Source organism: Urocitellus parryii, chromosome 14, assembly GCF_045843805.1.
Source record: "Urocitellus parryii isolate mUroPar1 chromosome 14, mUroPar1.hap1, whole genome shotgun sequence".
In the NCBI taxonomy this organism is placed as follows: domain Eukaryota; kingdom Metazoa; phylum Chordata; class Mammalia; order Rodentia; family Sciuridae; genus Urocitellus; species Urocitellus parryii.
In genome coordinates this window covers 41,088,996-41,161,084 of record NC_135544.1, presented here as the reverse complement: position 1 = coordinate 41,161,084, position 72,089 = coordinate 41,088,996, and the positions used below count along the sequence as shown (strand labels likewise).

Genomic DNA, 72,089 nt, shown 5'->3' with positions numbered 1-72,089 from the left:
ATAAGACCCAGCTGAAGTGAGGTCCATCAAGAAGCACAAAGGGATCAGGAGAGTGGGGATGAAAGGGAGGGTTAAAAGGAGACAAAAACAAAGATGACATATTTGGACTCCTCCCCTCCTCCTGCTGCGCCACAGGCCTGGGCCTTAGGCTGGGGAGTAATTGGCTTCCAGAAAAGGGAGAAAAGTCAAAAAATCTACCTGAGCCTACTACCTACCCTCTGCTTACCATGACACATCCCATGGGGCAAGGCTGGGAAATTGTAACTAGAATAACTAGATTCTATTCTCCTCATGTAGCCCCAATATTTTTATAGTAGTTGTTTTATAAAATTCATAAAATCCCTAAATGTTGATCAATTGTATGGAGGGTTTTCAATGGGCTCCCTCCCACAGCCCGCACTGCCCCCTCTTTAGATTTATCCTGATTTCCATGAAGAGCTGCTTCTTAACAAGGGATTAATTAGTCATTCAGTTAAACCTAACTGTTGGTCTGGGAAAGCACCAAATGTTGTTTATAAAAGTAACACCCATGCTGGGCACAGAGGTACACTGGGCACAGACTTGGGAGGCTGAGGCAGGAGAATTGCAAATTTGAGGTCAGTCTCAGCAATTTAGTGAGACTGTCAGCAACTTTGCAAGACTTTTTATTTTTATTTTAAATGAGAGTTTTTTTCTTTTTTTAACATTGTTTTTTTTAGTTGTGGATGGATACAATAACTTTATTTTGTTTTTACCTGGTGCTGAGGATCGAACCCAGGGCCTCACACATACTAGGCAAGCACTCTACCTTAGAGCCACAACCCCAGCCCAACTTTTTATTTTTTAATTTATTTTTATTTTTGGTGGTGCTGGGGTTTGAAACAACTTTTTATTATTTTATTATTTTTTAAAACATTTATTTTTAGTTATAGGTGGGCACAATATCTTTATTTTATTATTATGTGGTGCTGAGGATCGAACCGAGTGCCTCACACGTGCTAGCGAGTGCTCGACCACTGAGCCATGGCCCCAGCCCACAATTTTTTATTTTTTTAAAAATAAAAAAGTCTGGGAATGTAGCTTAGTGGTAAAGTAGTAAAATTGTAGCTTAATGGTAAAAACCCCTGGGTTCAATCCCCAGTATATTAAAAAAAAAAAAAAGAACCCAGCTCACACCTTCTGAATAAAGCAGCAGCTATTGATATTATAGCTATATTTCTAATTAATATACTTGTATTATGTCTACTAATAGGTATCTTAGGATTGCTATATTAGACCTTGAAGATTATCTCAAATCAATTGAAATTAAAAATCCCTCATATACTACAACAGAGTTTCTCCCTATAGGGAAGGTGGCATTGCTTAGTAAACTATCATTGTTATTATTTATTAAATTTTCTCTTTGTAAAAAAAGACTAAGGCCCAATGGCTTGATGAACTTTTGTGGTTTCTCTGAGTTCTGTGTCCATTTAATCATAAAGGAGTCTGAGATAATGGAGCACAAAGCCAGCAAGACACAAAACTTCCCAACTGGTCACTGCAGTTGTACATCTGTACACACACACACACACACACACACACACACACACACACACACTCACATTTAGGTAGTGATTCCTGTTCCTCACGTTCCCTGATAGAGAAAAGGCATCCTCATGTTATCACTATGGATTTGACCATTTCAACTGTAGCACTTTGCGTAATATGTAAGGCTCAATATTTCAGAATCTCTTACCCTGCTGGGTGATTGGCTTTAGCTTCGGAGTCCAAGACCTAAAATAATAAACAGTGGCTTTACCTGACACCAAGGAAAAGCAAATTACTATTACACAGAGGCGATCAGACTACCTTAAAGTTTCACGTTTCATGGGTAAACTGACAAGGCTCAAGTAGGGAACTTCATTTATTAGAGGATTTTAACTGGGAGATGCTAAAAATGAGCATGAGCTAAAAAAAATATTCAAATTGATCATAATTTGATTATGTCAATATCACTTCCAAAAACAAATAGGTTTTAGCCATGATTCAGGAAGCAAAAGCTAATAATAACACTGTGTGGAATTACTATTTTTGCCCATATGCATCTGAGTGGTTGAAGCAATCTCATCGTATGATTAGGCACAAGTCCAATCTATGACAAATACTGTGGTCTAAAATAGTTACATGGGAAACCATTGGAAATGTATTTTACGTCTGAGAGCTTTCAACTTGGTGAATCAGTACATTTTACCCTGTTATTCAGTGTTTATATACTTCACTGGAAAACAAAAAGCATGTTTCCATCATTTTATATTGATGGTCATAATTGAGGTTGATAATGCTTTATACTTGTAATATTCTGAGGAGCTCATGATGATTGAGTGTTGTATGTTCCCCGATCTTAAGGCAGCTATTCTTAAGAAGTACGAGATGATGGTACGATTCTATTTCCAGACAAAACGTGGACCATTTAAGTGGAAAGATATTTATAAATAATAAATCTGTAGATAGGTGAGATATAAAATCCTGCCTCACTGTAAAACATTGCTTTTTGTATGGGCAACTCTCAACTTGTAAATTCCATGAATGGTCAAAATGTGCAGAAGCAGGTACTCTTGAATTTCCTTTCTTTACTTCTGTCAGTTTCTGTGCCCTTAGACTTAGTAGCCTGCAAAATAATTGTTGTTTGACAGCACTGGTGAGGTGGCTTGCTTATGTGGCCTAACCTACTGAAGATGGATGGAGGTTTCAAATCTGGCAGAGACTTATAGAAATTTTTTTCTCCTTCACAGCAACTGAAGTGGACAAAATGTTAGATCATTTTGTCTAGAAGGAAAAATGTATATATACATTTTAATGTGTCCAAAGCTGTAGGGTAACAAGAACACAGCAGAAAGTCAGTGGAATAAAATAAATCCCCCGTGTACCCTAGCAGAGGTTTCCTCATATAAGGAGCATTCTGTTACTTGGTAGAATCTCACTTTGTCATTATTTATTAAATTCTATCTCTAAAAAAAATAAATTAACAAATAAAAGAAAGAAAGACTAAGACACAATGGCCTGATGGACTTTGGTGGTTTCACTGTGTTTTGCATCTGTTTAATCATAAAGGAATCTGAGATAATTGAGCACAAATCCAATTAACAAAAACCCATGGCCTACTTCTTTCATTTATTGAATCAAAATTAATTTACTGTGAGCTGATATGAACCCTAACACCTGAGCATGCATAGATGCCCAAAGTCCACCTCTTGACAATGCTGAAAGTCAGACTTATGGACAGATTCAGTATGCTAACTGCAGCACAGAGATAATCAAAGGAGGTGGGGCAGATTAGGAAAGAAGGCCAAGGATTCCAGAGGTGATGCAGAATGAATAGCAGATAGGTAGGAATGTGTAGGGGAGGGCTCAAAAGAAAAGGGAGAAGAAAGGGATTCCCTTAAGCAAAGACACAAAGGGAACAAGCAGGGAATTATTTGTTTTTCTTGAAGCATAAAACTGATAAGGAACAGCAATGCTTAAGGCTGGGGAGAGAGAGAGAGGCTTGATGAGACTGAGACAGGATGGGGAAGGAGATGTGAGGGCAGCACAGTTCTTGGATGCATTGTAATGGCCAGGGTTTCAAGTAGAGAAAAAAAATCATGGCAAATGAGGAAATCGGTAGATCTTTCTGTGAGCAAGTTGGAGAACCAATTTGAAAGGTACAAGATTATAAGCAGCGAGCTAAGAGAAGGGGGGGGGGGGCTACACTTAGGATATAAAAGGAAAAGGAAAAGGTGTGAGGTTGGCCCTGATGCAAAAGCATGGCTTCCCGGAATGAGAAGATTTGCAATGATTCACTGCCTTCAGGTCATTTCCAAATGTTTAATTTTATGGAATTGTCTGGGGTGGGGAATATATCTTGAGATGAGATTGACATGTGTACCAATCAAAATTGTTAGAAGTAAGAAACAGAAACGAATGCTGGATTATTTCACCATAGAGTTTATTAATAGATATTGGGTAGCTCATAGACTTTCTAAGGATGGCCAAATAGCCTCAAATAGCCAAGCTTAGAGGCTTAGGGACTGCTCAGCCAGTCTTGTGGTAAGTTTAAAACATGTCTGAAAATTCGTACACACACACACACACAAATACATACATATGCACGTATTCATATATGTATATATATTTGGTAACATATAAAATATATATTTTTGTGCATCATAATTATACATAATTGTGAGAGTCATTATGTCATATTCATTCATTTATGCACATAGCATAATTTGATCAGTTTCATTCCCCACTACCTTTCCTTTTCCTTCCCTCTTAAAACTTGTCTTGTCAAGACAGGGGATGGCTGCAAATTCTTTGACACACTTGCTATTAAGAATTGGCATCTATGTCCCTTCCCCTTGAATTGGGTGGGCTTGTTCCTGATTTGGAAAATAGAATATGGCAGAAATAATGCTCTGTAACTTTTAGGTTAGGTCTTGGAGCCCTGAGCTACCATGTGCAAGGTCCAGCTTCCCCAGTTTTGCAGAAATTACATAGAGAACTATGTTTCATGAATTCTTAATTTTTGACTCATCTCTCCCCAGCCTGAGACACGTAAATGAAGAAACCTCCATATAATTCCAATCCCCAGATTTTAGAGTTATCCCCAGACAGTTTAGAATCCCATCCAAAAGGTCATCCTCATTGGGCTCTGCCCAATTTCCTGACCTACAGAATCCATGAATATCATAACATTGTTGTTATAGGGTGGTTTCTTTGTACAGCGATAGGAAATCAGAACACGGCATTGCCTCAGTGGCTGGCTACAGACCCTGCAGCTAGTCCTACTATAACCATGTATGCCAGCCCAGATGACAGAACCTCGACCACTGCTGGCCCAGGAGCAATGGAGGTGCTGCCAATCCACCCCCGTAGGAGAATGGATGCTGCAAGGCCCCTGCTTCCCAGGTTACCGTCCTCCTATTTAACTTCTGAGGAGGATGTGTTTTATTTGTGAAGCCACGTCTGAGCTGCAAGGAAAACTGGTAGAATATTTGGCATTCTCAGCTTCCAGAGTGAGAAACAGGCTCTGTCTCATGGGAGGGAGGATTTCTCAAACATGGGAAAGGGTTTTAGATACCGAGCTGCCTAAAAAGAGTGGCAAATGTCCATCACAGGGTGCACTGCCAAAGCCAGTGTGGAAATGGGCCCTACTCCTGGCAAGACTCTTTCGATGGCACAGACTGAAGACAGGGGTACACAGCGATGGGGTTCCAGGAAGGCGGTGCTATCCCCTACTAGGGCCAGTGTAATGAAGGCAAGACTTCAGGGTTCTTATCCCACACCATCTTGTTTCAATTCCTGGACTTTAACTAGTACTTAAGTCTTCCTTATTTTTCAGATTTTCTAGGTCATGTCATTCCCATGACCAAAATCCTCCAAAAGGTTGCTCACATTAAAGGCTCAGTTCTTACAGTGCTGACCATGCCTTACAAGACCAGCCTCTCTCCCACCCCTGCCTTCTGTCCTGCTGCTTCCCTTTCCCTAACTCATGGTGGATTCTTGCTGTTCTTGGGAAACTCCAAGCATTCTCCTGTCTAGGGATTTTTAATTTATTCCTATTATGGAGGCTTTCATAATAAGACACTATATATGAAACAGGGATATGCCCCCTTTCACCATCCTTTTCTCTTTACCCTGCATCCTTATTGGCCCCAGCACTTATCACTAACCAATGTACTAGGTATTTATCTATTTGCTTATTGTCTCTTTTCTCCTCCTAGAATATTAGCTACTTGAGGGAAGGGACTTTTTTCCCCCCAGGCACAGTATCTCTAGTGCCAAAGCAGTGAGTAAATACTTATTGGCTGTGTTTAAGAATTGTTAGCCTTAAAGCCTTTGTTCTGATGCAACTGGTTATTATTGTAAAATAAGGTCTTGGCCTGTGGCCAACTTGGGAGGTTTCTGTGTGGATGTATACAAGGGCTCTACTAATGATTTCTAAACATTTTATGTGCGTTGTGTGTGAGGTGAAGAAGAGACACACACCCACGACAGGTTATGCCTTTCTTCTTCTTATAAATCTCTACACCATTATACTGATTTTTTTTCTTCATAGCACTTATCACTTTCTATCTTCTTTAATTGGGTATCTGTTAACTGTCAATGTTGACTAGGTCATAAGCTCCATAAGAGCAGGGACTCTACCTTGTTCACTCTTGCATTTCCAATAATCAGAATGTTACCTAGCATGTACGTAAGTAAGCAACCAACAACATTCTTTGAATAAATAACAATTTTATTCATCATCAATATTATCATTTGCTATGGTAGTATACATATATATTAATATATACATAAATCATATTTATTTGCAGGAATATGGATAGAGGAGAATGGACAACAGTGCAACCGAAATAGAACAAGGTGCCCTTGACCCCTGGGCTATGATAGCGCTTGCATAAGGCACAATGAATTGAGAATCCAGAATGGAGTTCTATCAATTTTCTGGGTAAAGATAGATGGATGATCAATTGGATTTAGATATTTTGGCATGACTTTGTCAAGGTGCTTACATTGCCTTGTGATGGGAAATACACAAATCAAATAAATTTGCACATCAAAAATACCACATGCATTGTCGACATGGGGATACTAGGCTCTGCTGTGTGTGTAATATTTCTTTTACCCAAACTTTAGCCATGTATCAGCCAGTCCTGGAGGTATGACAAATGGGAATGAAAATTGGATTCATGCATAAATACTTCATGAATCTGAGATGGATGGACTCAAACAAACCCAAGATGGTCTAATTTATCAGGATGCTTTTATCAAGCAAGTGTAAATGGAACGTCACAGGAGACAAGGGCAGCAGTTCTTTGGGCTTCAGAAGCTGTATTTCTGTTCTAAACCACACCATCACGATTATTATCATTCAAGATGAAAATCAATGATTCCGTTTTCTGACAGCGGTTGTTCGTTGTTCCCAGGAACTGCCTTCTCTCTTCCCTCAAGAGGGCATTTAGAATTTACAGCTTTCTCCCTCGCCTTGTTTATTGTGTCCTGTTTATTTGCAGAGTGGCTGGTGATCCCGTGCCAGTTTGGCAGCATTAGGAGGGTTTGCTCTCACATTCTCTCAAGAATAAGCCTTAGCTCTCTGGTGGCTTAGAATTCCCTTCCAAATGATGACTGTGACTGGAGAGGCCAAGAACTTTGTGCCAATCAATCCTAGTTTCTATGGCTACGAAAGTCCCCTGAAACAGATAATAAGGGCAGATTGTTCTTTATTTCTGAATTCATTGATATAAAATGTTTTTCAAAAATCCATACTGTAAATTTATTCTCATGTTGATTCTCTCTCTGTCTCTCTGTCTCTCTGTGTGTGTGTGTGTGTGTGTGTGTGTGTGTCTTTCTCCTACCATTGGGATTTTAGCAAATACCACTAGTTAGTCCCCAACTGTCATTTATCTCTACTGTCTTCTTTTCTAATGTAATCCTGATTTTGTTCATCCCTCTCAGTAGCTATTGATTTCCGAGAGAAGATTGACCCTAATCACAGAGTGTTTATTCCTGTGACTGATTTTGGGATGGGTATTTTGCTCTTTTGGGGTAATAAGATGTGAGGAGAAGTCTACTAGTATACTTATGAGACATTTCCCTTCCCCAAAATAAAACAACACAAACAAACCAATAAGAACAAGAAGAAATAGCCCTCTCCTATTTTCTATTCCCAAATGGCCTGTATGAACAGGTGATGGGCAGTTGCCTTTGCCATCTGGAGGTTCTCAGGAAATCTAGTTGAAGGAACAGGCAGCAAATGGGAGTGTCCAAGACTAGAGAAATCCTTAGTACTTAATTATGCTGATGATTTAACCAGGCTTGGAACCTCTTCACCTCCAGAGTTCCTATACAAGATTTTTAAAAATCCTAATATGTTTAAATCTATTTGAGTTGGGTTTTCTCCTACGGACAGCCCAATTTCTCCTAATTCAGCTATTTTCTTTCTAGATATTTGTCCAACATGTCTCTGTAATTCTTCTCTCTTTGCTGGCTTGGGAACTTTTGAACAACAGTAAGACTTTCTAGTAATTTCTATGCCACAATATCAAAGGTGGCAAGTCTGTATTTCCAAGAGAAGGCTATTAAATCTATTTTTCAATGCTAGAAAATTCAGTGTTTTTGTATTGTATTTTTAATATATAAAATTTCATTTCATATTTTCATTATCTCAGTAGGTTTTTAAAAGCCTGTCATGTGAGGGAGTCCAGGGAGAAGATATTTCACAATCCCAAATATACTGAGAGAAAGAACACTATTGCCAAATTGCATGTATATGTGTGTGTGTGTGTGTGTGTGTGTGTGTGTGTGTGTGTATATATATATATATATTTTTTTTTTTTAAAGTAGCCAAGATGGATTTCTCAAAATCAGAACCAATGAATTATCATTGTTCTGTGTGTTTCCTCATCTTTGTGTTCTCCTCCCTATTTCTGCTAATGGCACTCACATTCTTAGTCATCTAGGCTTAAAATCCCTTAGTGTATTTTTGGCTCCTCTCCCTCTTTGCTCTAGAAACCATCTGTCGAAAGCCCCTGATGATGCCTTCTTAGAAATGTCTCTTACATCCCCTCTTTTGCTCTGCGGAGTTCAGACCCTCATCAATAAACTGTCACTCTTGTAGTTCCAGGAACTTAAAAAAAAAAAAAAAGCCCCCTGAACTGCTGTCTGTGTCTCCATTTTCTCTCCATCTGTCTCTCATGTTCGCCCTCTCCTTAGTGAGGCTGTGTTGCTCAAAGACACAACCAGAAAAGGCATTCGGGTCCCGTGAGCTGGCTCCTGTGGACCTTCTAATCTCCAGTCTCCCTGCTGCCTGTCCTGCATTCTATGTTCTAGCCTATGAGTAACCTTTGCCCTTTATTGCCTTGACCACTAATCCCACATTGACTCTCTTTCTTGGAAAGTCTTTCTTCCTTTCCTTTATCGGTTCACAAGCGAGAGCCCTTCATGGATTATTTAAAATTTTCTTCTCAAAGTTCTCCTTGTTTCTCCCAGTCAAAAGTATGCTGTTTCTCCCTTGAATTTCACTAGGATTTTATCTCTTTTTTTTTATCAATGAAGGCATTTACTACTTTTTACCATCCTTAACAGTTACTGACTACTATCTTACATATGATACAAAAACGTGGTGTCAAATATGAATGGTCAACAAATATATGAAAAAGTGTTCAACATCACTAGCAATTAGAGAAATGCAAATTTAAATGACACTGAGATTTCATCTCACTCCAGTCAGAATGACAATTATTAAGAATACAAGTAACAATAAATGTTGGCCAGGATGTGGGGGAAAATGTACACTCAAACATTGATGGTGGGACTTGGAATTAGTGCAACCACTCTGGAAAGCAGTATAGAGATTCCTTAGAAATTTGGAATGGTACCTCCATTTGACCCAGTTATCCCACTCCTTGGCATATATCCAAAGGACTTAAAATCACCATATTATAGTGATGCAGTCACATCAATGTTCACAGCAGCTCAATTCACAATAGTTAAGCTATGGAACCAGCCTAGGTACCTTTCAACAGATGAAAGGATAAAGAAAATATGGTATATATACATAATGAAATATTAACCATCCATAAAGAAGAATGAAATTATGACATTTGTTGGTAAATAGATGGAACTGGAGATCAACGTGCTAAGTGAAATAAGCCAATCCCCAAAAGCTGAAGGCCAAATGTTCTCTCTGATATGCAGATACTGACTCACAATAGGTGGGGAGTAAAGAATCACTGGATTGGACAAGGGGAGTCAGGGGACAGGAGGGAGGATGGGACTAGGAAAGACAGTAGAATGAATCAGACATCACTTTCCTATGTTCACATATGAAAATGCGACCAATGTAACTCCACATCATGTAGAACCACAAGAATGGGAAGTTATACTCCATGTATGATATATGTATGATATGTCAAAATACATTCTCCTGTCATATATAACTAAAAAGAACAAATAAAAAATTAGATTAAATTTAAAAAACTAAACAAACAAAAAAACATGGTGTCCTTGAGGACAGCAACCATTTTTCTATTCTCCTTGGAGACTACATCACAAACACCCAAACATAAAGTTGAATTACTGAAGAGTGACTGGCTGGGGCTGGAGATGTGGCTCAGCGGTAGCGCGCTCGCCTGGCATGCGTGCGGCCCGGGTTCGATCCTCAGCACCACATACCAACAAAGATGTTGTGTCCACCGAGAACTAAAAAATAAATGTTAAAAAATAAACTAAAAAATAAATGTTAAAAATTCTCTCTTTCTCTCTCCTCTCTCACTCTCTCTTTAAAAAAAAAAAAAAAAAAGAGTGACTGGCTGTCTGTTAGATATTAGATCTTCTGTGCATTGAAACCTTATCATCCTCTGATTAAATTAAATGTAATAAAATTTTGGAATAAAAGAGAAATCATTTGTCTTAGCAGGTTAGTCGGAGACCACCTGAGGGCGAAGGCTTTAAGGGGTGATGAATTCAGAGTCATGTCAACTGCTAAATAGGATTGATTTCTTAATTACGTATTCCAGAAATATTCTTCATGTGAAAAAGATTTTGAAAAGCCAACAAATGCTTCAAGATTATTTTCTAAGTCTATAAGTCCTTTGTGGATTTTCATCCGATGATTATTACTTGAACTTTACAAAAAAAAAAAAATCAGATTATTTTGCTTTACTGAACACTACCACTTCTTGATGAGCCAAGAATGTATATGTACTATTATCAAGAGTACACAAACTTTTACAAGAACAAAGTCATTTTTCCCCTTTGGCTGACTTATCAAGGTTAGGGCATGGTTGCTCCTTTTAGGAATCCTGATAAGCCACATGATTATCTAGTTATCAGTTAATACAGGGAGTTCTATTGAACCTCAGGAGTCTTGAATCAGCTGCTCTTCAGATAAACAGTCCAACACACTTAGGTATGCAGGAATTCTGAGATATTTATAGAATTACTCTTCGCATCCCCGCCTTTTTAAACCAGGGATTGAAACCTAGGGCACTTAACCACGGATCCGAATCCCCAGCCCTTTTTATTTTTTATTTTGGACAAAGTCTCCCTAAATTGCTTAGGGACTCAGAATTGCTGAGGCTCCCTTTGAACTTGCAATCTTCCTGCCTTAGCCTCCTGAGATGCTGGAATTACAAGCATGTGCCACCATGCCTGGCTTCACATTTTCTTATCTTTAATTTTTTTCCCATCTGATTATCTTAAATTTAATACACAGTGTAAAACAGAAGTAAACACAGAGATTATTAGATTAGAAAAACATCATATTCATTTCCATGAAGATAGTGCTTACTGGGGAAAAGAAGATAATAAACTCTATACTGCAGTAGAATTTGTTCTGACTCAGTTAGTTTAAGGACAGATTATAAAATAGACACTTTCGTAACTGGTAAAAGTAACTTTCAGAATATTTAACAGGAACAATTAAGATTTTATTTACACAGTATTTTGAGGACATTGGAAAAACAAGAGGGCCAACTTTCTGCCTATATCTGGATCTCACAGGTCCTTTATTATGTGGTTATAAAGAAGTCAAGAGGTGCTCAGAGAAACTTAGTAAATAAGTTAGCTGAAGTTATTTGCAAAGAGAGTTCAGAAAGATTTCTACCTCTTAGTTAAACAGTACCTAGAGTCCAGCTTCTCATGATTGTGCAAATGCTGGAAATGAGGGATTATAGTGAGGTTGCTGTTACATAAGAAGGCAGTAGCTGGGCCTCAGTGCCAGACACCAGGTCAGTGGGGAGCTCCGGGATCCAGGGCCATTCTCAGATTTGTGAGGCAGTGATTTTAGAGCTCAGCCATTCAGGAGAGCATGACACAGAAGCTACAAATAAACTTTGGCAGGAATAAGTTTGGAATGTGGCTCTGAGTCCCATTCTCACCAGGGCCTCTAGACTGTTATTAAACTTCAGGAAAGAAGAGTAGTGTTAGAGTAAGACAAAGAACTAGCTGCTTTGGTTTTGAGAGTCTTTCTGTCTGCATGGTGTCAAGGAGGATGTGAGGGGGATAGGTATATTTTCATGGTTGCAGATGTCATTTTTGCCATTGGAAGATCTCTCTGTGTCACATGGTGGTGTGATTCTGCCATTAGAAGACCAGCCCTCCTGATTTTTCCATAGTTACTACTTCTGAGAATGATCAGAAAGGATCGTGAGCTTCTTTGCCGGTGGAGTGCTGGGTTGTATGTAGGGAAGGGTGCAGGAAGAAGGGCACATGGGTGTGGAAGCAGTTTGTCACATAGGGAAGCAATTCCTGACCTAGTATCTTGAGGCCTCTAAGATGAGTTTGATCTGCGTCCTCAAGAACAAGGGTGAACAGACAATGTTCTGATGGTGGTGACAGTGGCAGGTCCATGGCAGTGGAGGGTGGCCTTAAAAGGAGGGAGGGAAAATTGCCTTGTGAAGTGCACGGATCAGGATAGCAAAGAGCAGTCAGGTTAGTAGAAATAAATCAGGCCTGACCATTTTGACATTTGGAAAGAAAGGTGGAATTAAGGAGGTATACATGTTTATCATTCAGTGACTCTTATAAAATAAGGGGGGGGAAGTGAACCCCCTTTCAAATATTAATTGAAAACAATTAATATTTGGGTATTTTATGTATGTTAGTTTATGTGTATGGTGACCAAAAATGTCTGAAAGTGACCAGAGATATTCAGAGCTGTGATGGTAAATCCTGGTTGTCAACTTGACTGGATTGAGAGACGCCTAGACACTTGGTAAAGCACAGTTATAGGTGTGTCTGTGAGTGTGTTTCCAGGGACAGTTGACATGTGTCAGCGAACTGAGGGAGGAGACCCACCCTGAATGTGGGTGGCACTGTCCAGTAGACTGGGGGCCCAGGTGCAACGGAAAAGCGGAGGCGGGAGGCTTCCCTGTGCAACCACGATTCTTCTTGAGCAGTATGGGTTTTTGCTGGTGGCCACAACTTGTAGACACCAGACTCTAGTTTCTTCAGCCTTTGAACGTGGACATATACTAGTGACTCTCCAGGGAGTTTCCACACCTTCAGCACCGAACTGGGCCTGCACATTGGTTCCTCTTATTTTAAGGCTCTAGCTTCTTGGACTGAGCAGCTACTGGCTTGTCTGACCCTTCAGCCTGCAGATGGCCATTGTGCAAATATCCAGCCTTTGATTGTGTGCACCGGTCTAACAAATATCCTCTTATAAGTACATATGCATTCCATTTGTTCTGTTCTTCTAAAGAACCCTGACAGTTCAATGGCAGAAATATGAGAACCAGTACAAAGTCAATATCTCCTGAAGTGTATGTTTGCTTATGTAAATTCAAGTACCGGTCTACCGGTAAGCATCTGGCTAACCTTTAGGTCAGAGGAAAAGAAGGTGTTCATTACCCAGAAGCCTGGTAACTGGTCTAAGCTTCCCTGTGACAAGACCAAGATGCACAGACACAGAAAGGTGGTTTCTCTGAGGATGAAGGGTGACTTCTTGGAACAATGAAATTGTAGCAAGTGGCAGAAATCCTCCCTGTCTCCACAAATGGTGTGAATGGTAGCCCTTCCCAGATGCAGGCCTGGGCTGGGAAAAGCAAATGTATGTGAGCTACACAAAAAGTGCAGTCTCAGGTTGTCACAGTCAATGCAGACATAAACGGGCGTATCAAGCGCCATTTAGCTTTTTAACTTTCTCCAGCCTCAATCTTGAAACAATTCCCTCACTTCGTGAGTCATATTTTCCTGCTCCAACAACAAGGAGATTCACAGGCAGCACTGTTCTAAAAGCAAATCAGGAAAGATAAACACACCTTTCTATTTAGGAAAGGAAAAATTAAGCTCTTTACTGCTCATGGGCGAGTTTTCATTTGGGGAAATTTTACCTTGGTGAAGATTATAGAAAAGGCAACATAGGTTCCAGAGACCGAATTGGCCAATTGTCCTTCACTAGAATTCTTTTTGTTTGTTTCTTTTGAGGGAAAAGAAACTTGGAATTAAGTCAGGGCACCACTCTGCACAGTTCTTGTGTTCACCTATACCAGGGGTGCATTTACTGTCCCCACCAATATCTACACTATAGAAAGGAGGTGGTTTTATTCACCTGATCCTCCAGTGACTGTTAAGTGCTTGCAAAGAACATGACATGTAATGGCCTAGAAGTAATTTTAATGTCACAATTTATTTCTCTTGAATTCACCATGGATTTCTTACTGTAGAAAATTGTCTCACCATGATAGAACTAGAGTGGATGAAAGCCTTTTCAAATATTGGGTTAAAGTGACAAAGAAAAGAAAATGGGGGAAAAATTTTAAAGTTATATTCTATTCTTGAATAAAATAAATCTACCTAGAAAAATCATTGTCTTAGACTGTTTGGACTGCTGTAACAACAATACCACAGACTGGATGGCTTATAAACAACAGAAATCTATTTCTTACAATTCTGGAGACTGGGAAGTCCAAGATCAAGATTATAGCAGATTTGGTATTTGGTGAGGGTCTGCTTTCTCATAGATGGCACCTTCTCACTTTGTCCTTATGCATTGAAAGGAGCAAATGAACTCTCTTGGCCCATCCCCCCTTATTTTTTTTTTAATACTGGGGATTGAATCCAGGGGCATTTAATTGCTGAGCCACAACCCCAGCCCTTTTATTTTTTATTCTGAGACGGGGTCTCACTAAGTTGTTGAGGGTCTCCCTAAGTTGCCAAGGCTAGCTTTGAATTTGCCACTCTCCTGCCTCAGCCTCTAAGGTTGCTGGGATCACAGGTGTGGACCATGGTGTCCGGACCTTGGGCCTCTTATAAGGGTTCCACCCTTACAACCTAATTACCTTCTAAAAGCCACACCTCCAAATACGATTGCACTGTTTTAGTTTTCAACGTATGAATTTTAGGGGGACAGAAACATGGACTGAAGCACCCATCTTGGGAATAGGGCTCTGTACAAGTATGGTTTCAGATTTAAAGAGATTCTTCAAAATGTACTTTTTGGGCCGGTGGTGGAGCTCAGTGGTGGAGCTCAGTGATAGAGCTCAGTGGTAGAGCACTTGCCCAGCATATGGAGACCCTGGGTTCCATTTCCAGCACAAAGAAAAAAATGTAGTTTTTAATCTTTCATTAGAACCACATGTTTAATTTAATTCCTAATAAATCCTAATTAGCTGCAAGATACACCTTTTTGTTTAATTAATATTTAATAAATGCCAGTAGTTCTTTAGGGTTTTCTGGGAAGCACTATGCAGATATGGATGTGATACTGGTCTTTACAGGGCTCACTGTCTAGTTCATGCAGAATCTGTATGAACTTGCTTTTATGGTCTTGGGAAAATTATTTCTGTTTCTTGAGTTAAAGTACCTGTAAGACAGGGTAGAAGAAGAGTGAGTACTATTATGGAGGGGAACCAATGAAAAGGCTTAGGGTTTACTCACTTTTCTAAATATTCTTTGATACTAAAAAATTTAAAAATGGGCCAGGATATTTACCTCCTGCTGCTATTGATGAGTAGAAACAATCTTATAGGACTGTGAAATGCATCATAGGAAGAGAAAACAGAATAAAATTTAGAATAAAAATAGGAAATCAAACATCATAGTTGAAGTATCGCAAGGATTTTTGTGTTTAAGCTGAATTTTGAGTGGAATATATAGATGTTACTGATGCTGTGATTATAAAGAACCTTTTGAACCTGATGAAAACGAAGAATCTTAATTAATTCATCATATTCAAAATAAATGAGCATTTGGATGATGCTGTTCCACCAAAGTCTGCCTTTCACTATTAGTGGGAATTATTTTTCAAAAATGATTTGACAATTTTATTTTTAAAACAGAACACTAATTAACTTAGATCCAAATGCTTTAAGCATTGAGGAGACAACCATGAGTAAGACTGAAGAAATTTCTTAACTAGAAATTATGTAATGAGTACAATATTTTGTGATTTTAGTAATTAATTTACATATGCTGATGCACCTACCATATGTCCTATTTTACCAATTCGTTGATATCTGGCGTGGCTGGTCCTGGGTGACGATATGAAAAAATTGCTTTTCAATTTTCTCATGCCTCCAGTGGACAGCTCCTGCCTCAGTCTTCCAGGAAGCCAGCACTCATGGTATTATCTGGCCACTCAGGAACCTCCACCCAGTCCAGTCCTGCCCATCTGCTGGGAGTCAACATTTCTGCCCTCTTCAATAGTCCTGTCTCTCTAGGTGCTCACATTTCAGTGGGTCAGGAAGAGAATTAACATGAAACCAATTCATACTAGGAACTAAGGATCCTGACAAGAGTTAATGATGATCACAGGCCTAGGACATTTGCATAATAAAAATATTACTCAGAGGAATGAATCCTTCATGGTGGCATTTCAAGGGCTTTGAATGAGGACCTTTGCAGACTCATCAAGTGATTCTGTGCAGGAATAGGCCCCCTGCTCTTTCCTTGGGTTTGGATCAGGCCTCTTTTCTCTCAACACTGTGACCAGTTGTCTTAATGTTAGTACTTGAGATGGTAATTGGCATTCGGCTCTCACTGAGACCTGTAATGCTTTCTTAATGTAATATCAGAATTGATAGATATCTCATTATTGCCATGATGCAGTACAGTTAAAGTTAGATCTTGTCTTATTCAAGGACAAGAATGTGAGGACCACCAGAGACACAGAGGTGGTTTGTGTTTTTGCCCATGATTTTTTCTTTTTAAAAAAAAAAAAAAAATATTGGAGATTTAACCAACGGGTGTTTTACCCAGTCCTTTATAGCCTCCCCAGTCTCTGGGATTATACAGCCATGTGCCACGGCCACCAGCTAACCAAGATTTTTTTTCTTCCATTCTGTAAGCCTCAGTTGTAGGACTTTAGAGCAGTGGTGAGTGCTAGACATTTTGGATCTGGGAGTAATCTTCTTTCCTTGAGACTTGGTTAGACATGTAGAAACTATGTCTTTCTTCTATATTCTGCCTGTCTTGGCTGCAAGGGTAATTTAGGGTATGAACCGGCTGTTCCAGAGTTCCTACACTGTGACCTAATGCTACCTCAGATTCAAGGCCTCTCAAGAATTCTCTAGGATTTCAAGTGTGGGAATGTCCCCTCTCTTCTGCAAACTACCCCCGTCTTCATTGTCCAAGCCGTTCTAAAGTGCTGGGAAATCAAGCTCCAAGAAATGGATAAATTGGCACATATTTTTATGGAAAATCATACTTATTACAATTGGTTCCAAATAAATTCCACTTGTCTAATTAAGCAGATTACTGATTTAAAAAAAAGTGTGTCCTGTACATACCAATGTCTATAACAGTGTCATTCACAATAGCCAAGTTATGACACCAGACCAGGTGCCTGTCAACTGATGAATAGATAAAAGAAATGTGGTATATACACATGATGGAGTTTTATTCAAGCATAAAAGCCATAAATGAAATTATGGCATTTGCTGGTAAATAGGTGGAACTGGAGAACATCATGCTAAGTGAAATAAGCCAGGTTCAGAAAGTCAAGGCTCAAATGTTTTCTCTCATGTGTGGAGAGAGGACGTTTTTTTTAAAAGGGATCTGTTATGGCTTGGATATAAGGTGTCCCTTAAAAGCTCACATGTGAGACAATGCAAGAAGGTTTGGAGGAGAAATGACTGTGTCAGAGCATCATCTAATCAGCAGATTAATCCCTGATGGGATAATTGAATGGTGGCTGGGGGCAGATGGGGTGTGACTAGAGGAACTGATTCACTGGGGGCGTGGCTAAGGGTATATTTTTTTTGTATCTGGAGTGTGCACTCTCTGTCTGCTTTCTGATCATGACCTGAACCTCTTCCATCCACCATGATATTCTGCCTCACCTTGAGCCCTGAGGAATGGAGCCTGCTGTCTGTGGATTGAGACCTCCTGAGACCTTCAGTCCTCAAATAAACCTTTCCTCCTCTACAATTGTTCTGTTCTGGTCCTTTAGTTATGACAGTGAAAAAGCTGACTAAAACACCATCTCATGAAAATGAAAGGGAGACCAATCCAGGAAGGAGATAAAGGATTGGGAAGAGGAGGAGAAGGGGGAAGTACCGTGGTACAAAATCTACCAAATTATGCTGTGTCCATGTATGAAAACGTGTGCACACATACACATACACATCTAGACTCAGACCATTGCAGCGAATATGTATACATTTTTGTTATTGATTGAGACACTTTTATGATTGGGTATTGGACCGAATCTAATTTAGGGGTCATAAAGCATAGCCACCCTCTTTAGAGCTCACACAAATAGGAAAATCGTATCAGAATTTTTCTATATGGGTGAATTAGATGTTTAATGAAAAAGGAAAATAGTTCAAAGGTGTGTAACTCTAACTTGTATTTTTACACAAAAAATGCTTTAAAAGTCTCAAAGAAAAAGATCTAAAATGGCAAATCCAAATGCATATGTAGGGACTTGAAGAAAACACACTGTTTCCCATGTTCTTGTTGTCCACAGTTCACCCTCTTTAGTTAGTAACCAATTTCAAAGAATTCATAGATAGTAAAATACACCTAATCCAATCACCTCAAATTCATTAGAGAATAAGAGAAGGTAACTAAGCAAGACACAAGAACATGCTGGGCATAGTGGCGTACGCCTGTAATCCCAGCCGCTACAATTGTTCTGGTCCGGTTCTTTAGTTGCAGCAGTGAAAAAGCTGAGGAGGCTGAGGCAGGAGGATCTCAAGTTTAAGCCAGCCTCAGAAACAGCGAGATGCTAAGCAACTCAGTGAGACCCTGTCTCTAAATACAAAATAGGGCTGGGGATGTGGCTCAGTGGTTGAGTGCCTCTGAGTTCAATCCCTGGTACAACAGGGATTGAACAACAACAAAAAAAATAAAAACCTACCACATTAATCTACTGAAGTAATGAATCAGCTGATTTGTATATACATTTTTTTTCTGGCTTTTGAACCACCTTTTATTTATTGAGTCTTAGGCTTTGGGTATGTGTTAGGGAGGTGGAGAAAGAACCTTATTTTGGCTTTAACGTCTGTTATGGTTTGGATGTGATTTGTCCCCCAAGTTTTACGTGAGGGAGGCTTGGTCCTCAGTATAGTGGTGGGACTTTTGAGACGGGACCCAGTGGAAGGTCCATGAGCCACCTGTAAGGACTGGTGGGGCTTTCATCCCTCTCTGGCCCTTTCAAGATTTGATCTCTTCCTCTCACCTGCAATCCTGGATTCTAATGTTGGCATCCACTATGGAGGGATGCAACCAAGGGGAACCCTGGCAAGAGGCTTTGCCTGGCTGTTTGGACTTTTGGCATCTGAAACTGTCAACTAAATAAACCTCTTTTCCTTACAAAGTTAGCTTGTCTCATCATAGTAATGAAAAAAAAAAAAAAGACTAATACAACATCCCTATCAGCAGAAACCATTTGAAACTCCTGTTTCCCAGTGGTACACGTAGTTAGTGTAGTAGCAGCAGGAGTGCCCAACCTTTTATATGGATATAATTTTAGTATGTATTGTCAGTAAAGCAGACAATTTTCTTGTGTCAGGAGTGCATTAGGTTCCCAGCTCAACAAAGACCAGGGACAGTGTTTAAGACTTTTGACTCAGCACTTAAAAATCTATCAACAACAGAATAATCTACTACATGAGTTCCCCATTTAGGATTTCACTTGCAAGATGTTCAAGTAAAAAAAAAAATTATATATATATGTGAATGCTGTGTGTGTGTGTGTGTGTGTGTGTGTGTATATATATATATATATATATATATATATATATAATTTTTTTAAACCACTCAATTATTTTGCTTGCTTGTTTGGTGTGCTCTACAGAAGAATACTGACTTTGTCCTTTTGGTTAGCTTTTCACTTGCTAAGTCTCCTTTCTCACCCACCAGGACACTCACCTCTTCTAAAAGGAATCAAGCTTCTGCAGCTCACTGATCCTCAAAGTACCTACTTGGCCTTAACCTTTGATTTGGTGTTGTTCAGGTAATCCATGGTGGTTCTGTTCCTGATACCTTCTCTTTCTGTGCACTCTTCTGAGAGTTTCCCAGTCATTTTGGCAATCTTAAGAGCAAGTCTGATGTTGCGTGCTACAAATGATTTTGTGATATAGATAAAAATCTCTTTGAAATTTGTCAGGAAAGAGTTAAATCTTCTGAAGTAGGATATAATTTTGCAGTTTTACATAGAAAAATGGTTCGTTTTTTTTTTCTTTTTCCCAAGAAATACTGCAGATGCCAAAAGTGGGGATAAGAATCCACTACAGATTTCATATCCCTGGGAAGAGTAAATCAGGCTACAACGACACGCACTTCAGGTAGGACATGATACACATTCCACACACCTGTGAAAACCCTTTATTAAAGCAACAATCAAGATACAAGATAGATCTTTTTTTTTTTTGCTACAGTAATGACAACTTATATTAGTCATTTGTTTACATCCTTAATATATTTTTAAAAGTGAACATTTTATAGTTCACAAAATCATCAGATTGACATTTCCGCCCACATTTTTCATCTTATTTTCCAATTTAACAAAGGACATTCATAACTACTGAAATACAGTAACCCAAACACAGGTGAAAGCGTCTTCTTTGATCATAACATTATTAGCTGTTACATGGTGCTGGAAAGTTACATTGGGAGGCTTTTATCACTGGTCAAATGAAAATAATTTATGCCAGAATATTCTTAGAACTACTTCTATTTTTAATTTCCTTTAATAGCTTTCATTTTGATTTTAAGATTCTTAGCATTAGCCCCTTAATAAATTCCACCTCTTAAAAAACAGTCATTTAAAGAGTGTCATCATCCTCACATATTTTCTTGTATAACAGGTAAACACTGAGTTCTTTGGGAAATGTAATAAGCAATTCTGTTCTATTTGATTATTTCCCCCCACAATTGATCGGTTTAATCCAAACCCGCTCATCACTGAACATAATTATAAAAATGTCATTAGGAAGATTAACTTTGCTATCTATGTTGAGGGTTTCTTTTTTAATGAATAGGTGAATGTAGAAGTGACCAATATCTTGAAGATAACAGGTGCTCAAAATATATGGGTGAATATACAATGAGGTTTGGTAGATATTTAAAGTTAGCTTAAAAAGCAAGACTAGAAATAGGAATTACTTTGGGGAATGCCAAAGGAATAGGTGAAAATAGGTAAAGGATAGCAGCTGAATTGTGCTGAGAAAAAAAAAAAACAGTATCTGAAATATAATTTAATGTTCCATTTCTTACCAATTGAAAACACTGAAAGGAAATCTCCAGTTAACAGAAGCAGAGGGATTGCCATTTACGTTTTAGCACTGATACACCATATTTTAAATGCTGAGAGGTGACTGATTTGCCTTCCTAAAATATTTCTTCCAACAGCGGGGGCTGGTATTTCTACAGTCGAGGTGGTTTGTGTTGGCTGCATTGCATGCAGCTCACTGATGGTCAGTGTCCCTGTTCAAAACATGCAGGTGTTCTCTGTGCCTGATATTTTCTTCACATGCTACAGAGCTGAGCAGATCCTAGATCACTGGTGAATAACAACCCAAGCATTAGATTTAAAACATGCTATCTATTAAAACAATTTATATAGCCATGATCCAATGCACTCAGTCTACCTGTCAAGTTGCTTTTTTTGTAATCTCACATGTGCCCTTCCAAAGGAAGTTGAAACACTCAGACTTGTGCAATTGAAAATGAGCCAAACAATTAAAAAGACGAGGGAAGGGAATCCCAGAATCCATTGTGTGGGATGTTGGGCCTTTCAGCCTTAGTTGCAGAAAGGCTTACAAGCATCCCCAACGAGATGGATATAATGACATGGCACGACAATGTGGTGGGTGAGAACACTCAGGCAATTTTAGAGTGATTCCTTTATGTTATATTTTACATACATCACATTTGGTTCCTAGAGATTTTAGTCAAGTATAAGTATTTCTTTTTGTCAAGTATGATGTACAAAAAGATGAGAATAGCAGTAGATGTGCCCTAAATATATGAAAATATAATATATAAAAGAAAACCATTATAAATTACATAGATTTCCCATATAAAATTCTGCTTTGTACCCATTTAGAATAAATACCATCCAAGTTTATAGATCATCTAAGTGAATTAAGTATGCATACATATGTGAATCATTTTTAGAAGTTCAAGAAAAAAATTGCTAGAGATATGACCAAGAGGACTCCGAAACCAGAAGTTGTTTGGTTTTAAGAATGACTACATAAGACCCAGAGGACATGGCTTGGGATTTAGCGTTGGAAATTTTAAAACTGCTCATATAAGTCCAGTGTATGAGTGTGTGTCTGTACAATAATTCAGCCACACTTCTAAGAATTCCTAAGAAGCTTGACAGTTCACTTTATTTTTGAAAAGTCATGAGGTCTACATTTCATATTCTAGCATAAGGGCCTCTCTCATTTCATGAATGCTGTAGGATGGAGAGGAACCGTGTAGGATTTCTGGAAGGAGAAATTTTCATTATCAGCCAAGCTCCCTGTAAGTTGGCTGTTATATCAAGAGCATTTTGATGCCTTAAAGAAGGAGTTTTGAAAATTTATATCATTCCTGCCCCACCAGTCCAAAGAAGAGAGACCAGACCATTCCAGAAACATTCTTTGGTCACACATTTCAGCTCTTGTTTCATAAAAAAAAAAAAAAAAAAAAAAAAGCTGCCCAGTTTATTATCCCTAATCAATCTCTACATGGAATGGATGTCTTCTGTGGTTTTCTTGTGGAAATCAGCATGGGGTTTGGTGGAATGAGAACTGGATAGAATGGGGCCAAGTTCACCTGACATCACAGATGAGTTTCCTAGTCTCTGTTGCTATTTTGGGCTTATAATTTGAAGGTAAGAGTTTGTTAATCTCCACAACAATTGGAAACCTTTCTATTCTAAGAGGGGGAGACAAAAAACTCACCTGCAAATTAAAAACAAAACCATAACCCAGGGATGGGAATAGGAAAGAGAGTGGAATGAATCCGACATAACTTTCCTATGTCCACATATAAATACATCAGTAGTGAAACTCCACATCATGTACAACCAAAGAACAGGATCCTAATTAGAATAAATTATACCCCATGTATGTATGTCAAAATATACTCTACTGTCATTGTACGTCTAAAAAGAAAAAATTTTTAAAAATCGGCAAAAAAAAAAAAAAAAAAAAACAAACAAAAAAAAAAACAAGAACAAAACCCAACCATAATCCAGATAGCCCAAACAGGAATGATGGTCTTTTGACTGCTCACTACTAATTTCTTTAGGTGAACCCCCGCCCCCACCACAAGATGCTTCCAACTAGGTGACCTTTAAAGGTATGTCTGGTCAAACCGTGCCTTGCCAGATCACCTTCCATATCAGTTACCTATAAATAAACCTATCATCCAGACCTCTCCTAAAGCCATGCCCACTGACCTCAGTTACAGAGCCAGACACCTTTAAGGTGAAGTATGGATCACAGGAGCATCCAGTCTCATGCACCCATTTTTGCTCCCATTTGTTCTTTTCTTGTGCAATGGGGATTACTGAGGATTGAAAACATTCCATAAAACTCTGTTTGAACTTGAGGGCTGTAATGGACCACTGAACACTGCCTGCATGTTTTACAGATGAAAAAAGATTAAACCCAGGAAGAAGGGACCTTTCCAAGATCACTTCCCCCGATGGTGAGAGTGAAGACTCTGTGGGTCTGCTCTCTCACTGTGGCCCATTTAACCTCTGACTTCACAGCCCCAGATGCTCATCACACTTGATACGGCCATGACTCACTCCTTTGCTTTACATGAAGATGTAGTAAAATACCACTCATCCTAAGACTGAGTCTAAATTCTAGAAGTGGTCCTAATGATTTCTGGGGGGTGGGGTGGGGGAGGAGATTCCACAATTTGTTTAAAATGCTATGGTTTTTCAAAACTAATTCTCTTTATTTGAGTAATGCAGCATAAAAATATTTGGAGAACCCAGGGATGAAAGCAAAAAATCTTTAGAGTAATTGTGAAAAAGACTGAAGATGTTAATATTGGTCTCTGAGAGAGTGATGGCGTTCGGAGCTCATCTAGTCTGCCCCCTCTTACAGACAGGGAGAGTGAGGTCCAGACTTGCCCCATGCCAGGCAGCCAGTTATTGGCACAGTCAGGGAAATATTAAGCCTCTGGATGACTAGTTTTATCTTCTTTCCATAACATCACGCTGCCCTGTGGGATTAATAATTCAATAATTTTGGCATAAAACTTGATGGCATGGTTCTCTATGCCATCACCCTAGTCATTCACTCTCCCTTTCAAGAACCAGGAAGTCAGTAGGTCGTTTACACAAATGGACCTGGTTATGCACTTCATTGATCCTTGTATTTATGGCCCTAAGTCAAGTGTTTTAGTTGACTGACAGTGCGTGGTCCTGCAAACCCTTCTGAGATGCCAAGACTCTGTGACCTATAGGAATTCATGAAATGACTCTGTCTTTGGAAGCGATCAATTTTCCAGGTAAAGAACCAGTCTTGGTTTGGAGGATGATGTTACTTCAGTGTAAATAGTTTTCATGAGCAGAGTGGGTATATTTAACCTTTTACAATCTCCCTCCACACCTCGGCTGAGCTCCCCAAAAGGCTCTCAGAATTGGACAGGTAAACACATTTTTTATTTGACTATTAAAGTGCGATTCTGGGGCCAAGTATTTCTCAGTTTCATTAGAGCAGCTTCATTGGAAACAAACAAACAAAAGCAAAGTATGAAAACAGACCTGGGGAATGAAAAAAAAATAATAATAATGATCCTAGCAACTACTTTGGAACATTACAAATGACTTGCAGATATCAGTCCTGGAATGGGTGACTGATACCAAAGCCTCTGAGGTAAACCTTTCCGGAGAAAAATAAAAGTGAAGGTGATAAAGAGGACTCCATCAGAAAGAGCAATTAGTATTAATATAATATCAACTACTCTGTTATAAAGGAACAGTGAACATAAATAAAACTGAGAAGAAAGTGCAACAAACCCATGTACGTGCGTTTGCTATTGCAGCAGACCTATAATTTTTAAAAGGAAAAGCAATGCCGATGCATTGGACAGAGCTCTGGAACTCAGGAATATCTTACAGTAGTGTACTCTTTGCCAGAAGGGCATCGCCAATTATAGGGGTTTGGCAGAAAATGGCCAATTCTAAAATTCATATCACAGGGACGGATACCTTCTGTGTAACACTTATCAATTCTGCACCCTGATCTTTCTCGCCTCCTTTCTACGGAGGAGGTGCCAGTCACGTAACCTGTGCGCAGCTGTCTCCCCTTTTCCCATGGTCTCACTCCTACCTACAGGGATGAGTCTCCTGGTAAGGCTTAGCGGCAAGTGCGAACTACATCTGTGTTACAAGGAGCAGCCCCTGATTTTCTCGATATGCATAGCTTTTCGGAGTTGCTATTAGACATGGCTTTCGTAAATAATGCAGGTGTTTTTGTCACGTGTCACGGCTGGCTCTGTGACTTCCAGGTGAGCTGGTGGCAGGCCTCGGTCTGACACCTCCACAGGTGTCGGCTCTTCGGATGTGAGCTCGGTGGATGTGATATCTGTAGAAGGTTCTGCAGTCTCCGGGGAACGCTCGGCTGAGGGTTCTGTCTCCTCTTCATCTCTGACCTCAAACGGTACCCCCTCTTGGTCGTCCATGTGATCCTTTTTGGACTGGGGGTGAACGGACACCTTGATGGCAATCTGCTGGGGCTGTTCGTGCAGCGAGGAGGCGTCCGAGTCAGCAGTGGGAGAGTCACTCCGCTTCAGAGAGTTGGGGATGGTGAACACCTCATCCCCGTCGGTGGCCTCCTGGCCTTCTGGGGTGTGCCTTACAAAATTCTGTCCCTGCTCCTCCAGTCCAACCACTTCCATGATTTCCTCCATGATGGTCCTGCAGTTCATGATGAGGGGAGGCAGAGGCACACTCCTGGCCAGCTCTTCGATGTAACGGGCGAACTCCATGGTTTTGAACTGGGTGACTTTGGCAAGCTCTAGGGTTTTGGCTGAGGTGATGATGGGGATCCGCTTGGCGATCTCAAAGGCCTTCTGCAGCTTCTCTGCACCTTCTGTCCTAAAGAACTCGTTGATGGCTTTCTCGGTCTTCTTCAGGTGGCTGCTCATCATGCACAGGCGGGTGATGTTGAGGATCATGACGATGGTGAAGGCCACGAGGCAGACAACCATGTAGTAGACGCCCATGTCTCCAGAGGTAAAGATGACTCTCAGGGTCACCGTGTTGTTCACAGTGCCGTAGATGTTAGAAGCCACGCATGTGTATTTCCCGCGGTCTGAGAAGGACACCTTGGTGATGTTCAGGAGGCCGCCACTGAGCATCTGCCACTTTCCTGTCAGGAGAGAAGAGATGAGAACCAAGGACAGAGAGTCCCCGTTACTACAGACATACACTGGATTTCCAAAAAACATCTCGTAACAGTAACAAGGGACACTGGCTCAATGTGCTCACTATGTGCCAGTGACACGTATGAATTCGTTTCATCTCTATACCCGCTCAGTGAGGCGATGCTAGTCCTGGCCCCACTTTATAGGATAAAGAAAACAAGGCCCCCATTAAACAGTCTTCCCCAGGCTACATGTTTGGAAGTAGTAAAAACTAGAAGAGCGAACGTGTATTCAATGAAGAGGCTGTATTCTTTTTTCTTGTTTCCTTTTTTGTGGTGCTTGGGATTGAACTCAAGGCCCCACGCATTGCCAGGCAAGGGCTCTAGTCCCAAGGCTGTGTTCTTCACTACCACACAATATGGCGCAACTCCACATCCTAGTGGAAAATGAGAGGAACGATCTGGAAAACATGGCTCTTAGAAAAGAACTCCTTAACCGTAGCATCTGATTTTCTGGACTGCCTGTGAGCATGACTACTGAATACATATATTCCCTGAGGATTTTAATGCCTCTCAGAAGATAAAGCATGTAAGATTCAATATCGAATCGGGAGTAAATCAATTATAATTGTTTACTTGGGTTTCTCATATTTGAGATTGATCTTATCCTTCTACAATCTCAGTTAACTGGAACACAATTTATGTCATGAATTTTGACAATCTGCAATGAATACTCTAGTCGACTTCAAGTTACAGGCTGATAATGTGACGGTTCAGAGGCTGGGTATGAATTCCTATCGGTTTGCTTTTAGCCTTGCAAATAAATTAGGCCCATGACAAGGAAAATCAGCCTGACAAGAAAGAATGCACTTTGAAAAATGCAATTCTTCCATCCCCTCCCTGGAAAGGATCTTGTGCTGCTTTGGGAGTGAGGTTCTGAATCCAGCGACGTTCTCCATTCATTCTTAGTTTACCGGCAGCTCAGGAGACCCCTGGGAAACACGACACTAGGTTTACTTCCGGGGTCTTGGGGCTGAGTGAGAAATGAAATCCAACTACCTCCCTGGGCTGTCCTATAGAGCAAGGAGTCTCCACACCAGGCCTCTTGGGAGTTCTAAGGAGCAGGCACATATTTCTTGGTAAGAGCACTGTAATTCCCTGAGCCAACCCTGAGAAACCTCTACTCAAAGTCGTGACAGTTTAAGCCACAGCTTTTAAAAAAGTATCTACTCTGCATTTTATTTTACTTCTTTCTTTCCCTTATGGCAATGACTTTTACTTCTAATTAAAAGCTTCATGCTTCCCCAAATCAGCACGCTTAAAAACAAACAAAACCCAAAAAACTCTCAAGCACGTAAGTGACCAGGGTCTCATACAACTGTGGAATGCAGCAACAGAAGGCCTGTTCTATTCCAGTGTCCTCTGTGCCAAGGAACATTCCTGAAGAGGCCCAAAGGGGCAGCGAGGTACCTTCCTGTAGCCACTTGTGCTACTGGCTCACTGGCTGTGGTGAACCTGGCAGGAGGCCTCTTGGTAGATGATGACACATTACTGTGCCTTCTGAAAGGACATCAGTGAAGAGTGGCTCCTGGCATCCCTCAGTAACATGTTTCCAACAATTCAGCCAGTGTACTGCCCCCAGGAATAGACAACACTGGTTTGGGAAGGCTACACCTACCCAGTATCTAGTCTGTGACATTCTCTCTCATTCATGGGTGAGCTTTCCACAGCTCTTCTTCCCTGAGCATGAATTTTGATTCTTCAGTTGCAGATTAATTCAAATATACATGACTTGGGCCAGGGAAGTTACTGTTGTCTAATTTTATATTTGCACGTTTTATAAAATAGACCATGGCAAGAATGGGAAACACACTGGTTGATGGAAAGCTTATTCTATATGGAAGGAACTGGATTCCAGAGATTTATAGACTAGACTTGTGGGAATTTCTCATATTTATCTTCCCCCTTTTGTTGGGAAATAAAGTAGGAAATAGGGTGCAGGACATTCAGAAGGTGCAGTTACTTCTGTGGGGAATGACTAGGATCAATTTGCTTATCTCTTCCTTTTCCCCAAACCGTTTTATGGAGAAACCCTGTAAGCACCCTGTAAGCACAAGGACACAGTGGTATATTCTTGGGCGAAAAGAAGAAAAGCAGAAGAGAACACTAAATAAAAGAAGCATCTGGTAGAAACATAAAAGTTTTTTTCCCTATATCTGAATAACAGTTTTAATGGTAATTTTATCTAATTGTTAGAGAAAAAGAAAACACAAAAATACATACTGGTTACAAGGTATGGATGTTTTTCTCTACTGAATATTTTAAAATGTTTCTGAACTTGACCTCCATAGTTCTTTTCCAAGATGATTTTAATTGTGGAACTGTATCTAACCTGGAACCAAGCAGTTGAACACAGACAACTTGTAGATACTTCAAAAGTTTGTTGTTACTGTGTTAAAAAGGACATAGTTTGGAATCAAACTCAGTCTAACTAGCCAATACCAGTGGTTCATTCTGGGAAGAGTGTGAGATGTTTGGCAGATGAAGAATGACTTGGGGAACATATTCTGATTCTTAGCCCAGGACTGTGGATCCCTAGAATAACACTTCTTAGATACTATATCCCACACTTACTCTCTTTTGTTCTTAAAGTCTGAAGACCAGCCATGCATCTTTAACTTCACTATAAGCCATGACAAATATGAATTCACATACTATGATCCTACAACAGTTGAGTTATTACCAAAACCCTAGTCAAATGGCTGAAATCACAGTTCTCTGCCAGCAATTTCTTGTTCTAATGTAGGACAAAGGCATTGAAACAACTCTTCAGTTTTCAGTCCTTTACTAGATTCCTCTAGAACACACACACACACACACACACACACACACACACACACACACACTTATTTGATGGATTAAGGTATTATGAATGCCATTTAGGATTCTGTTCATGTGTGATATGGTGAAATGAGTATGTGACCTGGATTACAGATTCTATTAGCAGACCATCAAACAAGTCTAAAGTTTTCAGAAGGCAAAACAAGTACAGCGCGCGCACACACATGCACACACACACTTACACATGCACATCCAAGGACTATGTCAGTAGAGTTCTGACCTTCCAACTTCAAAGGTTATACATGTCTGTCTCTCTATGTTGATACATACATTCATTCCTTTCTAGAAATTAAGGCTCTAAATACTTTCTCTCAGCCTCACCTTCCCCTTGGATTAGTGAAAACTAGATTTCTGCATGCTCTACTACTGCATAGAGCTCTGAAAACTTGACTAGTAAGATATCCCACATTCTGTTCTGGGTCTTCTTCCACCAGGTTGGGGCAGACTAAGAAGAATCTCCACACTGTACCTGCCCAGCCAGGAACATTTTGAGGACATGCATCTCAGTCTAAAAGTACCTTGCCATGAGACTTGTTCTGGAAGGGTTCTGGCTTTGGCTGCCAGACATTAAAAGATAAAAATTACATATATACACACACACACACACACATACACACACACACATGCATGATGACTGTCACAGGATCTTCAGTACTACCCACATGAAGCAAGTATATACAACTTGATGTTCCCAACTAGTTTAAACTGTAACTGAATAGGAATGTCAAAGCTATGCTTTGAATTTTCATGAAGCTTCACTGCTTCTGTACAAATAAATACCTGAACTGCCAGCAGCTCATGCCAAGTCAGTTCTGGAGGTGATGATTTTGGAGGCAATAAAAGAGGTAGACTTAACCATGAATATAACAAGGTAGACCTGTATGTAAAGCATTCTTCCCACCAGCTCCTTATTCACTTCCTATGCCTTGCTGAAATTATAATGTCCCTTGGAACTTCCTCACCCCTTCTCTCCCCCACTGCTGTCTTGTAAGGTGAGGCACATACTAAATGCTGCATGTGCGTTGTTGCATAACAGGAGATCACCCAGGAATCCGTCAGTCTTCCCCCCAGAAACCCCCTGCATGTGAGCGGTGGGGACAATCTCTCCTTGCAGATGTGTGTCTGAGCTGTAACTGCGGTGCCCGCGCTATTCTACACAACAAAGCTGACATTTTTAGAAGGGCAGCGATCTTTTTTTTTTTTTTTTATCTTGTTCGCTCAGTCAATGGATCTCACTGAACAAATTGTCCGTGTACCAGGCTCCACGCTAGAGGATCAGAGTACAAAGATGAGTAAGAAGCGATTCCTGACTACAAAAACCACCCAGCCCAACAGGGAAACAGATTCCCGCAGCCAGGTCCAGTGCCTGCGCTGGGGGTGAGCAGGAGGATGGGGTGGGAGAGGGGAGGGGCTTCCTAGCAGGGGGCAGCGCTAAGCCCCTGCAGGGAGAAGAGGGACGGGAACACAAGGACTCCAGTCCAGAGGGGGATGGGGGAGGGAGGGAGCTTGGGAGCAGGAGCAGCAACACGTGGGGGCTGCTGCAGCTGACAAACCACGTGTAAAACTGAGGGGTGGGGGTTTGGATGGAGACAAGGCTGGAGAGGAACGCAGGGCCAGATCACGGGAGAGTCCCACGATGGGAGCTCTGTATTTATCCGGGAGAAGGGCAGCTGCCCCTTCTACCTTTGTACCTCATTTGCCATGAGCTTTCCCAGACAGACCTGTCTTATTCCCTGTCCAAAGGGGTCCCAGGACCTTCCCACCCACTTCCTCTCTGCCTCTCCTACCTCCCTGCGTCAACTCCCTGCCTGACCCATTAGCCCAGTTCAAACCCCACCTTCGTATCTCCCTTAGTCCCCCAAGAAAGCTATCTCTGATCCCTGCTTAAGTTGGTGAGGAAAACCTGAAAGTCTGAAAGCAGATGGAGCTAAGTATAGGGGTTTTTTAAATGAGGAAGACAGCATTTCAAATCAGTGGGGATGGATACTCTATTGGGGTAACAGTCTGGTCACTTGACAAAAACTAAAGGTCAACAACCCCTATCTTATGAAATGTAGAACAAATTTCAAGTACTCTGAAGATACAAATGTGAAACTAAAAGTAGATTAATAGAAGATATAAAATATTTTTCTATAAATTTGGGATAGAAAAACCTTTTTTTAAGCATCTGAAGAATATCAGAAGTGTGCAGGCATGGTTGTGCATGCCTGTAATCCCAGCACCCCAGGAGGATGAGGCCAGAAAATCTCCAACTTCAAGTGAAACCATCCTCAGCAACTCAAAGAGGTCCTAAGCAACTTAGCAAGACAAAATTTAAAAAGGGGGGGGGGTGCTCTGGGGATGTAGCTCAGTGGTAAAGTGCTCCTGGGTTTAATCCCCAGTGCCTTAAAAAAAAAAATCTCAGAAGCTTATATAGGAAAATGCAGATTTCCTCCAAAATCAAGATTTTTTTTGCACTATAAAACATCATATTACAGAAAAGCTAAAAGCAAATGGCTGGGAGATTCTAGGATATTTGACAGACAAATGTTTAATGACTATAAAATTTAAAGAACTCCTGTGAATTAAGCAAGTCAAGACAAAAACCCAAAAGAAGAAAATGGAAAAAGGTCATACAGTCACGTATATACATATAGCAATACTAGTGTCTATTTTATTCTGCTGCCCTTTTTATCCCCTCTTCCCCTCCCCTCCCCTCCCCTCAATGTGATTCTGAAATCTGTACACTCAGAAAAATGAGAAATTATACCTCATTTGATTCAAATATATATATAAAAAAGAGAGAGAATCGGGGAAATGTGAAAAAAAAATGGGAAAAGGATATGAATAGGTAACCACAAAACAGTGAATGCAAATGGTGTCAAAGTATACAAGATTACTACTGATTAAATAAATTAAAATTAAAAGGTGTCAAAGTAAAGTTGACCTTTCATATTGCTAAAATAAGGTCATTGATTACACATTATCTTGCTGAAACTGTGGGGAAAAGAATACTCCCAGGCAATGCAGGAAGAAGATAGGCTGGTCAAACCTTTGGAAGGTTGATTTGGAGGCATCCAACAAAATTTAAAATGAATTTAACTTATGACTCACTTTTAGACTCCTTGAAATTCATCAAATCAGGCAAGCCTAAACTGGCAATTCATACATTAATGAATGCAAGAAAATCAAGATAATGAAAAATAATCTCCTTTTCAAAATAATGTAGTTCTAGAGCTTTCTTTCCCTGCCAAATGTCTCTGTGAGAAGCCATAGCTCTGTCCCATACCAGGAAGGTGACTAACTTGGCATAAATGTGCTCAGCATGGTGGCCTGCACACATTATGGCACAGTGTGATACCAATGGAGCAGTGTCAGATAGACCTTTTAGCAAAAAGATTAATAGCATCACATGGCTGCAGCTAAACTTAAAAATAGCAAGAAATCCTGTGCAATAGGGGTTACTGTGACTCAATATGCAACCAATATATGGCACCAGCAGAACTATCTATTGCTTATGCAAACAACTTCTGATCAGATTACTGCTGCATAGAAATGAGCAGTATTAACTAACACACACAGGAACTGAAAAACTACAGGGACAGTCTAGACTATACAGAGACTCTGCAATCAGTTTTTCTCCAAAAACCATGTTTACTGAAATCCTAAATCGTCCCAGCTTTTCTGGAGAATCACTAAGCATTGAAAATTAACAGTATGCCCAAATGCCAAGCTCGTAGAACTTTCCACAAATTACTTATTTGAAGGAAAGGATTTTTGTCCTCAGAGATATCATATATTGGTGAATATGAATGTATAAACAAACCAACGCATGGTTTATCTAGATCCCCAAAGAGTGGGATAAACAGATTAAAACTCTGTTCACAATCTCCTTTAGCTACTTGGACTCTTAAGTTACACATAACCCTGGCTTTCCAAGGAGGAGAGTTCAATCTACCATAACAAATGTGCTATTTTCTTGAAATCAATGTACATAAAAATATTCAGGTGGTGAGAGTTCTGACCCATGTTTACGCAAACATGAACAGAATATTCACTTGAACGAGTTCTCGCACTAAATTGACATTCTTCAAATTGGCACAAAAAATGGTGTTTGTGCCAATAAATGTGGCGCATGTTTTGCACTATGTGAAATATAGACTACTGAAGAGAAAGGATCCATGCCTTTTTACAAAATAGAATTGAAAACAAATTTAGTACTGCATGGCTGCACCTGTTTCAAGGCTTCTGCAGTAGATGACAGCTCCTTGAAGCCACTGCAAAGAGTCAGGCTGTAAATACCACAAGCTGCAAGGGCTCTCGCGCTCCCACCTGCACCCACCAAGCCTCCTAAGAGACCTCTTCAGAGAATACCAGGGCAACTCGAACAAGCTATTTTCTATGTCATGTGGAGCAGAGGTAGCCTGGGACAACACAGGCTCAGCTCAGCTTTCAGCTCAGGAAGGTGGGGGTGGAAAAATTTTGCTGTTTAGAACCTGCAGTTCTGTTATGCTTAAAGGTATTAATATCTGAAAAGAACCTAAAGCCTTTTTACATTCTGGAAAAGGAAACATCGGATCCTCTAGCTAATTTGATCTAGTCGTTTTATTTTTTTTTTTTTAAAAGTGCCAAGCATGTAGTTCCATGTGGGTTAGCAATAGTCTTTTCTGATGGTATCTACAGGTAGTCTCCCCAAACAAGAGCACCCTATAATTGCTTTATCGGAATAACTTCCTATTTGGGAATCTCTGCTGTTATCTGTATTGGAGATGGAGCTGGAGGGTTCTTTTTACTACTAAGACTGAAGCTATATGGGCTCACATCCCAAAGGGAGCACAACTTTCTAAGGAAACACACAAAGTGGTAGTTCCCAGGTTAGCCCTTAATATGGTTGAATTTTGAAAACAAACCATACCATAAGTTATACCCTTCTTATGGAAAACTACATTATGGGTTCAAACATCTGACTTGAAAATCTACTTGGAAGGTTTCCTTTCAGTTAGCCAAAGGGTGTTCCTTTGGTTGAGCAGGGTTCTCAATCTTGGCACTGAAGCATTCTGGGCTGGATAATACTTTGCTGTACACTGTAGAGGTCTCTCCTGTACACTGTAGGCTGTTTGGCAGCATCTCTGGCTTCTACCTGGTAACATCATCCCCCTCCCCCCAAACTGCATTCTCTATTTTGATAACCAGAAATGTCTTCAGATTTGGCCCTTATGGGCTCTGGGTGGAAAACAGGTTCGGGTTCAGAATCACTGGATTGGCAAATATAAAGCTTATCCTGTGTCAGCTGTGTATCCTTTGAAATTTCCACATACTCTGCTTTTCAGAGATGGAAGGATATTGGAAATCAAAGGGCACCTTTTACACAAAAGTGATGCACTGGGAAAGGAGTCCTCTGAAGGAGCAATTTACAAACTTGCTACCATTGTGGTTATACCATTATTTTGAAATTTCAAATAACATGTAAGGGTTATTGATTTTTTTGGGTGTTTACTAAAAGTTTTTAAAAGATTGAGAAATTGAGTTTGAGAATTAAGAAATAACCCAGAAAACAATTTCTTTTCTTTACAAAACATGCTATGAGAAGAAACTGGGATTTTAGCATTTGAAATCTATTATTGTGAGGATATCATAAAACATTACTACCATTAGAATAATAATAACCACCATTAGAATAATAACAATGGCTGCCATCTCCTGAGAGCTTGGTATGTTCCAAGTACTATGTTAAGTATGAACAATAGTTTTTTCAAGACTCAAAACCCCACTCGGTAGGTAGTACAAAAGTCTTATCTGTATTTCATAAATGAGAAAACTGTGGCTTGTTGTCTCTCCCAGAACCAGTTAAAATGAGTTTCACAGCTTATTAAAAAGTTCACACATGCACACAAAAATAACAATGTAAACTAAAGGTAAAATTGATACTAATGAATTCCACAATACCAGAGCAGCAGCCCTGACCACTGTGAACTTTATACAACTCAGCTGACTCATGTGCCTTTTCATTAAAGTGGTGGTGGCTCCAGAGGCTGAGGCAGGAGGATCTGGAGTTCAAAGTCAGCCTCAGCAAAAGGGAGGCGCTAAGCAACTCGGTGAGCCCTTGTCTCTAAGTAAAATACCAAACAGGGCTGGGGATGTGCCCCTGAGTTCAACCCCTGGTACCGCCCCCCTCCCCCCAAAAAAGGACTTAATTATTTTTGGTGACAGGATGTTACAGGAGTATGAAAAATTCACAGTGTTTATAAGGGTCTATACTAGCTGGTTTGTTCTCTCTCTCTCCTTTTTGTACTGGGGATTGGGGACTAAACTCAAGGGTGTCTACTACTGAACTACATTTCCAGACCTTTTCATTTTCTATTTTGAGACAGGGTTTCACTATGTTGCTGAGGTTGGCCTTGAACTTGTGATCCTCCTGCCCCTGTCTCTGGAATTGCTGGTATTAACAGGCCAGTACCACTGCTCTGGCCCCAGCCAGCTTTCTTGAAACACTTACTTATCATACCTTAAAAGTGCTAATGTAAATTTCAATGGTTTAAAGTCACAGTAAGAAGCCGTGGCAAAAATACAGTGGCTTACTAGTACTTGAAATAATTGGGGCTTTTTCATAACACTTCCTGGCAACTACACATTTCTACTCTACCTCTAGTAAAAGGCAAACAGAGAACAGCAGGTATTGTGGCCATTTGGGGTTATTCCTGTTGTTTGAATTCTGAGCTACTTCTGTAATATGGATGATGGACCGTCCCCAACAACTCCAGAAGGTGAGCTACCAAAAATAATCTCCTTCCAGATGTATATTACACATTCACTCCTCCTGACCCTGTGAAAGTGAAGTGATAGGCACCAGAGAAGCCAAGTGAACCAGCTGCTGCTCCGGCCAGTGACAGGAAATAGCCCATTCTGTCTAGGACTGGCGAGACTGGCATGAATAACAGCTATCTTACTTTCTCAGCATGAGCAGCGAGAAATGGAAATATTTCTTTCCTGGCTCCATCACAAAGCAAGTGAGTGGTAGCGTGTTCCATGAGCAGCTCACTAGGTGATACTAAATGCTGTTGTGAGTGTGTGTCATGTGCAGACACCGTGGCACCAATTCTCACCCTGTCTAACCCTGTCACGATGCCTCTTCCACCCAGAGGTTCCTCCCACATTTCCTGAGGCTGGGTTAGCTGCCCTACAGTATTTCTGCAACCTTAAGGGCAAGCAGATACTGTGGCACAGAGGGAGAATCAACACCAGCTGGCCATGCTCTGGTTGTGTAATGTCTGCCCCATTGACCCAGTTTCTCATCTCTATATGGGAGGATTAATAACGCCCACTGCCATGCTTGTCGTAAGGATTAGAAACAATACTCTACTTAGTACAGTATTTGTACTTAGTACAGGGGCTTAGTGAGTGACAGTAGTTGTTAATGATGATTACCTTGATTTTTTTTTAGTTTGGTTTTAATGGTAGTCCTAGTGTACCTAGGTAAGGTGCTGGGATGTCAGCATTATTTTTCACTCCATATTCAACTCTGTTGAGTTATAAGTTAAATATGGCTCCATTTAAATTTCTAGCCTATTGGTTTGAAAATTGAGATCTATGTCTGTATTATGAAATTGACAGTTCCTCCATCAGTAGTGAAAAGTTAAGGATTATGGGTTCTTTAACAGGCCATTCTAGCTCTGAGTTCTAATATTTAAGCTCTCATTTCTGCTATTTTCTATGTATTGCTTGGTTGGTAGGTGTAATGCTTTGTGTAGTACCTGATGTAATTTCTGCACTGAAATTACTAATATTATGCATTATAATTATAAAAGCTGAGCTGGAACATCAAGTCCTAGTATTGTGAGTGCTTTTTAAAAATCAAAAGTGTACCTTATGAACTTAAAACGGTTAACACAGCATGGCTGCTGGCTACAAGAGTGCTAAGTTCCGATAGAGTAGTTCTCTATGTCAAAGGCTTTCAAAGAGCAACCAAGAGCTTGGAGTTCACTGACAGGTTGCCGCTAACGACCATCTGAGCATCCACAAATGAAGAAAAGTGAGCCAAATATGACCATCATCTAGTTCAACTCCTCAATATGCAGATGACGAATGAATAGCATCTGCTTGCCAATAGTGAGTCCACAGTTATAAGGACCTTTTCAATGAAGACTTCACACATTTTAGGTACAACTTTGGAATAATGCTCAAAGAGTTGTGAGTAAAATTTAGGCCCCAGCATGATGCTATTCTGACTTAGCAACCAACTCTTCAACACCCATGGATAACCTTTGCTTCAGGGTCCATGTGAAAGGTAGATTCAGGCTTGGAGTCCTTGTTCCCCTCAATTCAGTCACCCTGATATCTTAGCAGTGGCCCTACATTACAGAAAGATCTGGTAAGCTACAGAGGCCTGAGTGTGCCTGTTACCATAGCTACCACCCAGCTTTCATAAGTGTGATGTCACATCCTTCTGACGTACAGTCGTGGAGGAAGGGGTGGTAGAAATGGAAATCAGTGGGGGTGGGGGTGGGGTGTTCCCTCAGCATTCGGCTCTCATTATCTATGGCTCTAGTCATACCCACTTAATTAACAGCAGGACCTTGGGGAAAATGTCAGTAAAGGGGGATTTGAACTGTAGTGTCTGGTCAAGGCCCTTTTAGCTGGAAATTCCTATGGTCCTACAATTTTACTCAAAGGGGAAAGATTTCCACCCTCAGCTTAAACATCCATGATCCACAATATATAATATTTTGACTTAAGGGAAGAAGTTTTATTATACTGTACAGTCTTGGATAGCTAACCCAAAGCAATGTCAGTTATAGCATTACGAAAGCCCACATCCCAGGCTGCTAGACTTCTGGCCGCCTTAACCATTGGGAACACGGCAGGCTGTGACCGAAGTATGTAATTGCAAGAAAATTCCATTCACTTAACTCCTGAGGAGTTAGGAGGCATTAGCCTCGATTCTTTTTTTGGAGCAATTAAGATAAAATGAAGGAAAGAGATTAAAAATGTAGGTTTTCCTGGAGCAGAAGCTCTTCTGGGGATTGTTCACTGGTTAAAGGGGAGGGCCCAACAGGAATGAAATACAGGAATAATCTGCCACTCCAGAACAATGATCTTTTTACTCCCCCACCCCCCTGCCCTACTTTATCACACAGCGAAATGCTGAGGAAAGTAGATTAACTCCTTCAGGTCAATCAGATCAGCCCTGGGTGTTCAGACAATTACTTCTCACATCTAAAACAAGAAGTGTACGGATGCCCCAGGACTCCATCCTCTCTCTGGCTGGGCTTAGGAAGGTCATTCACACTTTTTGGTCAGAAACTCATTCATTAAAAACCCAGCATTCTTCTACTGTCCTGTGCCATTCTTAGGATTGCATCCTCCTTCCCTCTTGGCCTCAGTCGGGAAACTTCAGCCAGGTCCCCAGGAACATGAGATGGCCACTGCCAGGGGCTGAGAATTGGCACAGAGATTTCTTTAAAGAAGCGTGGTCTTCAAGTCCCCAGTGGATGAATTAAACTGACATTCAATGATAAACAACTGCTATATTGTTTATACGAGCCATTTCCACGAAAGAAAACAAGACTCCCTTACAAACGGAACGTGTCCTTAGGGTCTCTATAATGGTTTCGAGTTCATTATAGAATTCCAAGAAGCCTTTAAAAGACTTCCATGTTTGCCTTTTATTTTCTCATCAAGGAGTGAAAAAATGAATTAATTACTGCTTTGGATTTTTAAGAATATATATTCTCTCTCTTGCCTCTGAAAAACAAGACAAAATAGCATTTTTAAGTGATTTCTATGAGAACAACTAGCATGAAGGGTGCTGGCCTGCAAGTCTGTGCTTATATTTTATGATATTCAAAGCCTACCTCCTCCTTTCTCCTTTTCATCCTCTTCTTCCTTCAGCAGCTTGCCAATGGAGTTATACCACTTAAACTGCAGTTCAGGGTTGCCATAAACACTACAATTAATCAAGGCACTGTTCCCTTCCTTGACTATGATATGGTCGGTTCTGGTGATGATAACGGGCACGGAGCCCGAGACCACGTCAGTGCCATTTAAAGTGCTGTTAGTCACACTCTCCGCAGTTGCTAGAGTGGACATGAGGATTAAAAAGGGCACAGAAGGTAGAAAGCACAAAGTCAGATGGCTCTTCAATTGATCCATCTTCTTTGCTTGCTCGGTAAGGCAATAGATGGTTTGCCAATGGAATCTTGTCTCAGACAGCACACTGTTCAGAACGGGCCATGGGGCAAACCTGTCCTGGATCCATGGAGTTGGTGCTTCATTAAGAACCTGTTAAAAGAAGAAAAACCACACACACACACATAAATATTAGCATTTATACTTTCAAATGCTATTTGTAAAAGAATAAAAAAAATTTAAAAAGATACCATTTATAAAAAGTTAGCAATCCAGCTAAAATACAAACCCACATCATTTTTAAACAAGACACAAATCCAGAAGGTGTTCCGATGTTAAGTTCTATTTTTCACAGAAATTTTAAACAGTAAAACTTTGCTACTTTTTGCTGTTAAAACAGATAGCTCTTATAGGGCTCGGGTTGTAGCTCAGTGGTGGCGCGCTTACCTTGCACGCGTGAGGCCCTGGGTTTGATCCTCAGCATCACATAAAAATAAATAAATAAATAAATGGAGATATTGTGTCCATCTACAACTAAAAAAAATTTTTAAAAAATATAGCTCTTAGTAGGAACAAATATATTCCTTTTACATTGATGTTACCTTATTTCATGGAGTTCAAAAATTGAGGCTTCTTTCATACAGCATTACAAGGTTTCTTTCTAACCCGTCACCTGTCTTCATTGTGACCTTATTGATCACTGGAGGTGTTTCCTAGTCTCTTCCAGTAAACATGGCTTCCAGCCTATCTCACTGCTTCCTGCTCCAGGTCAGCCAGCATTTGGAAGGACTCTCTGGAATGAGTCTGCCATTCTCAGAACTTACCATTATGACTTCCAGGACATTCCTTCCCTGCACCTCATGCAATTTCCCCTGCACCTGTGAACTCTCTGCCTCTCTCTCTCTCTCTCTCTCTCTCTCTCTCTCTCTCTCTCACACACACACACACACACACACACACACAAAATCCCCTGGTTTCAATACCCATCTGCCTCCTAGAGGCAGGGGGCATCATCAGGATGTGTGGGGTGGCACTTAGGGTGGCTACGCTTCCATGTCCAAAGAGCTAACCTTCACCTACTCAATTCTTCATTCTAATCACTAATTCTGCAGCCACACCTAGTCTACAAATTCTAAGTTCTGAAGTTCCAAGTAATTATGAAGTTCTAAATAAATCATCTTTTAACTGTAATTGGCCATCCTTCCAGATATTACTCCCCTCACTAGGCTTTCCAGGTTTTGTTGTGTTTGTTTGTTTCGTTTTGGTACTGGGCCAGGGGTGCTCCATCTCTGAGCTACATCCCCAGCTTTTTTTCTTTTTATTTTGAGGCAGAGTCTCCCTAAGTTGCTCATGCTGGCGTTGAACTTGTGATCGTCCTGCCTCAGCCTCCTGTAGCAGGAATTAACAGGTGTGCCTGATGCTTTCTAGCACTTCTGTTTTTCTCAGTCTCTGTCTCTTTGCCCCCTTCTGATCTGTAAGCTTTGTTTCTGTCTCAGTCCAGACTCAAATCATATAGACTACAATCCCCCAAGTCCTCAGTTCCTGTCTTCATGCACATGTACTCTGTCAGTCCATGACTTTGATCAAACCTGTTATCCGAGCTCCTACACCCCAGAGGCTGGAACACACTGGAGAGAACCGCACAACCAAGTAATTATTTCCAAAATGAAGGAATGATCTCCGACCTCACCGGGCCCTCAGTGACATCTGGCAGTTTGCTTGCCAGTGCTCAGCCTGCTCAGTCTCCTGTTTCCTTACTGGTATGGGCATCTTCAGCTTGCCAATCAACCATCTTGGCACAGCGGTATTCCTACGTTTTCAAAACAAACCAACACCCCCTTTCTTCTGTACTAAAACGTGCAGGCATGAATTCCCTCTATCCATCTTCCTACCTTTTGGAAAGCATCCTGTGCCTTATGTTAAATCCCTCACCTGCCATTCACTACTCCTCAAACTACTGTTTTCAGAATTTTATCTGTTTTTTTCCTTCAACAGCTCTTGTTCAGGGCTACCTGTCATTCCTAGTTACCAAGTTCTCATCCTCTCCTTACCAAATATTTGTGGCAATTGAAACTGTTAACCATTCTTTCTCAAAACTCTCCCAGGCTTCCTCACTCACCTTCGGATTGCTCTCATTACCTCCAGAATTTCACTGGCCTCTTCTGTTGATCCACAGCTCTTTCCAAGTTCCCATCCCCGGCCTTTGCTCCACTCACAACCTAACAACTCCCAAGTCCACGTTCTCAGTCCTCTTTCTGATTTTAGATTGATGGGACCAATTTCCCATTGGATGTCTTTAACCTGGACCCTAGATGTCTTACTGACAATTTAATGCAGCAAAACTGAACTCATCATCTACAAAACATGCCACGTTTCTCGGATGCCTATTTTTTTTTTTCAGTGCAATCACACAAGAGTCTTTATTGCAAGCTCGAGCCTGGACTCACAACCATTCCCAACACAGCGGTCCCAGGGAGTGAGTCCTGGTCTTTGGTTCAGTGAGATTTTATAGGTTTTGGGGGGATTTGGATGCCTATTTTTAGTTCTAGGGACCACCATTTGTGCTGTGCCTGGGTATATCCTCCGTTCCTCCATTGTATGCTCCCAGAACACTGAATCACACATTGTTGATTTCACTTTTTAAATACTGCCTGGATTTGTTCCATCATTGCCATCTCCTCTTATCAAAAATTGTGTGGTGGTAAGCCTCAGTTCAGGCCTCTCCAGTTTCTCACCAGAAACCATGTGCCAGCCTTCTGCATGATCTGCCCACCTTCAGTTTTTCTTGCTTCCCATCGAGTGCCTATAACCACTGCTGGAGGTACCAATCTATTACCTGGATTTTTACAGTGGTAAAATTGGCAACAGTGCCTGCATTATAAAATCTGAATTTTTTTTTTTTTGCTTTTTATCAATTCAAAAATATTTATTGAATATCAATATTTTTGGTCCTGAGGAGACAAGAGAAGACAAGAAAGACCTTGAAACAGACAACAGATGAAGCACATGTGTCAACAAGGATTTCAGTTAGGGATGAACACTTTGAAAAACACACCACCATGGGCTCAGTGCTGAGTGAGGCAGGCAGGGAGGACTCTCCTGAGGAGGTGGCCCCTGAGCCAGGACCAGTGATACTAAGACTGGGGTGAAGAGTGCTTTGAGAAGAACAATCAAAGTCAATACCCAGGGGAAGCAAACAAGGGAAGGAGCACTGCAGGATGGGCTGGAGAAGTGGACAGACCTAGATCACCTGAGACTCTGTAGGCCAGAGCAAGGAGTTTGGATCTTATTCAGTGATCACTGGGAAATTTTAAGCCAGGGAGTTATTACAGGGTATTATTTCTTTTTAAAAATCAAGTTGACTGTGGCATAATTTATGTATAATAAAGATGCCTATTTTAGGCATGCATTTCAATGAATTTTGACAAATTTACACATCCATGTAACTACCACCATGGACAAGATGCAGAACATTCCTATCACCACTAAAAGTCCCCTGGCGCCCCATCCCAGTTTCAGTGTTCCTATGGGTCCAGTGCTGTTATTTTTGTGTATTCCCCCAAAGAGTTAAGTTTCATTTTCTCCCCATATGGATATCCAGTTGTTTCAGGACCATCTGTGCAAAATACTCTTCTTTCTTCAATGGACTATGTTGCCTTCTGGTCAGAAACCACCATGGATGGGCGGGTCTGTCCCTAAACTCATTATTACATTCTGCTGATGTGTAATGTCCATCCTCATGCCAACACTACATGACCATGCTCCCAACACACAAGGTGTTCCATGAACTTGCTGAAACAGATCTATCCAAGGGCAGAAATGATGATTCCATCTGGTATGCAATCTCTGGTGGTAATAAATTAGCTTTAGACTGCATAATTTTTCAGTAGAAGAGAGTTTCCTTGGTGGGTGGATTTCCATACTCCCCTCCTGACTTCACTGCCTGGGTGCCTTAGTGACTGGCACATCTCCCTACCAGCAGAAACCCTGGCAGAGGGAGATAGCACAAGCTGCGGTTGCACCCCAGATACTGCTGTGACTCTGGAAATGTATTTCTTTACTTGGCTGAACTTGTGGTTTCCTTTTATCAGGCGGTTGTAAGATGACATGTTCAATATAGAAGAGTCATCAGGAGCACAGCCAAAGGTTTTGACAGAAGGGGCCAGGATTGGGGTCCTAAACACATTGATTGGCTGTGTGTTTTTGGTTAAGTACTTAACCAAGCACAGGATGATGATAAGGATTCGTGATCAAATGTACATCCAATACTTACTGCTTGGCTTGGTAAACAAGAATTATTAGCAGCATGTACAAAGCATCTTTTACTGGAACTGGGCAATTTCAGTCTATTTTTAAGTTATGTCATTTAAAAAATATACCTTGTTTGGGTTTTGTTTGATACTTTCTTGACTATTGTCCCACCCCCAGATGTCATTACAGACGACATCCGGCACAGGGTCCTTTGCAGGGACTCAAGTCTGAAAAAGTGTGAGCTGTCCCTCTGAGCTCAAATTACAGTGAGTATCCTGAAGGCAAGAGCTGGTGTCACTTCTCTTTGACTCCTGATGCCTAGGCCAGAGGAGATGCCTGACTAAGTACCTCGAGTTGAGGGAAAGAGAATCAGAGACAAGACACGTAGGAGATAGGTCCTAGCAAATACGTGGAATTAATACACATTTTTTTTTTCACCATTAGGGAGAATGTAACAAATGCAAGATCAAACTGAATTTTAAAATGTATAAGTCAAGAGCTATTTTCAAGTTTTGGTGTTTTACTTTCAAATACAGTGTGCTAGCAAGAATAAAAAGAAGGGGTTACTGCTGTGCTATGATATTTTAATAATGTCAGTAGGCACTTTGGGCTGGAATATTGACTATTCAGAAGTGGCAACTAGTTTCTTAGAATCCTCAAGAGGTACAGAGACAGAGATGTGCTCATTTTAATGTGGGAAATGGTTTCCCCTCTCTTCTCCATTCTTACTCCCATCCTGTGCCATTTTAAAGTTACTAAGGGATAGAAAATGATGCACAATTTACAGACTGTATTGAAGCATTTTTAACTCTAAAAACTGTGAATATCTATTTTTTAAAATAAAGCATTGAATTGACTACCACAAATGAATTAATAGTTTTAGTAAGAATTCACTGTATCATGTACCATACCCTTTCAGTTGTGATTTTTTTATAAAAAAAGCATTTGTTATGTGCTGGGCACCCTGCCAGGGACTTAGGGGCTGGGGAATGCTACAGAGCTCAGTAACTCATAGGCCACATCCACTCATGATCCAGCCAGGGGTAGAGAGACAGAGCATTTCAGCCTAATCTCCAGGAGTGGGTTTGGGGATGAGCAGGTGGAAGGGACGCTGGATACCTGGGAGATAATTAGGGACAATTAGGTTGTTGAAGGCCTACCCAGTATCCATCACCTTCCCCCCCACTACAAGTCCAGGGCTCATAGAGGGTCACATCCTTCTGGTTCCCCCCCCCCACCCCCCCGCCCTGCAACATGGCATCTGTAGAGTGTCAGAACTTCTGATAATCCTCCCTGCATGTGATATTGAACTTACGTTTTAATGTTCAGGAAACATCTTCTCACCTTCAAGGAGAGCCCCTGGCTGGCAGAAACTCTCATACAATTCTGCAGGGTTTCCTCAATGGGAGGCACCCAAATGACATTGCCACACGTGCTACACGATGCCACACTTACGTGGACTCCAGTGACAACTGCTTAGAGTGAATTACAAAGCGTTGCCTGAAGAACCTAGGACACTGTGTGACTCTGGATGTTGGGGAATATTCTAAGGTGACCTTATTTTAGCCTTTCAGTCAGGGATCTTCCAACAGACAGCACGGTATAAAGTTAATAGCACTCTAACACTGGCTCATCCCCCAAGAGAAAACCTTGAGTACTGTGATCCAGCTGCTTAAATCCCACTCCTTCAAAATTCAAGAACAAAGACCACAGATTGCAAATCGAGGTTTAGCCAGAGCTACAATGCACAGATTGTTAAGCTCGATGTGTTCGCTCATGGGCTTTGGGAAGACTTTCAGAGAATATTTTCTACAAACCCGGGGCGAAGAGATAATATTTAGCAAACATCACAACGTTGCTTCTTTAATTCTACCTCTTCCTTATCTCCCCACAGCTTTATTTTACCTAAAGATGGTTAATGAAAAGCTTGAGTCTTATTTCTTGCTTCTCTACCTATAATCAACAAGTCCACTGCCCATGCATTTCTGGAGTTGGTAGAGAAAGGGCTTCTTGTTTACAAGTGTTCTGAACTACATGAATATACATTATTGTTTTCTCTTGGCAGTGTTAATGCTAGCATCTCCCCATCCACTATGATGAATAACTTATACAGTTACACAACTGGATTTTGTCACAACATATTGAGAGTCATCAGGATTTTCTGTGCATGAATGATGCTCAAACACAAAAATGGCCTTTGGCTTAAAGACACTTCTTGATAGGTTTCCACTGAGGAAGAAAGGAGGCAATGCATGCAACCTCACAGGAATTAGAGGCATTAAAATACAAAGTCATGACTAACAGCTAACTTCAAATTTCTTTCTCCTATGTCACAATTCACTACAAATATCCACACAGATCTTTTAAAATTAAAAATGATTTGAATCATTTCAGAGAAAAAAAATTGTAACACCAAAATTCTTACTGGCTCATTCTGTCTCACTTAACAGACAGAGGAGTCTCTGTGTCTGTCTGTCTCTCTCAAGACCACCATATACTAAAATTTTAGGTTGTTAAGGTGATCTCTGAATATGGACTATGGAAATCAAAGTCAAAGGCCAAGACATTTGTGGAATTTCAATGAATAACCCCAGGGGCGGCACCAATCTAGTTATGTTTTCTCTGGATGCCCAGTGGTATTATAGGAAGACAGGTCCTCTGTCCTTTCTTTCTTTCTTTGACATGTTCTAGTTTATCTGGGTACAGAGATTCCCAATGGCTCTGATCCTACAAATATCCAAGTCAAATTAAGGGGTGGGGCAAAAGGACAGATGGTCCACAAAGATAATGAATGACTAGTTCAGGAAGATGGGGGCTGGTTCAAAAGGAAATAAAATGCTAATACCTCCAGAGAACTTCCGCCTCTAACCTGTTGCCAAGGTTACCTGCCTCCGGGGAATTATTCCTCCCAATAAGGAGTTGTTAATGAAGTACTTCCTGTGTGGCTCCCTTCCTCCCTTCCTGGGAAGATATAGAGAGGTACCCCTGGAAGGCTCCTTTCCCACCTTTTGGTCAGGTAGGCAAGACAGGAGAGGGCATGAAAAGAAAGGATAAAAGGGGCAGGATACTCCCAGTCCCTCGGGTACCAGCTTTGGACCCCCTCCTCTGTGGAGGAGTCTCTGTCTCTGTCTCTCTCCTCTCTCTGTTCTATCCTTTAACTAAAACTTGTTGCTCTTGCCTTGACCTTTCTCAGTCGTTCAAACTCAACACGAGGGCGACAAGGACCCGATCCTGTTTTATTTCCAATGTTGATATCATCGCTGGTCTTAAGATGGTAGGAAGGAAGTGCACTGCTTTTAGGTCCCTTCTAGAAGCACAGAAAAGGGAATCAATTCGATCCCAAATCAACACACACCAAATGAAAAAAGGGCTTTGCACCAGGTACCCCCCAGGGATCAAAAGCACAAGGTAAACCAGTCCTCAGCCCTGGCCATCTGAAAATCTCGTCAACAGTTATAGGATGGTGAGACATCTGCCTCATCAGAGGCGTGTCTAGGATCCACGGGGGCACAGTGGAGAGATCACGGTAGTCTGGAAGAGCCAGGAAAACCTTTTAGAATTGACACTTTAATTATAAAGGAGTCACCAAATGGGCTGAGAGAGAGAAGTTGACCCCAAAGAGGAACAATATATTCAACGAAATGGTGATTAGGGAGAACGTGATGCAACTAGAGAAGTGTATTAATTAGGCATCACTCAATGGTGTGTGGGAGAATAGAGGAGGAAGTAGGCTGGTGGAGATAATGATGGATGTCGCACACACAGGCTTTGCAAGGAGGCTGAGATATGTCTAGTTCCGCTTAGATACAACACCCTGTGAAGGTCAGTGCGGCTGACAATGCTAGGAAATTGCTACAGTATGTACTTCAGGAAGGAAAGAAGAGAGTCAGGTGTGGTGTACTCCTGTAATCTCAGTGACTCTGGAGGCTGAGACAGGAGGATTACAAATTTGAGGTCAGCCTCAGCAAACAAAGAAATAATAAAACACCCTTGGGTTCAATTCCCAATATGAAGGAGGAGGAGGAGGGGGGGAGGGGGGGAGGGGGAGAGGGGGAGGAGGGGGAGGAGGGGGAGGGGGAGGGGAAGAAGAAGAAGGAGAAGGAGAAGGAGAAGGAGAAGGAGAAGAAGAAGGAGAAGGAGAATGAGGAGAAGGAGAAGAAGGAGAAGAAGAAGAAGGAGAAGGAGAAGAAGGAGGAGAAGGAGAAGAAGAGAAATAGCAAGCAGGACCCAGAACTAAAAGTAGAAGGGAAGAGGAAAGAAAGAAAAAGAGACCCAGGAGTTAGAATATACAGGATTTACATCAGACCTCCCAAGCAGCAGTGTCTGGAACTATACCAATAATTCTCTTAGGAATGTCTCATTTGAAAAAACCAAAGCCTGGTGTTATTCGTGGAATGCACATGAATATGTGAATGACACCTTTCAACCAGCAACCCCCTTGGGCAGCACCATCTACTGGCTCCACACTTGGGAGAAGGCCTGAGTGCCAGCAGTGGCCACGCAGGGTCCACAGTAGCTCCAGCCTGGTCCCCTCACATCCACATTCACTTCACTGGTGTCCTCTTTCTGAAAATCTGCCTGATGGAGGATGTTGCAAGGGCAAACAGCAGCAGTGACACTCAAATGGTTGAACTGTCACAAAATGAGGGCTATATGGCAGCACATCATGAGAAATTTTAAGGTCTATGTTACTGAGTACTCAGAACAAAGGAAGAAAAAGAGACCCAGGAGCAACCTCGTGGTATTGTTGGTATGCCATTTACTTATTGATTGTGCAGAGTTAGGATGATTTCCAACCACTTGTTGTGGGGTAGAATAAAATACATACACCAACTTGCTGGACTGCTGTGAAGATTTTACCAGATGGGCAGTTTAAACTCAGGGAAAAACATAAGGTCTCATATGGTCGACCAACTACACTAATATTAACAGCCTATGGAGAGTTTGATACTATGTTAGATGTTTTGATACACAAAAGTTTATGTTTTTCAAAAAAAATGAAGTTTTAAATTACTGTTTTTCAAACTAATAAATGAACTACAGACCCAGATGCCCTTTTTGATACTTTAATGGTGCATATTAGGAAATCATTCTTGGATCTTTATCACGTTTTTCCCCCACATGGTATGTTGTTCTGATTAAAAGATAAGAATGATACAAAATGAATGCCTTAGAAATATAAGGCTTAAGTTATCCAGGGTCATACAATCATTTTAAAAAATCACTTCAATAAGGAGGTGAGCTATTGTTAGGTATCCAACTAAACGTAAATGGCAGTTAAGATTGTTCCTCAGAAAGGGACATGCTCAAGGGATCGGTTACTACAGTCTTTCATGGAGAAGAAAAATCAGAAAACTTTATTAGGAGGAAGAGAAAAATATTCTATTAAAAGTTTTCCTCTATAATTAATAGACCTGGAAACACATGACCTGGAAAAACTTGAATATCTTTTCAAAAACTTGGATGTCTTTTCTTTATATGTGAAATGGACATCCAGAGAAGGTAAGTGATTTCCCCAGGTCATGCAATTAATTTAGTGGCTTAGAACCAGAATAAAAAGTCTGTGACTGCTCATGCCTAGACAGGCTTGGCAGTATGTTAAAATCTCTTAGTTCTAGAAAGGCAATTTTTAAGTTGTTCCAGAGTGATGAAAGGTATTCCAAATCATACATGAATATTTTATTTTATTTGGTGGGGGGAGTACCAGGCATTAAACTCGGGGGCACTCAACCACTAGCCACATCCCCAGCCCTATTTTGTATTTTATTTGGAGACAGGGTCTCACTGAGTTCCTTAGTGCCTTGCTTTTGCTGAGGCTGGCTTTGAACTCATGATCTGCCTGCTTTAGCCTTCCTAGCCACTGGGATTACAGGCATGTGCCACTGTGCCCAGCATACATATATATTTTAGAAGAGCTTAATGGTGTTTTAGCACATCTTTAACTTCCATAAATTCTCCTTCCAAATAAATGGGATAAAAAATTTGGGGTTCAATTAATGAAAATCCTTAACTGACCAGAAATACACTTCTACAGATATCTGATGATAGGGAATAAACCAAACCTAGGCACTGACTACAAACAGGACGGATACACAGGCCAATGGTGCCTTCAAGCCAATTCAATCCCCCAAGCAGGTTATGATGTAGATTTTTAAAAAAACTTGGATTCTGTTTTAGCATTTTTTTTTTTAACCTCTGACAACATTCTTGCCATATTCCACATTGAACTTCAGGTGGTTCAGAAGCACCTCTGTTTTCTGATTTTCTCTGCCTCTCTCTACCATGAGAATATTATTTTCTGTATTTCCCCCTTGAAAAAAAAATTGTGTCCTTTGAACACTCATCTGGAATACGTACATAGGGAGAATTAAAATTTCCTTCTAGTCCCAGTAATTTCTTGTATCCTCTGCTAAACTCTAGCACTACTTCTGCCCATTTTCACTTAATGTTTTAAATTAGATCTCGAGCCCATTTCCCAAGAAGTTTGTGATATATTTAGTATATAAGCTCCTATATTAAGAGTGAAGCCAGAAGGGAGATTATGAGTATCTGGAAGCCTACATATATCAGTGAATCAGGACACTTCTCAGGGCCTGGAAAAATCGTTGGAGGATCCCATAGGTCAGGGGGTATTTTACTGAAGCACTGACTCCTAGCTTCCTCTCCATGAGTCCAGGCTGCCCAGCACTATGCCTGGATGGAGGTGAACCCATGTTCCCCATGCAGCCTGCAAAGCACACTGTCTATAAATCAGAAAGCAGCGTTCTCAATGCACTTTCCTAAATTTGATGCAGGGCCTGAAGCAACGGTAAACTTTACTTTTTTTTTTTGGCTGCTTCTGGATACTTTGTTAATTCTTAAGGCCTTGATAGTAAAAGAGCCTTTGTGTATACACACAACTGGGCAAAGGTAACTCAGTGGCCTGGAACTTGGAGTGCAGTTTCCCACAGGATCTTACAAAGGGTGGTTGATTATTTTGTAGTGTGACAGCCCATAATAAAGCTCTGGAACTCATTAGGAGAAGAACAGTATTAATAGTATCCAATCAGGACACTGTAACTTCTAATAGGAACATATCCTGTGTTCCAAGAGGCAGCCAGAATCAAGAACATGCCACTGGGCTCCCAGCTGAGATTAGATTTATTACTTTAAAAAATCAGAACTACTGCTGATTTACTGGTCCTCTAGACCTAGTATTTTCTGCAAATTCTATCAATTTCTTAGAAGTTTTAGGTATATGTCTAATCTTCACCACAGAACTAACTTTAAAATATAAATTAAGATTTCCTAAAAGTAGGTCTTCAGAAAAGTATCTTTCCCTTTCAGTGAAACTTATGAGGCTGGTGCACTATGAAGGTGGCCCTGCTGGTGGCAGAGGTTCAAGGTGATGTGGAAGGAGGTGGCAGTGGAAAGATGAGTCAAGTTGATGAGGGTCATTCTCTATGCCTGACACATAGGTTCTTAATTTACATTTCAAAATGTTGAAGCATCCCTCTCTCCCTGTTCTTTGGTTGTTTGATTAAAGCTATTCTTTCAGATTCACAGCACAGGAGCAGGATCAACTATGGTTTCTTCTTTCAACAGAATAAAAATTTTAACTATTTTTAAAAAAAGAGTGCTCAATAACTGGAGAGGGCAGTTTAATAGCTTTTTCTCTTTCCCTGCTTACCAGCTCATTATCACAAAGCGGAACTGCATAACCAGCATTCCTCTGGGTCCCACATGGGAAGTAATTTTAATGACGTTTGGTGAGAACTGGATCTCAGTGAAAAACAGATCAGAAGAGATCCTGCCATGCAAACTCCACATGTTTGAATTCTGATTAAGAGCATGACAATAACTTCCTTTATGGGCACCTAGCATTTATGGTGTATAAAACACTATCACACTTAGGTGTTATCCCCTCGCTGCACTCTAAGATAAGGGCAGGCCTCTGTGATTTTGGCCTTGCAACAAGCTTAGCATAGATAACTTTTACAATGTTGAGATATGTTCCTGTTATCTCTAGTTTTTCTAGTGTTTTGAACTTGAAGGGGTGCTGTATTTTGTTGAATGCTTTTTTTGCATCTATTGAGATGATCATGTGGTTCTTTAGTCTATTAATGTGATGAATACATTCATTGATTTTCTCATGTTGAACCAACCTTGCATCCCTGGGATGAACTCCATTTGATTGTGGTGCACCATTTTTTTTGGATATGTTTTTGTATTCAATTTGCCAGAATTTTATTAAGAAGTTTTGTATTTATGTTCATTAGAGATATTGGTCTGAAGTTTTCTTTCTTTGAAGTCTCTTTGTCTAGTTTTGGAATCGGGGTGATACTGGCCTCATAGAATGAGACTGGAAGTGTGCCCTCTTTTTTTATTTCATGAAATAATCTGAGGAGTTTATAGCAGCACAATTCACAATAGATAAATTGTGGTAACAACCTAGATGCCCTTCAACAGATGAATGGATAAAGAAAATGTGGTATATATACACAATAGAATACTACTCTGCATTAACAGAGAATAAAATCATGGCATTTGCAGGTAAATGGATGGAGTTGGAGAATATTATGATAAATGAAGTAACCCAATCCCCAAAATACAAAAGCTGAATGTTTTCTCTGATATAAGGGTGCTGACCCATAATGGGGATTGGGCGGGGAGCATGGGAGGACTGGAGGAACTTTAGATAAGGCGAGGGGAAGGGAGGGGGCATGAGGGTAAGAAAGATGGAATGAGATGGACATCATTACCCTAAGTACATGTATGAAGACATGAATGGTGTGACTCTACTTTGTGTACAACCAGGGACAAGGAAAATTGTGCACTATATGTGTACAATGAATTGAAATGCATTCTGCTGTCATGTATAACAAATTAGAATAAATAAATTAATTAAAAAAAAAAAGCAGGGCCAAGCTGCTGGCCCATGCCTGGATCCCCTTGAAGAGCCCACGACTCTTGTAATCCCTACACAGTGATCAGTGACTGCACGCCCCAGCTTGGGCAAACTAAATGCTAAACTGTCTAAATTATCATCATGTCCAGGTAATTGTTATTTTAAAATTATATACGTAAGAGCAATACTTTTCAGAATTTGGTTGAATCTGAATAAACCAACTGACAGTAGTGTACATCTGAAAATCATTTTTCCACCAGCTGCATGTTTTTCGGTGTGATAAGATGGCAAATTTATCATAATTAGGCAAGATCACAGTCGTGTTTTAAACCAGATCATAGCTTAAAATGGGGATTCACTGATTTCCATAAGGAATTTATACAGGAAGAAACTTTGCTTTTCTCCCAGTTTTGATGGGGAAAGGCCCTGCAAGGCTGAGCATACTTTGCAGATGTTCTCAATGATTTCTCAGCTGGGCAGTCAGCTTTCAGTGATAAAACAATTAGGAGCCAAACATATCAATTAAATGGAACTCCAAGTATTTATGAAGTCACTATTATCAGTTTAGTACCAATTGCTGTGGGGATTCGGAAAAAGTTCTTTACCCTAAAGGTATTTAGCATCTTAGTGACAGTTGCATACAAAGCAATAAATCTGCACTAGGTAAAACACGACAGGAACTCATAGGAGAGTTTAGAAAGAGTCTGAAAAGGTCACAATGTTCCCTGTGGCCATGTCCTGAAGGGTGAATAAGGGAGACCAGACAGTTTTCCCAGCAGGGGTAATGGCTTAGTTGAGACAAGTAAGGGTAGAAATAAACACTATAGGACACTTAATCAAAACCTAGGCTACAGTATTTTTTGCCAGGTTCATGTACTGCATCTGCTGTGTGTGCACATCTAGAGAACTTGGGGGTATCAGGAATACACTGGTGGAAGAAGAGGAGGTAGCCATAACCTGGAGGTAGAGATGAGGTACCCTACAAACTCAAGAGGGAATCAAAACTCCTCAGTAGCTTCTGGATACACAAGTGCACAGAGAAATGCTGAGCTCCCAGCAAGGCAAAAGACTGGTAATACATGTTTTCTGGAAATTAACTTTCAACTCTTCCAAAGCGTTTTTGAAATGCAGAAAATAAGGTTACCTTTGGGAAGTCTAATGAGAGCTAAACTTGGACACCAAGTAATCTAGGGTTGTCCAAACCTTGAAGAAGAAACAAGACCAAACCCTCCCCCCCAATTTGGGGCTGCCAGGAAAAATGGTGGAAAGTTGGGTAAGAGCGGAAGTCAGCCTGGCCAGTAGCAGGACAAGACACCCGGTGCCCGAGTTTAGTAGCAAAGGACAAGTTTGCAAAATGAGATTAAAACAGCAGCTGACAAGCAAAAATGCTCAAAGGTCACTGGAAGCTTAAGCTACCCATAGTCATCCTAGGCTATCAAGACCTCCCCTAGAGGTCCTGAGTTAAACCAGTGGCCAAAACCCAACTCAGGCGTCACTCATATACCTTCCTCTCTATAAAGACCAGGGAAAATGCATTTGCATGTTTTTTCACTAGTCATTATTTGTCCACCTTATCCTTTCCAGGGGAATCTTGCCTTTGGGGAAGAAAAGTGTTAGTTGGTCTCATTGGCATGGTCGTCCTTAGTGCTACAAATTTAGAGCCCTTGGTAATTTCAAGAATGTACCTAAAGGGGGCAGCTGCTAGAAGAGATGTGTCCCATCATGTACTGCTTTAATGAGCCAAAGAGAACAGTCTGAAGTAGCCCCAGCCTGTACCCTCCAGCGCTGTCAGAACTGGGTGGTCCCCATCAATGGAAAATTCTGGAGCATTTGCTCCAACCTATTTATTTTCTCAAGGAGCAAACCCTTCCTTTATCCTCTTCCTCCCACCATCAGCAAACTCCAGTCCTCTAAAGAAGAAATGGGCTAAGATTATATTTACACAGCTATTCAACAAACTTTCCTCTTTCCCACTGATTACAGAGTCCATTTCAGACCATCCTTTAAGTAAGTTGTTCTCCAATCTACAATTAGAGAAGTCCACCCCACATCAATTTTCTTTCAGTCTCATCAGCAAGCTTCAAATGCTTCCATCTAGAGGTTGGGAAACTATGAGGGAATTAATTCCTTTCTTTTATGCTTCTCTTTCAAAGTCTGTGCTTGGCAATGTAAGGTTCCAACTTCCCTGCACATGACTCTGGGGATGGGCTTTACTGCCCCCTTCTGCTTTAATTCCTTTGGGGGTACATGTACGTACTAGAAATTGGTCTCTCTGGACCTACAAATTCTTACCCTGGGTAGGAGAGCACCTGAGAGCTTCCCTAAGTCCACACTTCCTCAAGACAAGTGTGCTTCTGCATTTCCGTAGCACCTGATACGGATAATCTAATTAATTACGTGAGAGTTGTTTAAAATGCCTCATTTCCTTCCTTGACTCATGCGGAAATCAGTCACCGAGTTCTAGTGATTCTCACTTCTAACTATCTGGCCAAGATATCCCTGGATTCCCCCTGGTGCTCATCATCTCTAACTGGCACCACCATCCTTCTTAACTAGCCTCCAGCCATGCCTGCATCCAACCCACAAGCCATGTTGTTGCTAAAGTAGACTGGTCCTAAAAGATCTGAAACCTATTCCATGCATTCATTCTGTTAATCATGTAGGACACACTTGATCCTTCATGGTCTGACCACCCCTTTAATGTTGCCTCTGCAGATTCCCCTCCTCCCACCTCCCCACACCTACCCGGTATCCTTACTGAGTCCTAGTGGCTCCCAAGGACCTCCATCCCTCTTCTGTTGCCTTCCTTACCTTACACATCAGGCAAGCCCCTACTTAGTCTTTAAGTCTTAGCCAGAAGCCTTCAGGACTTCTCTGGCAGCGGGGACACTCTCTTGTCACTGATTTTCAGAATATATTCATATTGTCACTGCAACTGTCTTTTTGCACATCTGTCTTTCATTAGATTGTTAGATCTTAGGTTCTATCAACATTTGTTGAATGAATCAGTGAATTATGAATGGGTGGAATATGGACTTGAGAGAGGCTGGTTTGAAACACACACTTGGAGACATTAGTGCATGGGTGACTGATGCAGTCCTGGGGAAGACTAATCACCCAGAAAGAACACAGTGGGCTACAAAACAAGACCAGGTCAGAATGCTGGGAAAGCAGAGGATGAACCCTCAGAGGAAGGGCTAAGAAAAAAGACTGCAGGAATAGTCAAGGACTCAGTATCTCAAAGATCAAAGCAAAGGAGATTAAAAAACCGAGAGTATGGTTTGTTGTGGAAATGTGAAAGAGTCATAATGGAGTAACTGTGTCACCCTTAACAACAACAAAATATGTGAAAAGCTAGGAAGTTATGAAAGAAGGGCTCTTACACATGATTGCCTAATAGTAATGATCACAGAAGACTCTGCCAGAGCCATCAGTGTGCATAGAGGCCTGCACAACTTATATGCAATAACTCTACAAGGACAAGTGCCCAGCAGCTATCTGTTCAACCTCTGATGCTGTTCTTGAGTCACTGTGATGAAGATTACTGTTGCAAAACACCTGACATAATCCTCATTTTTGCCCTTGAAAACCTTCCCTTGCTTTAACCTCTCTGAATATGCACATGATTGTCTATGGCTCGTGTGTTCCCATTATGAGGTTCTGCTATTCCCAAATAAATATCATAATTCTTTATAGACTATTCTTTTTTTTTAGACTTTTTAGAGCTAGTGCACCACAGAGGTAAACAAAAATTATTGCATCATTTTATAAGAACACTTGGGTAAAAATTTTATGAATTTATGCAAATGAAAGTTGTGCAATATAAATAAGTACAGTTTTATTTTTATTAAGATAAATTTTAATCAAATTTTACCATTGTTTTCAGTATGAGATATTGCTAGCCCAGCACTTGCTTTACCACATTGTCTGAAAACTGTGTGTTCCTGTACTAATTTTCTTCTTACAGTATCAATTTGGAGCTACTCTTGTAATATTAAAGTAGAAGATTTCTTGAGTTTAGATTTTCCCAACACAGAGAGACAACAACTCAAGCAGACTTTAAATGTTTAGAGGGCAGATATTGAGGATTTGTCCATAAAAGAGATTGAATGTGTATGTTTCAGAAGAATGACGAAATTTCCAATATTTAAGTTTGGAAATTAGATGATCTAGTATTTAAAGCTGCCACCCATCCCCACCAAACACAGAGCCCAAGGCAAACAGGGCTAATTAACTGTGGTGTTCTCCCAGCTGAGCAGAGGCAAGCCTGTGACTACCTAGTAGCTATTACCAACTGGTCAGAGTGGGCCTGTGTGAAATCTCATCATTTTCAAGTTAATTATGTTAAATTTGAGCTTTCACAGCTCCCTGCTCATGTGGCAATGGATGTAGACATCAGGACAGATGACTATGGCCAGGATGACAATGAGCCAAAACAAAGTATTGAGGACCCTCTAACTGACAAGCTCCAATAACTCACTCTGAATTGAAAAATCCTAAATTCAACCATTCTAAATCAGGGGCCATTTGTGGTTGAAATATGATTTGGTCCTTCTGTTTTAATTTTATGCCTTTCTTCTATTAGGAATTGTGAATTAAAAGTCTTCTTAAAACTTTTAATTACACACACACACACACACACACACACACACTCCCACACATCATTTCAGATCATCTCAAAGATGTGAATTATAATAGGCTGGTTCCAGATCTCTATTTGCCACTGACTACCTCTGGTTAGGCTCCCCTTACCAGACTGCCTGTGAAATTTGGAGTTTTGCCATACATTCTTTTTTAGAAAAACAAATCTGGCAGCAGCCTGTCCATTTTGCATTGCTATTTAAAAATCCTTCGTGGGTTTGTCATTATTTACGTATAATGGGATAAAATGCAAACTCACATACATGAGGTTGAGTTCATCACAACAAAAGGACTACTTTACTCCTCTCATACTGCCCCTGCCCCTTACTTCATTATTTCCAAATCTTTCTTTGTATATGGTTGTGTTTGCTTTCTTTGGAAAATACCACGAATTTAGTGACTTAAAATGACACTAATTTATGATCTTGCAGTTATGAGGCTTAGAAGTTTAACATGTGTCTTTTTTTAAAAAAAAAATTGGTTCTTTTTGTTATATATGACAGTAGACTCATTTTGACAAAATTACAAAAGCATGGAATATATCTTGTTCGAATTTAGTCTCTAGTACCTCTCCTTCCCCTTCCTTCCCTCACCCCCTGCTCCCTGCTCTCTACTGATCTGCCTTTTACCCATAGTTATTTTTCTAATTAATTTCTTGTGGATGTACATGATAGAGAGATTCACCATGGTGTATTCATATATGTACATAGGAAAGTTCGGTCAAGTTCATTCCACTGTCTTCCCCCTCCCCTGCTTCCTTTCATTCCCTATTGTCAAGTCTTAATGGGCTAAAATCAAGGATTGGTAAGGTAAGGATCCTCGTCCTGGTCTTCGCCAGCTCCTAGAGGCGGCCCTCATTCTTTATTTTGCAGCCCCTTCTCATCTTCAAAGCCAGTGATGGAGAATCTTTCCCACGTGGCAGTACTGACACTAGCTTCTGCTTCCCTCCTTCACTAAGGACACTTCTGATTACAGTAGGCCCAGCTGGATGATCCAGAATAACCTTCCCATCCTGAGATCCTTTACCATATCTGCACACTCTCAGAGTGGACATCCCGGGGAGTCATTTTTCTGCCTGCCTTAACTGTGTTCCTTCTGCCCAGAGGATCCACTTCTGTGCTTGAAGACGCTGACCCCGTCCTCAGGCATTCCTTAAGATCCTGTGGAAATGTAACCACTTCTATGAGGCCCTCTCCTCTCCTCCTTCTCTCTCAGGCCTGCATGCATGCACAGACTGAAGCACTGGTACTGTAATTTATTTGTCCTCAAGCATATCACTGAATCAGATCATGAGTCATCGAGTCTTACTCATTTTGCAGCCTCAGAGGCCTAACTATAAAAGTTTGTGGAGAAGAAAAATTAACGTGATATTTTAATGGGTAAAGAACTTCAGTGGAGGTAGAGGCAAGACCAATAAAATATCTGCAGAACTTCTGTTAGGGAGTATGACTTACAAACTACTTCTGACAGCTCTGAATTGCTTATTATCACATAATCAATCAAACCCCTAAATATTTAAACCATTCCAGAGAGGTATTACAGCAAACTTAAAAATCAACCATTTGCATTCAAGTCTATTTCTAACTTTAATGTGATTTGCTGTGGATTACAAAATATTGTAGAAGTTTTAAGTGTCCCCCTGGATTTGGCTAGAAAAGGTAACTTGCACCCCAAGTGCTAGGTCAAATGACAAGTCAGAGAAGTGATATCATATACAAGATTTCTGAATTAAGAATCAAAAACAAAACACTGCCTAACAAATCTCACTGGGCTGGTCAGAGGATAAAAATAATTTGGCTACAATATGTATTTAACATTTCAGTATCTGGAAGTTCTTACACAAAAATTACTAAAAATCCAAATTAAGCAAAATTTAAGTAGCCTCAAATACATAAATTGCAAGCCAAAGAAGCAGTTCAATAAATTAAGGACAAAAGATCTATTCTAAAAGTCAATGGTTTGCTATGAAAGCATATTAACACCAAATAATACAGAAATCCAAACACATGGAAGTCACCTAAAAATGAGGTGCCTAGCAATTGAACTTTAAAACCCAACAGTTAAGTACAAAGAAGAAGAGATTATTACCCCTCTTTTAACTTGAACACAAAGTTTGCTTTGTTATTTTGTCTTCATTAGCAATAATTAAAGCTCTCTTTAACCTAACTCTTGTTCATTTTATTAGTATTATGTTAGGACACATGGATTTTTTGAAGCCAAGGGTAGTATGTAAATTAGCTTTTGGTTAGACTTAATTTTTTTTTCCCCTTAGCACTGAGAAAATACTTAGGATTTTTAGATACAGTAGTGGGCCTATGGATCTGTATTAAACTTCACATTCCTAAAAGGTAAATTAGGTTCAGCTGATTCCTACAGATCAGGAGGAGCATAAGGCTAAGGGGAGACTCTCCCTACCTCCACTTGGGAATTCAGACTGATGTACAGGGTACATTACATCATAGCAGATTTTAACCTTGGTGCATTTTCATAGAAAAGGGAAGCAGAATTATTCAATATTTCTGTTGGGGTTTTCTAAGTTTTTCTACAGAAGCAGCAGGAAGTACATTTAGGAATAATCTACATCACTTGGCTAAAGGGGAGAACCCATGGTCTAGTCTGTGCAAATGGTGATCATTTTGCTACTCTTGTCCAGGCATTCAAGGTCTTTCCTGCTATTACATCTCATTTATGTATAAATATAACATACAGCCAACTTGGAGACATTACCTGGAATCAGAGTCCGAGTCATCTCAAGATTATAAACAAGAACCCACCTTAAAGGCTATTTACAGCTCAATGAAATGTCAATGCATTTTAAAGGTCTATTAAGGCTGTGAACAAGAAATTTGTAATAGGCTTAATAAATAAACAACTGAACCACTAAGTAGTACTTAGGGAAACAGGCTTGAGCATTTAGGTTTAGGCAGAGGTAAAACTAGTTCTCAGTAGGACAAAGACTGTTTACCTTGCTCTGGTTAGAACCAACAGGGCTAATAGTGAGGGTTTTAGGAAGAACCAACTGTAGAAGCCCCAGTGGGGTCTACAAATTGCATTTTCTGTATTAGTAAAACGTCAAAACTATATTGTTCTAACTTACTCTCTCCTGAAAAGAAATCTTTTCCCATCTTGTATTTCATCTTGAACAATTTTACTATGTTTAGCATAGTAGTAACTGGGAAAAATGTGTTTCATCTAGAAACAAACGTGAGAAAACTTCAAAAAACATTACACTTCTGCAGTGCTAGGTTTCCAAGTTTTTCATATAATGCCAAGATAAGGCAAAATAAAGACTGCTACAGTAACCAAACTTAACAAGTGTCTTTAAAAACAATGACACTGAACTGTAATAGATTATTTTCTACAACGTGAACAGATAATGGATCTGCATTCTTCTTTTGTTTTTCATGCTAATTTGCTTTATAAACCTCCCGACTTTCAAGCATAATATTTTTTAGAGGAGGCAGGTTAATGCTCACGTTCACAATAAATCAGTTTGGCAAATATTTAGTTTTTTAAGCCAACGAAGCACGTTTCCCCACTCTAGGCCATGAAGCAGTTCGATGTCAACTTGCTGTGGTGTCAAATGCGACAAACTCTGAGAGCTCCAGTCGCGAGGCGGCGGCAAGCTGCACGGTTTCCCGCACTCCTGCAGCACCAGGACGCTGCGCCCTCTCGGCCCCTAAAGCACAATCCGCACGCACCACCTTCAGTGCCACAGCCAGTACACTCTCCTCCCTGTGCGGGGTAAACTGAGGCACCGTGAACCGAGTGATGCAGAACCCGATGAGGTCCCCCGTTTCTGCTCGGCGTCCACTTGCCCCAGGAGACCTGGGCAGCGCACAGTGGACAACGCGTTCCCTGCCCTCAGAAGGTTACAGCAGAAGCCTAGGAGAGGCTGTTCCCAGCCCGCCAGCCCCCGCCCCGAACAGATCTCGAGCATCCTGAGACCCTCAGTAGCCGGCTGCTGGGACCTCGCTGCGCCTTTAGGGAGCGAGCAGTGTCCGCCTCCGGCTGTGCCAGACCAGGCGCCCGAAAGTTCCGCAGCTCGGGAGACTGCTCGGCCGCTGACCCGATGCGGGGCTCCCTCCCACCCGTACCCCACCGCTCCAGCGCTCTGGGTGCTCCCGCTAACCTGACACCGCTGCGCCACTCAGGTGGTAGCCGTGCACCCCTCGCCATGGCCAGCTGGAAAGCTGCCGCAGCGCCGCGCTCTGAGCCCGATGCCTGGAGGTGCCTAGTGCGGTCAAGCCGCCTCCGCCGGCGCCTCGCAGCTACGCGGGCTGCGCCACTGGCGACCAGGAGTGCGGAGCTTACCAACTACAGGAGCCGGAGCCGGCCGGTGCCGAGCATGCCCAGTGCGACTAGCCGGGCGGCGTGGAGGCGCGGGGCTGCGCGGGGTGTCGCCGCCGGGTTTTCGCGGCAGCCGCGGCCGGGGGCGGGGGCGGGGCGCGGGGCGAGCCAGTGGGAACCGCGGCATCCACCCGCAGAGGACCACGGAGTGGCTGCCGTGAGCCCCGGAGTCCCTGATTCAGCGAGCGCAGCCTCTGGGCGGGGCTCAGTGGCCCCCGGGGCTCCGCACCAGCACGCCTAGGGTTATTTAACCAGCGGAGGGCACTTATTTTAGGCGCTGTCGTGCTTGGGCAGCGTGACTGGAAATTTTCGGGGGGCAGGGCGCCACCTGGGCTTCCACCGCAACTTTTTTGAGCGTCGCACTCACTGGTGTTCAAGGACATCCCGGAAAAGGCTAAGATTCTTAGAGTGGCATGGTGGACGCTAATGGAAGAGGCTGTTCAACCAACACACTCCCAAACCTAGCCAAGTCCGTCCAGCCACCTTGCAATCAGAAGCTTCTCAGGCCTTCCCGGCTGTGCGCTGTCAATTAATGAACGCTATTTAAAGCAAAGCCTGCACACGGAAGAGGCTGTCAGAAAACACGGCAGACATCCACTGGTGACTGCTGAGAGTTGGGGTTCCGAGGATTTTTTATTTTTATTTTTTTCATTTTCTTATTTCTATTTGTGGTTTCTGTATCTTCTCAAAAGAACATTTTTTTTAAAGGCAGAATAATTCTAAAATTGTTTTTTTTTTTTTACACATCTATATAAGTTTCTCGCTTGTACGATCCTGCAACGTTGGTGACTTTATTTTTATTTTTTTAAAGACGTGAGAGAGCAAGTGAATTTGGGGGCGAGGACCAGGCTCCTCCTTCCCGGCTCTTCTTTGCCGGCCTCTTGGTCACGCCCCAAACCGGCCCTTTTACTCCAGCGCCTCCCTCTTGGCGGTAGGTTGCTGTGAAAATGCGGAGAGGTGGATTTTGCAAACTAAAGCGTATGATGGCTTCTGCAGCCAGACTGGGTAGGTTCTGCCGTCAGGTCAGGGATTGCTGTCAAAAAGAGATGAGGCTTTAAACAATTCGGTTTCTCTCTTTCTCTCTGTCCTTGGCAAACTAAACCCACGCACGCCGGAGCTCACACCTGCAGAAGTGGGTCGGGATTCAACTGAGCATGCTCCGGGCAGTGCCAAAGTGCCGCACTCGGCTGCCTCTGCTTGTCCAAGGGTGATGTAGTACATTGAAGCTCAGGCGGTGGGAAGCAGAGCTTTAAAGATTTGTAATGCGTCGGCACGTGGACAGGTCACCCATGCCCGGGTCCCTGTTGGTGGGGAGGGTGCGCGGGATCTGACATTCAAGCGAATCAAAACCTGAAGATTGTGATTAGAAATCATTTTAGCATTATTTTATAGCATCTCGAATAACAACACGTTTTAGCTCAAAAAAAACTTCATGGGCTTTCTTTCAAGAAACCTAATCTTTCTTTTCAAGTTATTCAATAGGTATTCTTTACAATTGCACTAAGGCCCTAAATTAAATCAATGTCCTTGCTCTCAAATAATTCTGTAGCATTATATTATTTTTTCCTCTTAGACATTACTGCATTCACTCAGACATATTTTCTTTCCTCCCTTTCCCTTTGAATCTCAAAGAACCTGCAGAATGCTTTTGGTATTTTAGAAACACTTGCAGTAAGTGTGGAGAGCTTGTGGGGTTTTGTTTTGTTTTGTTTTTTGGTACCAGGGATTGAATCCAAGGGCGTTTAACCACTGAACCACATCCCTAGCCCTTCTTATGTTTTATTTAGAGACAGGGTCTTGCTTAGTTTCTTGGGGCCTCTCTAAATTGTTGAGGCTGGCCTTGACCTTGAGGTGCTCCTTCCTCAGCCTCCCGGATCCTGGGATTAGGAGGCATGCGCCACCAGGGCAGAGAACTTGCCTTTAATCTGCAGGTACAGAAGAAAAGACTAAAGTGGAAAAAGATTACAGGGAAATGATTTTACCGACATGAACTTAGTAAACTCAGAGAGTTACCCAGAGGGTCTTTTATTGGACAAGGAAAGTGAATGGGATTAATTTTGTTCAAGCAGGCAGATCAGCTGCCCAGTGAGGATTGGTGTGAGAGTAGAAAATATCCTCAGGGTGAATTGCCCTTCATTTCAGCCTCTCTTAGATGAGATGAGCCCTATTTCAGCCTGGGAAAGGGTTGGGAGGATATCTCTTAATGGCCTATCACCGTGCTCTGTCTGGAGCTTTCTGCTCCCCAGGACCTTTCTTGATTCTCCAATCTGACTATCCCTCTCATCCTTTTTTTCTCCACAAACTCTTCCTTTGCACCATGCCATTGTAGGTGTTCTTTGGTTTCTTCCCTTCTGTTTCCCTGTGGTCTCTCATCCCTCTGATGATTGACAGTGCCAAGGTGGCATTAGTTGCTGTGTATCCTTTCTGGCTGATAAGGCACCTGTTCTGATTAGTCAGTGTCTGTTGTTTGTCCATACTCCTTGTTAATATTTTGTATGTCATCTTTATCCCAAACCATATTTTCCTCTCCACATTTTCTTTATATGTAAGCTACCAAATAACTGGTGTGAACTTTTAGGAAATGTGAATCCAATATGCCTCAAACAGAACTCATCAGCTGTGATTTGCTTTTCTGCCTGTATTTCCTAGTTTGGTTTCTGGTACCTCCATCTATCCCACCAGGTGATCACCAATCTGGATATTTCTAGATTATTTATCTGCTTTTCTTCTATCCCTGGTATTACCAGTTTTGCACTTAGGCACCTCTGAATGCCTCCCCTCCCCATGTCACAACCTATGATTGCCTGCCCTCACTCATGTCACCACCTACACTTCCCTCTTAAATCCCCACCATCTTCCCTATCAATCACAGAGCAAGGATCTCCTAAGTGGATCCTCTCTGTGTCTTCTCCCACCCATCCTCATGCCTCCTTAGACTTTTCTTTTTGGCCAAACTATATTACTGTATGTCTGCTAAAAATCTGTAAGTGAATTCACAGTGCCTTCAGTATAAAGTCCACGTTTTAAGTTTGAACTGGCTCTTGCTTTCCTCTCTAGATTCGCTGCCTGCAGGTGTTCCCTAATTTGGCCAAGCCTAATTACCTGATGTGTGAATCCATACCTCTGTGTACTGGTTGCTCTTTTGTCTTTCCTTTCCAGTTCACCTGGCTAATGTTAAGCCTTCAGGAGTGAGTTCAGACTGCATGTCCCTCTGACCTTTCTGTGGTGACTCCTTGAAGACCTTAATTATGGCCCTGTACTGTGTCACCATTATGGCCCCTGACCTTAATTTGATTTCCTTCATCTCCTCCACCATGGTGTAGGCCACTTGTAGGCTATGTCACAACTATCATTGTATTTAAATTCTCAGTCTCAATAGAACTTTTCTTAACAAACGAATGATAGACAAATGTACACATCTAAAATTTTAAGTTTTTTAATTTTAAAACTTCTTTTTGAGAATTGTTAAGTATATTGCAAAGAAAAAAATACAAGAAAGTATATTGCAAAGAAAAAAATACAAGAACCGATTACATCAGATGCAACCTGCTGAGTGATTGTGCTCCTTTGAGTAATAGAAGTGAGATCTCAGGTTTGACTCCATTAAATCCAAGCATTTTCTTCACCTTCAGAAATCAGGGAGTGTTTTGTGACCAATCTGAAGTACTTGTCTAATTGGCCTGTAATTGCATGAAGTTCAGTATTGTATTGCTAATTAATCCACAAATTCCTTTGTTCTCTATCACTGTGCTTCCTTCAGCAATGTAGTTATAACCTCCTAATTATGTGGTTACTCCTCAGAGTAATTGTTTTTTTTTTCTGTTGAAAGAGTGGCACTACAGGGCGGCAGATTAGGAATGAATATAATTTTTACAATTCTCTCAGCTCATGTTGTCAGCCAACACCTAGAACTAATTGTGAGGGGACGATCACCTGCTTCAGAATCCCCCTGGGGATGATGAACCCATTCTAGACCTCCTGGATAGAGTGGTCCAGGATGCAGTGACTTCAATAAGCCCCTCCAGGTGATTCTGTAAACTCTATTTGAGAAGCAGTTCTAAGTCATGTAGATAAAAGAAATAATAATAATAATTATTAGTTCAAAACGTCAAGAAGTCCCTATTTTGGTTTACCTTGGTAGAGGGCTATATATGCCTAGCAGGAGTATGAGTCCATTTAAAAAAAAAAAAGTACTACCCATATTTGTAATTTTTGATTAATTTTAGCTTATATTAAGAGAGTCTGTAGGATAGAAGCATAACCTAATGAAGTAGCTTCCTGTTTTTTTTTTTTTTTTTTTTTTACTTGTAGAACCACACAGGAATTTTACCTGGTGACTGATAGAGGCCAAATATTACTCTCCAGCACATCCTTCCTAAACTCTGTCTCCTTCCATGGAGAGTGAATAGGGCAGGAAGGAAGTTTTGAACCCCCCTGGAAGAAAGTACTGAGGAGTATGATTCTCCCCTGAAGTCTGAAAGAGCATATTTAGGAAGGGGTTTTCTGGGGGAGGAATTGAAGGAAGCAAACACTTTTCTCTTTAGTCTTATGACTTGCTGGCTTAGAGGAACAAAGCCTCTTGAAAAGCCTGAGTCAGTGTTAGGAAAATATTTCCTTCCTTGTTAGCAGTTTAGACTGTGCATCAAGGTTGGTCCCTAAGAGGGATGTGTGTGTGTGTGTGTGTGTGTGTGTGTGTGGTCTAACCAGTTCTCTCCAGCTGTAAAATCAAGAGATCAAATGGCATGCCTGCAACTCATGAGGGGCAGAAGACCCAGCTTGAAGGGTCACACCCTTCCTGACCTCCCTCTAAGATCACACCAAAGCCCTTCCCTCCTAGCCAGTTTGCTAGCCTGGACACTAACAGCTATCACGGGAGAGCTCCCCTGCCTCCGACTTCATTGATGTAGGGACATGAGTTATTGGCAGGAGAAGGGATGCATTTAGTACTTCATCTTCCACTTGTAGGGCAGGTTTTCCTGAGAACTGGGTGGATATTTGCATGGGCTGGTTAGAATAAGGCTCCTTTTAGTGATAGAAGTATGGAACAGAGCCCTGGAGATCATGACTAGGGAGATGGCTGAGCTCTGGAGGAGACCCATTTGTAAAGAATTTGATTTTTCAGGGGCTTTGCCCATGGATTTTGGAGAAGTCATGTCCTATACATGGCTTGGAGTTTTATGCCTCTAGTTTGTAATGTCCTTGGGAAGGCCAAGCATCCCCTGGTAAGATGGAGGAGGTTCAAGCTGGGTGACCCCAGTTGCCGCAGTCTGGCTGGGCACAATTCAGGAGCCACTTGTCAAAAGAAACTAACTTTATTTTTAGAACTACACACGCCAAACAAAACAGCTTCTCAGAAAAAAACCCTCAGAGCCCAACTGCCACCACCAGCTTCCCACAAGCCTCACCACCTCCCACAATCCTCCTGCTCTTGAGGCCTATTGGCTGGGTCGCGTGGGCGGAGCCAAAGAAGTCCCCCAATGAGCAGCTCCGTGGTCTGAAAGGGCAGGGAAACAGCCCAATGAGCATCACCGCAGAGGAGCCAGTCAGCTAGATGTTGCTGGGGCCGCTGTGAGCCAATCATCAGCCGGCAGCTGGAAGTTTGCTGGCAGCTGGAAGTTTGCTGGGGCCCCTTTGCCTGTGGCTCTCAACACCCAGTCATCAAACAAACAAGCAAACAAACACAATATCCAAACAAGACAACCATGTTCTCCAGGATTGTGGCTCAGTGGACAAATCCTTTGTCTTCAGACTTGACCGGAAGGCCATGCCACCTACTTCAGAGGGCTGCTCAGAATGGGGGGGGGGGCGCTCTAAAGCCCCTGGCAGCTTCATCGTGACCTCAGCAGGAATGAGTGTGACATAAGTGTGCACAGTGAGACATCCAAAAATGTAGAAAATTGCATTGTGATTTTCTGTGCTGGTGATTTTCATGCCCCACCCCCTCTCTTTTTGAGTAGTTGTTTATTAAAAGTAAAAGGTAAAGAAAGAAAATTTTTTTATCTTTTGGAAAAATGAGTCCAAAAGTGGACAGAGGCTGAAGGGAAGCTCCGAGGTGTGGCAAGTCGGTGAGGTGAGTGGCAGGTCAGCCCATAGACCTGAGAGAGGGGCTCATGGAGGTACTGATGGGATCGGAGGGTGCAGCTGGTGAAGAGAGCTGGCTTTTATTTTTTAGGATGTAAAAGATGCTGGTGGGCTTACTTCAGATGGACACCTGGCTTCCTTTCTCAGGAGCTTCCCTTCTACTAGGTGGGGTGTTGGTAGAGCAGGGAGCCACTTCTACAGGTTCTACCCTAAGAGACTCCATAGTGGGGAGCTCGAAGGCCCAGGGCATCCACACATTGCCACAACAGGAAAGGGGATTTGACACTAAAGTTTCCTTTGGATGATGTCACAATTCTGACTTGACCCTGGAAATTAAAGTTTCCTAATAAATGGAATCTTCTGTTCTTCCCTATTAGAAAGTGCACAGTCCCAATGTGGCAACCTTCTGTATGATGCCTACTTTCTCTCCCTGAAACAACAAATAGCATTTCTACCCATAATCACAGGGATGATTGGTTTATTTTGTTCTCCATCAAGGATAAATTTGCTGATGAAGAGTTTTTCTTTACCTAAGGATCGTGTGGGGGCTATAAGTACAATTATTTGGCTGAAGAAATAGCTTTCTTTATTTGGACCACATTTGATTTTCAGGCAGGTATAAACTCTACCGCTTTTCTTCAGGAATCTTTTGGATCTAATCTAGTATTATTTCTGGCACGTGATAAATGCCAATAAATTTGGTTGAGTTGTATGCTGGAATCGATGTTATAACTACACATTGAAGTATCTTGGAGGTGGTTGTCTTAAAATACAGAGACGGTCAGTTCACTTGGTTGAAATGTCATTCAGACTTGGGTGTCAAGTCTGTATGGAGTTGATTCTACTTCTGTATGGAGTTGATTCTACTTCTGTTTTTGTTGACATGTTTCATCTTGGTCACCAACTTGGGTCAGCCAAAGTTACCTGGTAAGTCCAGGATGAAGGTTTGGACAGGTGCAAGAATAACACTGAAGGATTAAGCTACCTAAGGAATAGTTAGTGGCTATTTTTGCAATACCATGATTCATGGTCTCTATTTGAATAGATTGGCATTTCTATTAATTTCAATAAGCATGCCTTATTGTTTTAATTTTGAAGGCGTCTTGAAATTGACCACCCCTAGAACTTGAGGGATGTTGTGATCTATGAAGTCAATGGGGCCATTTCCTTAAAGTGTAGAGAGATTGCAACTTGCTGCGGGGCACTGCTAAAAATTACCAGGAAGCATAATGACATTGACTTGCACTGACAGGGAGAAAACAGAGTAGAGTATAAAAGGACTGCAGATCTCTCTCAGTGTGATTGATTTCATTGATTTATAATGCTGTATGTGCACTTTGGCTTGTGGTTCTAATTACTCAAAATGGACTAAGCTTGAAAGGAGAATACCAGCCATCTTCAGGAATCCTTGACGGTTACATGGATATTACATTTAATTACATTAAAAGTCCTCTAAAGCTTATTGCCCACGGGAGACAGGGGAGTAAGTAGAGCCGCCTGTCATCTCCTGGCCACTCACTTACCCATAATCCGTCTGGTACTGGACCCCATTCAGACAGTACCAGAAAAGCAGGAGAACAGGCTGAAGTTCTCCGTTTTATAAAAGAGCACCAAAATAGTCACCTATAGAAAAGCCACCCTCCTTCACTCTGCCACGCACCCCTTTTGCAGATTGGAGTTGTTTGTATTTTGACTATATACTCTCCTTGGTACTTGGGTGCTTTGGGTTCTAACTGTCTCAATTTGGTTTCCCCCTCTGTCTCTTGTTTTTGCCGTGTTTACTCTCACACTATTTATAAAAATAGTGTGCATTATTTAATTTCCTTTCATAAAGCTATGGAGAGACTAATGAGAAGATTAGTGGGAAAATGAGGAACCAAAATCACCCCTGGAAGAGTCTGGGACACTTGTCAGATATAAGCCAGACTGTTGCCTTCCTGTTCTGTCCTGTTAGCCCAAACTCCAGGATAGTGTTCAAAGACCACATGTCTGATTATTTCTTATAAGATCCTGCCTCAGGCATAGGTTTCCTTTAAATTCAATTGTTGTCTAACTTAAAGTATTAAAAATGTGATATGCTGGGCAAGTCAGGAACATGCCAGTTATATAATTCAAGGACCTCTGACTTTTACTTTTTATTTTTTATAGTCCTTGGGATCGAACCTAGGACCTTGTGCATGCTAGGCAAGCACTCCACCACTGACAACACCCCCAGCCCTGATCTCTGACCTGTTGGCTCTCATTGAATACACTTTTTCCATATGTGTGAGCTCTTCTTACAGAATGCATTGAACAGTGAAGGAACCTCACCAGGACAGCAGTATTGCCAGCTTCAAAGAGGCCACTATATCATCCTGTCGAGGCTCTTGCTCAACCTCCTCAGCCTCCCTAAAGTGCCTGTGCCCCTGCTCCAGCAGGGTCTCAGGAGAAGGCTGTGAGTGTATCTTTCTGAAGACAGTTCTCCAGGGGGCCACGAGGCTGGAAGCTGAAGCACAGAGTCATGGGGGCCTTGGGGTGCTCAAGGTCACCCTTTGTCAGGAGTGACCCATCTTGCCTCATGCTCCAGCTGCTTCCCGGCGCCTCTCCTCTGGCATCAGGGTTGGTGGATGAAATAATGTCGTGGTCATTTGCCACTGCCCTTCCTCAAATCTCCTAGCCCCTTATGGTGGCACCAGAGCTTGAGGCCTGGTGTTGGGAATGACAGGACTCTACTGCTGACCACTTAACTGTCCCTGCTTCCCCAAGCATGGGCTGATGACCTGCCAGATTCTTGTGCTGAGATACTCCTGCACCTGCTGTGGCCCTATTAAAGATACTTGAGGTCCTGTGGATGGCCCCTGAGGATTTCCTTAGTGTCCCTGAAAATCCCATCAGCGGAGCTCCAGCTCTATCTAGAATGGCTCTATTGTTAGAGCAATAGGTTCCTTGAGAGCAGCTCAAGAGTGGGACCATGGAATGACAGAAAGCCAGAATTTAAGAAGAGGATAGATGTATGTCTTTACTTCCTACTGCTGTCAATGGGGGGCAACTTTTTAATGAAGTCAGAATCTTTAAGATATACAAATGCATAATGATAGTTTGGGGAGAGAACAGTTTTCGTCTCTTGTATTAACTGTCTGAACATTAAGATGACTGTAGATCACATCCATAAAGTGATAAACTTGAGCCATGGTGTGTGAGCTTCCTATGATTTGCTCTCAATGTCATCACACTAAATTAGCTACGTAATTCATGAGTTTTAGAATGGATTAGATGCAATATTTCGAACCAGAGAAACAAATATTGTGAGCAAGTAGGAAAATCAAGTCTAATGCACACATTTTAATTTATTGTAAAATAAATATGCCAGATTTGCCTAACAATTTAGGGACATTGCATAATTTATTGTGACAGCTCATTTACGAAAGAACCAGGATGTCTTTTTTTTTTTTTTAAAGCCATAAAACAAATTAGAGTGACTCTTATCCCATGATTTATCTATGGTGGAATATTAATAAAAATATAAAGCATGATGAATGCATTTCCAGTGACAGAATTATAGCAAGAAAAAATTACCAGTGACCATAAAATAAAATGAATTTTACATTCTTAGTCAATCTGAAGAATTTTGCTAAACAACAAATCAAGTGATTTTATTTTTATGTGGCACAACATTAAAAATGTTTTATTATGCAAACTACATTTAATGTCTATTATATATTGCCTTTCTTCTCAATTGAGGGTTAAAACCCTGTGAAGACAGAGGTCATGTCTCTCATTCTCATAGTCTCTGCATCCAGGTATTATCCTGCATTTAGAGGTACCTGCTAAATGTCTATTGATGAAATATGAATTTGATAGTCATCAATACAGTTTTCAAATACATTGAGCTTTATTAAAGTAGGAAATAGATGAAATAAAGACAATGACTTCAGTTTGAATAGTTGTTGTTCTTCTGAAAAATAAACAATGATTATTTGGCCAAACAGATATTTGGGGAATTGGTTTTTGTAGAGTTAGGTTCCAAAGTTAGTAGATAATAAAAATTCATCTAGAAAATCTCTTAAATGGACCACAGAATTTAGCACATCTCTTTGAGTATAAAACTCATACCAAGATTCTTATGTACACAAAAGTTTCCAAAAGCAGGGATGAAAGTGAAGTCTCTTTGCACATGTGTGGGTGGTACCCACACCCATCTGTCTTGAAGTATTGATCAAATTCCCAGGTGAATGGACGTGAGGGAGAGATGCTCAAGATGTTTCTGCTTGCCCAGAGGATGCACTCCATTCTGTCTTATTAGTCAACCTTCATATGTACCTCACTCTGAGAAGTAAATATGATATAGATAAGAAGTCACATTCGCTGTATCTTTTATAGGGAATGGTCAGACGCTGCAATTAAGGAGTCCACTGCCTTTTATAAAGATGGTTTTATTTGAGGTGAAGGGAAACTGGAAGTGATTTTTCTGATTGAATTACACTGTCTCAGAGTTGCTTTGGCTTCAGGATTGAGGAATCCTGGAGTGCAGTTCACTCAGAAATTTTGATCCAGCAAAGAACTGCGTGACACTGTCCTGTTTGGTTAGTTACCACTCTTCGGATCACAATATACCACAGAGTGAC

The 72,089-nt window shown here is 41.2% G+C and overlaps 1 protein-coding gene across 2 annotated transcripts; it reads right to left on the bottom strand.

The window, feature by feature from the left end:
* Positions 1 to 23,773: 23,773 nt before the first annotated feature.
* Positions 23,774 to 61,357, bottom strand: Mfap3l (microfibril associated protein 3 like). 2 transcript variants are annotated; one of them, XM_026389737.2, is made up of 3 exons: positions 61,187 to 61,357; positions 39,002 to 39,428; positions 23,774 to 26,276 (listed from the first exon to the last, which is right to left on the bottom strand). In XM_026389737.2, exons 2-3 carry the CDS (start codon positions 39,297 to 39,299, stop codon positions 25,345 to 25,347), a joined length of 1,230 nt encoding a protein of 409 aa, XP_026245522.1. In that variant the 5' UTR covers positions 39,300 to 39,428; positions 61,187 to 61,357; the 3' UTR covers positions 23,774 to 25,344. The 2 variants fall into 2 exon arrangements, with proteins under 2 accessions (XP_026245522.1, XP_026245523.1); XM_026389738.2 differs by lacking the exon at positions 39,002 to 39,428 and having other exon boundaries at positions 61,187 to 61,319.
* Between the last annotated feature and the right edge of the window lie 10,732 nt (positions 61,358 to 72,089).

Excerpts from the sequence above, each read along its gene's own strand:
- Mfap3l (XM_026389737.2), bottom strand. The coding sequence starts at position 39,299 with ATGGATCAATTGAAGAGCCATCTGACTTTGTGCTTTCTACCTTCTGTG. Across the intron at positions 26,277-39,001 it reads TGAAAAGGAGAAAGGAGGAG|GAAAGTGGCAGATGCTCAGT; the intron begins GTAGGCTTTGAA and ends CTCTCCTGACAG.